A 72,089-nucleotide genomic window follows, 5' to 3' on the forward strand; every position below is an offset into this window, starting at 1 on the left:
CGTTACACTGTCGATATGGGGTCGATTACGCTGTCAATCGAAGAACGTCCCAGCCAGAACCCGGTCATCATGTCCGGATAGAGAGCAATCTGCTCTAAAATCCATTCGATCCTCGCCAGCACCATTCGCTCCATATCCTTACCGACGCAGCTTTCTAGTGCAACTGTCCGATATGAGGTAAGCTCATAAAGAGGCCTTCCAGGCTTCAGAAGAGCAACCAGACGACTGATCTTCCAGTGTTCTGGAACGATTCCGGAAGCCCATATATCAATGTAGTAAATAAGCAGCGCAGTTCGGTCTTCCATCCTAAGATGAGAGAGATACGCGTGTGAAATCCCGTTAAGACCAGGTGTATATGCACGCCTACACGAGAACCAGCAGCTTCTAGTTCAGGCATCGTGAATAGCACGTCGTAGTGGTCGTCTTGTGAAGGTGCCACAAAAGCCTCCAAACTGTTTAATGGTACCGTAGTTGCGCCCACAGCCATTCTACAGAATTCTACTGCTACATCTACATTATTACGGAACTGGTAAATGGGAAGGGCATGGAAAGGATACCGTTCTAGTGGTGGTGAACGCAAGCTCCTGGCTACATGCCAAATACGCGACAGCGGTTTGCAAGGGTCCAGCGATGAACACAACTGCCTCCAACGTTGTCTCCCGAATCTCGCGAAGTGGTGCTTTCTCGTTGAGCTCGGCGACAAAGTGCGAAATCATACGTGGATTTAGTTCTGCATTTCCTTTCGGCGCACCGATGGACTGCGAGTCGTCTTTCCAATTCCACCTCAATAGTATATCCTGGCCTAGGCGCACATATATACCGCGTAGTCTCACCGAGAGAGGATGTAATCAGTTCTTCTATTTTAGACGTTGTTGTGAGGTCCACACAGGAAGTCTCCACGGACATCCTAAAGGCAGGTCAGTCCGTATATCGCACGCGTGACGAAGTAGTAGGTGCGTACCTCTCGACGCATACATACGTTGGGATGTGGTCACTCCCATGTGGTTCCACGTCACTGCACCAGCTCACGTAAGACTGGAGATTTGCTGAAAAAAAGGGCATATCCAAGTAGCTGCTGTACGACGTGCCACACAGAAACGTACGTGAACCATTTTTGATATTGACGAAATTCTGTGAGCGCATAAAGTCAAGCACGTTCCTGGCATGGTTATTCATAACAGCACCGCCCCACTGAGGGTGATGAGCATTAACATCGCTCACTGTTATAGGAAGAGCTGTACAACTCTGGATAGCTGAATATAGGTACGAAGTATCAATTGCATCTCTAGGTGAAATGTAGGAACTGATTATCGAAAATACCTGTTTTTTAACATGGCTGTCAAACAGATGTAATGGTTTGTGTTGTGTGGCTCTTGGACTTGGCGGACGTGAGCAATGTCTTGGCGCATGCAAACTAACATTTTGCTTGTTTCGTCTTCTTTGCGAGTACACAACAGCACGTACCCAGAAAGGCGCTAAGGAGACGTTATGTTGAGCTCTTATATAACAAGCACTGGGAAGCGGTACATGCGGACGCGTTGCCGGAAGTCACTCAGACGACCGCGTAGGCCTCGGGCATTCCATGGCACTACCACAATACGGCGAACGTGCATTGTCACAGAGGAGGTGGGTTTTGGTTGTGCCTTAATGAATTACTGCTATGCCGCCAAGAGCGGCTCAAGTGCATCCAAAAACTGCACAACAATCTTTGCTGTTGGTGTGGTGATGCCTGAAAGCAGCACGTGCATTGAACACACAAGCCTTTTTAACATAATGCTCACATCCTGACCTTCGGGCTTGCCAGTAGTGTCAGCTGGAATGGCAACCAGTTCTGTTCTGGCCGTGGCGATGTCCTTGGATGGCAGAGCAGGCCATTCAGCATCAGAGTAACTTGATAACACAAACGCATCAGAATTAGTAACTGCGGTAACATGGGACACTGCCGCAGGCGTTTTCTTATCGTTTTTAGGCTCATGATGCTGTGCCGGCTGAGCTGATAATTCCTGTGACTTTGGTGCAGCTGGACTAGTATTGTGCGGATTCGGACGACGCCGCAGGGAAAGATGTTTGCGGCGACGAACACGCGTATCCGCTTCTTGGTGAGTCGAATTTTCCTTCACTATCTTTTTCAGGAAAAGTCTTTCGTTTTTCACTTTAGGGCAGTCCTTAGCTGTGGCTGCACAGGCACCCATGCATTTGGCGCACTTTATACACTCCGCCGTGCAGGTGTCATGCTGGTTCATGCCGCCGCATCGACTACAGGATACCTCATTTTTGGAAACATCATTCACATGACCTATTTTGGCGCACTTCTGGCATTTAACAGGCCATCGACCATACAGGTGGACAGGATGCCTCACATCGCCCAACTTGACGTGGGATGGGATAGCGTCAGTTTCAATAACTATCTTGATACACTTTGAGCGGCGGAACAAATGAATGTCAACTATCAGGGCCGTAGATTTGATCAGCCTCCGGAGGTTCTTGTCATCAATCTCCGGGTCCACATCAGTGATGACTGCAATGGTAGTCCGCTTCCCGTGAGCAACGTAGCAGCGGACCGCCATGCCACTGAGGGCACTGGTTTTTTTTTTCAGCTTGTCTACTGATGCCTGAGATTTACCATCTACTGTCAGGGCATTCTTCATTGCATTAATGCGGACTTCACGGACTTGTCCAGGAATCACCCGGTCGAAAAACTGGGTTAGCTGTTGCCTGTTAACGGTGTTCAGATTAGACGTCTGCGTTGTAGGATTGAAGGCCACTGATAAAACTCCTGTTTTGTCAACAGTCCTTGTGGACAATTCACCCGCTGTTGATGTCCGGCGCAAATTCCTTTTCAGGCGGTGCGACTCAACAAGCGCGAAGCTGCTGCGGTCAGAGTCCATCTATGTCACCGTAGATTCATCAGACGAATCTGGAAGCTCCACATCAGCGACATTCGCGGCACTGGAGTTGCCAGCTGGTAGAGTTGCAGTCTTTTCGACGGCGACGACGGGAGGCGCAGGGGATGCGCGCGCGCCATCCCGAAGGATGACGAGGACGCGGTTCCCACACAAAAGCAAGAAACTGCAGTAAAGTGGAAGAGCTGCAAACAAGGGACGTTTGATACCACCATTTCTTTTTCTTCATTTGCGCGCCACCGGTTAGAGAAAACAGCTACCAAATATGACGTGCAGGTGGCCTTCGCGGTCGTGTTGAAGTCGAGAAGGTTGAAGTTTAAACCTGACTTCCACAAAGACTAGAAGGTGTAAAGGAAAGCTAAATTTGGGTGATATGAAAAGAAAAACAAGGTGTCGTATTTGGCCAAGAGTCCAACAGATGGCGGCACCGCCCCATTGCTGTGCTTAACTGCACAGTTCGCGGAGCGCGCGAACATGAATAAAGTCAGTCGCTCACCGGACTCTGTGTTGGCTGTTCGTTCTCTGGCGCTCGCCCGCAACGCGCGGGGCTCGGACATCACAATGGCGACGAGGAACACGTGTTGAACTGTTTGAAGCGTTCCTGTACTTCGGAAATGCCAGGCGTCGGCAAGCTAGAGCCGTTCGACACGCAGACGAACTGGGACGAGTACCGAGAGAGAGCTGTTCAGTACTTTATTGCCAACGATGTGCCGGATGACAAGAAACGAGCTGTCTTGCTCACGTGTTGTGGCCCGGCCACATACACCTTGCTGCGGAATCTGCTGGCGCCCGTGAAGCCGTGCGAGGCAAGTTTGACTACCATTTTTGATGTCCTCGGGAGGCATTTCTCGCCACAGCCGTCGGAAGTTGTTGCCTCATTCAAGTTCAACTCCAGAACACGACAGGCGGGTGAAGCGGCTGCTGACTACTTCGCAGCCCTGAACAAGCTGGCCGATGAATGCGGGTTTGGCACCTTTCGTGAGAGAATGCTGCGCGACCGTATAGTGGCGGGAATTAACGATGAATCGATGCAGAGACGACTGTTGGAGCTGCCGGACTTGACGCTTGACATGGCGAAGAAAACGGTTATCGCGATGGAAGCGGCAAACAAGGATTCGCAAGTGCTTTCAACGGCGCCCGCGCCCTTTGTCGCGCCGACCAACGCTGTGTCACGTGACTCTACGAAGCCGAGGCGAGAAGAAACGGCCATTTTGTGCTTTCGCTGTGGTGGCGGGCATCTGGCGACGCAGTGCCGACATCTAAACAGTGTCTGCCACAACTGTGGGATTAAGGGCCATCTCTCTCGTGTGTGCAAGGGGAGAAAAAATGCGACAAACACCAGGAGAGCGAAAGATGTAGCAAATACCAGGAAAGCGGCGCCGCCGTCTGTGAACAAATCTGTGCATGTCGTGAACGATGCCAGGTGTGATGAAGCCAATGAGCGACCGGATGCGCTTCAGGTATACGAATTGTGGAGTCTACAAGGCACTGCAGGAGTTACTCAGCCATAACGCGTGGAAGTCGCGGTGAACGGAACTTCGCTGCTAATGGAAGTTGACACGGGAGCAAGTGTATCCGTCGTATCTGGGGACACATTTCACCGAAAGTTTCCGTCGGCACGTCTGAAGCCTTTGTGATGACCCCCATAATGCGCAGGTCCACACGGGACGGAGAGGCAAAGAGACACCGTATGGCTCAGTTTAAACAAACAGGTATATTCAATAATTACACATGATTAAGGTTATACATCAGAGGCTGGGGCGTCCGAGCTTACGTGCCGACGACTTCATGGGGGCGATGGAGTGGCTCCGGAGTTGGGCTCGAGCGGTTGCTGGCAAAAGCTGCACGCCGTCGGGGCTTCGGCGCTGAAGGCCCTCTTGGCGAATGATGTCGTCCTGAGCGTGTATGCAGTAGAATTTCAATAGTCGTCCGTTTCTTCGAGGATGGTTCCCAAACCCTTCCTCTAGTGTCGTTCGGCTTGGAAGATGAACAGGAGGCGAGCTTGTAGATGATGACAGCAGAGCATAATTTTACAACAGAAGAAACTTTGCACTACTTTACTCATCGACCGGGCAGGTTAGTGCCTAAGTAGCATGACATTTCATACTAAGCATGGAGCCCCAGCTCAGACTGAACTGCATCCGTTTACATGCGCTTTTAAGCACTTGATTAACAAAGGACTAAGGGCGGTCATTTCCAGTGGCCCGCCCAAAGCATCAATTCTCCAATCCAAAATAACATGCGAGATGGGGACCACCCCTTGGGCTGGGCTTAGCCTCGACCCCAGAGTCTGTTAACAATACAGACTAAATAAACAACAAAAACGCCACCACTCTCTCTCAAGTGAGAGTATACACAGGCTCTCTCTTCGGAGCTAATTCACTAGCGCCTGTCTTTCCACATTCTTGGCGAGTACTGCCTGTCCGCCATGACAGGTGTCCGTCGCGGCCCTTCTGGGAAGCTGTGGGTGCCTTCCCGGCGATAGCCCACGACAAAGGGGGGGGAGGGAAAGAATGTCGTCTTCGCGGTTTCGCATAGCGTCGGCTGTGGTACGGCGCGCTCTGGCCCGCTGACAGCTCCCTTGTCCTGGAATGTAACCGGAAATTGGGGAGGATAAAGCCTGTTTCCCCGGGGCGGCGGCGGGACCGGTTTTTCTGGTCGTCACTCAAAGAGCATGGCTGGGTAATTGATGATGCCGCTGTCACGGGTCTCCGTCTATGCCGCGCCGTCGAACGTGGATCCTCGTAGCACACACGGAGTGTCACACTCGCTCACCCTCCAGAAGAATGTTCTCCGAACATTTGAGTCCACGCAGCTCCCCTTGTCTTTCTGAATCGCCTCGCACAGTGCGTCCGACAAAACACTTTTCGCTGCACTCAACACCACTGCACAACACCATATGCCTCCGCTGTCAATACTGGCGTCTCCAGGGGCAGCACTGATCTTCTTTTACAGATAAACATGAAACTCAGCACCCAAGCCTCTCCTTTCTAGTCCAAACTGGACGAAATAAATTTACCACAGTTACAAAGGAGCTCCCACTTCTAGCACGATCACGGCACAGACAAAAATATAGATAACGAAAGGAAGTAGGGCAGGTTCTGCATGCGCTCCGCATGCTCTCCTGTGCAGGTGTTACTTAATGACAGAAAGGTTTAACTACCAACTCCGATAACTTAACACATAAGCACATAGCAATGTTATGAGCTGCGGCATTACACAATTCTAACCAGTTCACAACTCCGCTCTGTTTACGCCATTAGTCCGACTTAGCTTTCCGATTTCGCAGCGGATATCGGCCTTCATGAGTCATACTAAGTAAGTCTGTGCCCCTTTGTCTGCTTTGGGACTCGCGAGGGCTCGTGGCAGGAGCCTCTCCTGGCGTTATCTGCGCGGCAACCTCGCGCGCTTCTTCTTCTAGCAATGCATGAAGTAAATCCGGTGGCATTCCGGCCGTCACCTCGGGCGCCTGCCGAACAAATGCAGGAGAGGGCGTTTCTTGCGAACTATCTGCGCGCTTCGCTTCACTTCGGTCCCCATCAAAATCCGCGCTTTCCCTTTCCTCATTTCGTGAATACTGAACCGGTGCCGACTTGAGGCGATTTGCGTGTATCCTTATCAAACGCCGGTTCACGTCTCGGACTCTGAAGTTTACCGGAGAAAGCTTCTCGACAACCTCGCACGGTCCTCTCCACTTCGTCTGGAACTTACGAGCTAGCCCAATCTGCCTTTGGCAGTTTTCAATGTACACGCTGTCCCCCACATCAAACGGCGCGTCTCTAGCACTGCGATCGTGCACCTCCTTCCTGCGCTTCGCCGTTTTCTTTAAGGACTCCTTTGCGATGTCCCTCGCCACTTGCAAGCGCGATTCTAGCTCAACCTTATAGTCGTCCAGTGAAGCGTATGGGACACGACGGGGGCCCTCTGGCACTTCACTAGGCTGGTCCGGGTCTCGGCCGTAGAGAAGAAAGAATGGCGATTCGCCCGTGCTCTCGTGTGCTGCGGAATTGTAGGCAAACATTGCATACGGGAGCCACAAATCCCAGTCCCGCTGGTCGCGCGAAACAAAATGCGACAGGAACCCGGCCACGGTTTGGTTCAGTCGCTCCACCGCGCCGTTGCAAGCCGGATGGTACGGTGTTGTCTGCTTCTTAGCGATCTTAAGCAGCTCGCAAACTCTCCTCATTAGCTGCGACACGAAGTTCGTTCCCCGATCTGTCAAGAGTTGCCTCGGGGGTCCATGTCGGAGCACGATCTGTTCGACAAATGCTCTTGCAACCGTGTCTGCCTTCTGATCTGGGAGTGCTACCGCTTCCGCGTATTTTGAAAGGTGGTCGACAAATACTAAAATGTACTTGTTTCCGGAAGTGGTCGTGGGCAATGGGCCCATTATGTCCATACCTGTCCGCTCGAAGGGAGCCGAAACCTCAGGGAACGGCTGAATTGGAGCTGGTCTTCGTCCCTTGGGTGTTTTTCTTTCGAGACAGGAATGACACTTCGCACAGTAGTCTCTAACATCCCGTCGCATGCCACTCCAAAAGTACAAACGCACCACACGCCTGCGTGTCTTCGCTACGCCAAAATGACCGGCGCATGGCGCATCGTGAAACGCGCGAAGAACCCTTTCTGTCCACGACCGAGGTATGACGACTCTCTCCCAAGCGGTTTTCTCTGGTCTCCCTTTCCTGGTTGGCCTCGTGCGCCGACACAGGGTGCCGTCTTTGCCAATGAAATAACCTAGCTGTTCGGGGTGAGAAGGTGCGCCCTCTAAGCTTTCGATTATTCGCTTCAGGTCAGGATCTTTGCACTGCTCTGTGCGTAATTCGGCGGGGTCGACTACGGGGACAAACTCATCTATAGCTGCCACGGCAGCTGTGCGGCTGAGTGCATCAGCATTCAGATGTGTCTTTCCTGACTTGTGCTCAACTTCAAAGCAGTATTCCTGCAGGTGTAGATTCCATCTAGCGAGTCGTGAGCTAGGGTCCCTGACACTCATCACCCATTTCAGAGGATGGCAGTCTGTGACTAGCTTGAATTTGCGGCCGTAAAGGTAGCATCTGAAGTGCTTTACTGCCCAGACAACGGCGAGGCACTCCCTTTCCGTAGCTCCGTACTTTTGCTCTGTGGGGCTCAGCTGTCGGCTAGCAAAAGCAACGGGATGTTCTTTGCCCTCAATAACCTGAGATAGCACGGCACCCACTGCGAACTTTGACGCATCTGTGGCCATAACGAAGGGCAAATTAAAATCCGGGTGGCGCAACAGCGGTGCACTCATTAGCTTCCTTTTCAGGGCCCCAAAAGCATTCTCCGCGTTTTCGTCCCAGCGAAAGGCGACATTTTTGGCTGTTAAGGCGGTGAGCGGCTTAGCGAGCTTGGCGAACTCCTCTATGTGCCTTCGGTAGTAACCGATCAGGCCGAGAAACTGCCGGACCTGGCGGACGCTAGTCGGGGATGGAAAATCCGAGACACACCTTAGTTTCTCAGGGTCCGGTCGCACGCCGTCAGCTGAAACAACGTGCCCGAGGTATTTCACCTCGTTTTTGAGGAATTGGCACTTAGAGGGCTTCAGCTTGAGACCCGCTGCTCTTAGTCGCACCAAAACCTGCTCAATATCGCGCAAATGGTTATCAAAACTGTCACTGTATATGATAATGTCATCCATATACACGAAGCACAGCCTCCCCAGAAGACCTGCCAGGATAACATCAGCGGTTCTCTGCCAGACAGCAGGGCTGTTGGCCAGACCCATCGGCATTCTTTTCCATTCATAGTGCCCTGAGGGCGTGTTGAATGCCGTTTTCTCGGCATCTGCCGGATCCATTGCTATCTGCCAGAATCCCGCCGCCATGTCCACTACCGTGAAGTACCTGGCAGAGCCCAGCTGAGAAAGCGTCTCCTGTATATTGGGGATGGGGTATGGATCGATGCGAGTTACGGCATTTAGTTTGCGGTAGTCCACTACCAATCGATACGAGCCATCTGGCTTTTCCACCAATAGTGCTGGTGCTCCCCAGGGTGACTTTGAGTGTTCGACAATGCCGCGATCAATCAGGTCCTGCACCTGCCGCTCCATCTCCTCACGTTGGGAGTAAGGAATCCTGTACGCACGCTGGTAAACGGGCGATGAAGTGCCGGTTTCTATCCTGTGCTTTATAACGCCACAGCAGCCCAAGTCCAGGTTGGACGCGGCGAATACCTCCGAGTAGTCGTTCAGCAAACCAGCCAGATCCTCCCTCTCCCTGGATTTTACGTGAGAAAGATCGAACGACACCTTTGGAGCAGCCGAAGGACTAGCATGCTCTACAGTTGCGAGTACCGTATCGGTGGGCTCACGTTGCTCTATCGCAGAGGTGAAGAAAGCCAATGTTTTGTTCTTGGGAAGGCTCAGTGGCTGCTGGCTACAGTTAACCACCCGTAGGGGCACTCTGTGGGCGTCATTAACTGTCACGAGGCACGCGGCTGCCTTCAGGCCATTGCTGAGAGTGTCGACCGTCTCAAGCACTCCCACGGCGCCGCTCTCTACATCTGAAGGCACAAACGCGTACAAAATGTGCTCCGACCAAGGAAGGACGACCGCCTCCTCGACCAGCCGGACGGCAACCCGCGAATATACCTTCTCCAATGATCCCACTGTTTGACGGGTGTCAATATCGGTAATGCGAATCTCAGCCCCTCTCCTGTTCAAAAACGGAACTTTTGAGCCGCCCGCATTAACCTCTTCCTCAGAGAATGAGACTACTACCTTCCCTTTTCTCAAAAAATCCTGCCCTAATATACCTGACACTCCGTTTGGCAGAGACACCGTGTCCGGGCATACGTAGCAGGGGTGCTCCAATGCAATTCCGCCGAGAGAGAAGTGTAACCGGTAGAGTCCACTTATGCCAAGAGGATCCCCCGTTATGCCTACAAATTTGGTTGCCATACCACCAGACGCTTCCAACACCTCGCGGTCCCCCTTCCTTCGAAGCGTGTTAAAACTGCTCTCCTTAAGCAATGTCACCTTTGACCCCGTATCTATCAACAATTCCATACAACAACCATTTAACTTGCAACGCACAACAGGGCATGCCTCGTCGGCCACACAAACTACCACCACCTCATCATCTACTGCTCCCTCCCCACGCTCCTCAGGCTGGGGAGGACTAACTAGTTTTTTGACTCGGTATCTGGAGCCCCGCCGTAGGCTTGCTTAGGGCGTGTCTCGCCTGCTTCTCTTTGTGGCTCCCCACGGCGCACGTTTTGGCAGAACCTGGCGATGTGTCCGCGACCCTGGCAAGCGAAGCATACGATTTCTTCAAAATCTCGCATACCGCGCCTGTAGCTTTGTGGCGGTCTCCGGTTTCCAGCGAATGGGCGCTGTTGAGCGCGCGCTTCAACCTGGCATTCTACCTGCTGAGATAGCAGCTGTTCTAAGCGATCTAACCGCTCTGTCAAGAGAGCAACCTCAGGGTTGGGCACCACTCTCTCTATGACGCGTACTCTCGCTGCGGCTGTCGTTAACGCCTCATTTTGTTCCTCATCCAACGCGGCCTCCACGGCTTGGTCGAAATTGCTCGGCTTGCGCGAGAGCACGAACCGGCGCACGGGGTCTTGCAGACCAGCCACGAACAAAGCGGTCATTTCCTCTTTAAGTATATCCTCCGCGTATTTCTTCCTTAGCTGGTCTCCTTCCTCCTCCCTGCTTAACGTATCGCGTGCTAGGCGCTGAAGCCGCGACGCAAATGTTCGCACGTCCTCCCCTACCATCTGTCCGGCGTCACGGAACCTCTGTACCCGCACGTGACGTGGTTCAGTGTCGAAATGCTCAAACGCGAGCTTCTTAAATTCCGCAAATGATTTTGTGGATTTTACTTTTTCGTCTCGCCAGGCAAAATCATGAGCAGCTCCTGCCATTTTACACCTCGCCATTCCCAGCATTTGAGCATCGGACCATCCCCCCATTTTCCCAATCTCTTCTAGCATGGAAAAGAAATCGCAGATTGGAACCCCTGTCTTATCTCCCGTAAACGTCGGAATGACGCTTCCTAATGCCAGCATGCTTGCTCCGAGCGACGGCTGTGGAGTGGGAGCTCCCTCAGATACAGTCATTTTTTTTTTCAAGCCCTCCAGTGCCTCAAGCCTCTCAAATGGGGGTAAAAGTCCCACAATCAGTCCCGTGATTCCCTTTTGATTACAATTTTGAAGTCATGAATGTCACAGCATTCAGAGGACATTTGCTTTTGAGACCCCACTTCTGACACCAGTGTGATGACCCCCATAATGCGCAGGTCCACACGGGACGGAGAGGCAAAGAGACACCGTATGGCTCAGTTTAAACAAACAGGTACATTCAATAATTACACATGATTAAGGTTATACATCAGAGGCTGGGGCGTCCGAGCTTACGTGCCGACGACTTCATGGGGGCGATGGAGTGGCTCCGGAGTTGGGCTCGAGCGGTTGCTGGCAGAAGCTGCACGCCGTCGGGGCTTCGGCGCTGAAGGCCCTCTTGGCGAATGATGTCGTCCTGAGCGTGTATGCAGTAGAATTTCAATAGTCGTCCGTTTCTTCGAGGATGGTTCCCAAACCCTTCCTCTAGTGTCGTTCGGCTTGGAAGATGAACAGGAGGCGAGCTTGTAGATGATGACAGCAGAGCATAATTTTACAACAGAACAAACTTTGCACTACTTTACTCATCGACCGGGCAGGTTAGTGCCTAAGTAGCATGACATTTCATACTAAGCATGGAGCCCCAGCTCAGACTGAACTGCATCCGTTTACATGCGCTTTTAAGCACTTGATTAACAAAGGACTAAGGGCGGTCATTTCCAGTGGCCCGCCCAAAGCATCAATTCTCCAATCCAAAATAACATGCGAGATGGGGACCACCCCTTGGGCTGGGCTTAGCCTCGACCCCAGAGTCTGTTAACAATACAGACTAAATAAACAACAAAAACGCCACCACTCTCTCTCAAGTGAGAGTATACACAGGCTCTCTCTTCGGAGCTAATTCACTAGCGCCTGTCTTTCCACATTCTTGGCGAGTACTGCCTGTCCGCCATGACAGGTGTCCGTCGCGGCCCTTCTGGGAAGCTGTGGGTGCCTTCCCGGCGATAGCCCACGACAAAGGGGGGGGAGGGAAAGAATGTCGTCTTCGCGGTTTCGCATAGCGTCGGCTGTGGTACGGCGCGCTCTGGCCCGCTGACAGCTCCCTTGTCCTGGAATGTAACCGGAAATTGGGGAGGATAAAGCCTGTTTCCCCGGGGCGGCGGCGGGACCGGTTTTTCTGGTCGTCACTCAAAGAGCATGGCTGGGTAATTGATGATGCCGCTGTCACGGGTCTCCGTCTATGCCGCGCCGTCGAACGTGGATCCTCGTAGCACACACGGAATGTCACACCTTCAACTGTTGTGTTGAAGAGCTACTCAGGTGAACTGTCTCCTGTACTAGGAAGTTTGCCTGTGACTGTTCAGCTGGGGAACCGGAAGTGCGAGGAGGTGTTGTACGTTGTTTCTGGTGATTGCCCGTCCCTCATGGGGCGCGGTTGGATGAAGGGTCTTGGTTTGGAATTATGCAATGCGAGAGAGCTCAATGCTGTGTCGTCGCTTGAGGATGTACTGGCTGCGTACTCCACTGTTTTTGATGGCAAACTTGGAACTCTCAAGGGCGTGGCTGCCAAGATCACCATTCAAGACAATGCCAAGCCAAGGTTTTTCAAGCCTCGATCTGTACCGTTCGCGATGATCGATCGTGTTAACGAGGAGCTGCTCCGTATGGAACGCGCTGGAGTGCTGCAACCGGTAAGATCATCAGAATGGGCTGCACCCATTGTGCCTATTCTCAAGCGCAACGGACAGATTCGAATCTGTGGTGACTTCAAGTTCACGGTGAATCCTGTGACTGTGCCGGAGAACTATCCGATACCGCGTGTTGAGGATCTATTCGCCAGACTGAGTGGGGGTGAGAAGTTCTCCAAGCTCGACCTCAAGGATGCCTACTTGCAAGTGGAGCTGGACGAGGCGTCCTCGAAACTGCTGACCGTCAACACGCCAAGGGGGCTGTACCAATACACACGCCTGCCTTTCGGCGTAACCTCAGCACCGTCGATTTTCCAGAGGGAGATGGACAACTTGATGCACGGTCTACCACACGTGGTCGTGTACTTCGATGACATCCTGGTGACTGGGCGCAATGATAAGGATCACCTTCAGAACTTGTGCCGAGTACTGCATCGCTTGAAGGAAGCCGGTCTGAAGCTGAAGCTTGACAAGTGCACCTTCATGGGTCCAAAAGTGGAATACCTGGGCCACGTTGTCACGTCGGCTGGTTTCCATCCTAACCCTGAAAAGACTGAGGCTGTGCTGAAGGCCCCCAAGCCTAGCGATGTGAAGTCACTGCAAAGTTATTTGGGACTGGTAAATTTCTACCGGCGATTCCTGCCAAATCTGTCTGCTGTTCTTCATCCACTGAATCAATTACTTGGAGCCAAGACACCGTGGATATGGGGTGCTGACCAGGAACGCGCGTTTAGGGAAAGCAAGGAGTTGCTGGTGTCTGCTGCGGTTTTGGCACACTACGACCCTAGGAAAACATTGGTGCTGATTTGCGATGCATCACCGTATGGAGTGGGGGTTGTGCTGGCTCACCGTGAGGACACGGGCGCTGAGCGTCCGATCGCTTTTGCATCAAGAAGTCTCACATCAGCTGAGCGCAACTATAGTCACTTGGATAAAGAGGCACTTGCCCTGGTGTTTGGAGTGACCAAGTTTCGGCAATATGTCTGGGGCAGAGAGTTTGAGGCGGTCACCGACCACAAGCCTTTGCTAGGCCTGCTCTCCGCTGACAAACCCGTGCCAGAGACGTGCTCTCCTCGAGTGCTGCGCTGGTCACTGATGCTGGCCGCTTATAACTACAAGCTTAAGTACAGACCCGGAGCCAGCATCGCCAGCGCTGACTGCTTGAGTCGGCTGCCGCTGCCTACTTCGGAACACACTGTTGAGCGGCCAGCTGAAGTATTCATGCTTGAGGCTGTTTACCCCAGGGTTTTGGTGGCGTCTGTTGTGGCGGAAGCCACTTCCAAAGACCCTGTGTTAGCAAAGGTTCGCGAGGCACTGTGGGCTGGAACAGAGCTGCGGGATCCTGTGCTAAAGCCATATGCCAATCGCACAACGCAAATGAGCGTCCAAGAAAATTGCATCCTGCTGGGTTCGCGAGTGGTTATTCCTAGTACACTGCAACCTCAAGTGCTGCGTCTACTCCATGAAGGCCACCCTGGAATTTCAAAAATGAAGGCAGTTGCTCGAAGCCATGTGTGGTGGTCGACCCTGGATGAAGACATTACGAATACGGTGCGTGGATGCCGTGTGTGTCAGGAGAACCAGAGAACTGCGCGGCCAGTAGCTATGACGCCATGGCCGTGTCCCGAGAAGCCGTGGTCACGAATTCACATCGACTTTGCTGGACCTCTCAAGAATCGCTACTTGCTGATCGTGACGGATGCTTTTTCAAAATGGATAGAAGTTGTTCCTGTGACCACACCATCAGCAGATGCCACGATTCCATGCCTACGGACTATGTTTGCTGCCCATGGTTTGCCAGACGTGACTGTGTCGGATAATGGGCCAGCATTCGTGAGTGCCTCGTTCAGGGAATTCCTTCAGCGCAATGGCATAAAGCATGTGCTGACGCCACCGTATCACCCGGCATCAAATGGTGCTGCGGAGCGTGCAGTGCAAACTATCAAGGCAAAGCTGAAGAAAGCAGTGGGTGGAAGCTTCGACTGTGAGCTAGCCCGCGTCCTGCTGAACTACAGGTCAACGCCGCACGAGACTACTGGGTGCTCCCCGGCTGAGTTGATGATGGGGCGCAAGCTGAAGACAGCTTTGACCCTACTGCGGCCTGACATGAGGTCCACAGTTCTTACAAGGCAGCTAAAGCAGAAAGTTGCGCACGAGCAGCATGCCCATCGGACGCCGCTTGTGCAGCCAGGGGATTCTGTATATGCACGAAACTTTCGAGATGGTCCACCCTGGTTTCCTGCAATGGTGACTGCTACATCGGGCGACCACATCGCCGATGTCACATTGCCTGATGGTCGGTCCTGGAGGCGACATCAAGAACATCTGCGACACGATTTCTCCGCAACCGAAGTGTCTCCGCCGGCTGCAGCAAAACATCAAGTCGGTACACGTGATGTGAGTGCAGATGACCAACAGACCTCTGCCATGCAATCACACCTGAATGCCGGCAGCGAGGACGGATCTGTACAGCACGAGGCTCCACCAAGGGATAATTCAGCACCGGGTGTGCCGGTTGATCCAGAGCTTCCCAAGTGTGAGCCGCAAACACCACCGTTGCGAAGAAGCTCAAGAGCAAGACGGCCCAATGTACGCTATTCGCCGTGAGGCCTGTTCACGTTACCTTCTTTGTGTGGGTGGGGAGGGGTGTCGTATTTGGCCAAGAGTCCAACAGATGGCGGCACCGCCCCATTGCTGTGCTTAACTGCACAGTTCGCGGAGCGCGCGAACATGAATAAAGTCAGTCGCTCACCGGACTCTGTGTTGGCTGTTCGTTCTCTGGCGCTCGCCCGCAACGCGCGGGGCTCGGACATCACACAAGGATGTCCAGTAAGCAGTGTAATTAAATTGTTAGTTGGATAAATAAACTTAACCGGACACAGCAATTGTGAACGTCGCAGTAGCCCTCTGGGTTGGGCCTGTTAAATGCTGTCCATAATGGAGAAAAGTTTCACAGCATAAATAAAACGGACACATAAGGCCAAGAACAAACAATACAGGACGTTGATGCACTTCGAACAGAATTTATTTGAAAGAATTTGAAGTTTAAATATATTCAGTTCTGATGACAGAAATCTAATCACATTCCTCGAAAAAAAGCCATTTCATTCTCAAGCAATGACAGTGCAGGCGTGCTGATGCTATTGCCACAAGCTTTGTTTATAAAGAAAGCTTCAATGATTTCACGCGTAATAACCGTAACAACGCGTTATGATTTCCTTGCCGTAATAACCCAGAAAATGCGGCTTTTTTAACAGTGGTTTACATTTCCATGTCCGACAATGTGCACCAAGATGACCACTTATACCATCCTTTAGAAGTCTGAAGTGTTGTAACACTCTTTAGTTAAAACAACACCCTGTTTGGCATATGTACACTTTTTTACTTGTAAGAGGAATACAATACAAGCAGCATATTTTACTATAAGGGGAAGAATATAAGAATATATAAAATACGCTTGGAATCCATTTGTAAGACTCCATACCACTGTTATCAAGTAGAAATTTTTTCTGAGCTAGTTCGTTCATTCTGACATAATTAAAGCAGCGCTCTTTCCTGTCTTGTCTTCGTTTCGCCTTCGGGCACCTTGGTTCTAGCTGCTTTACTTATGACACTGTTATCAGTCTGCCAAGCAAGCTCCATATTGTAGGTTAGGTTTTTCTCAAGAGGGGACAAACTACAGCTTGAGAGTTGGTTGCAGGACATCTTGTCAACTATACCATACAGGTCAAAGTTACCCGGAACATGAAAGGGATGCACAGTACGAATATGGAACGTCAGCCGATTTCTCTGATGTTCTTAATTTTGATATTCGTTAACATACATCGGCACCATGAGTGGTGGCTTAATCACATTCACGGCCACTGGCACTCACATCCACTCATCAAATTCATATGCACTCACATTCACAACCACTCATGGTCGCACGTATGACCACTCGCACTCACAACCACTCACTGACACTCATGTCCACTCACACAACCTCTCACTAACACTAGCATACTCTCACCAACATTCCAGTTCACTCAGTGTTTCCCGGTTCGCTGACGACAGATATGAGAAATTTACGCCGCGACCGGCAGCACTTGTGGCTCCTCTAATATATTGCGGGTCTCACAGCTGGGGTGGTGAACCGCGTGAGGCTCTGTCAGATTTTTTGGCCAATTTTCACGCTATCATTGCACGAAAATAGCTGTCACTTATCATGCATCTTCAGTGCACCGAGCCAGCGTCACGCACGTGTGCTTCCACGCTTGCAGCTGAGACGGTAAGTGCCTGTGTAGCCTCACCTAAAATGGTTAGACACGTTTCTGAGCGGTTTTTCAGTACCAATAATGAGTTTGCCTTGACAATGACATGTCCGTGAGCCTGTATAAACATATTAGGCGCACGTGGCGACTATGAATGCAATGCTCAGTCCGGGAAATCTAGAACGTTTTTGAAAAGGTCGAGCGAGTTCCTCACAGAAATTGAAATGGCTCGAATGTGCCGGAAGTATACATATTTGGCTCGCGGAAAAAGGATCTAAAAGCGAGTGGCCGTTATCAGTCCCTTTACACAAAAGCCTCTTGGGTTTATTTTAGGGCGTAGTTAAAAGCAGGGATGGCTTCGTCTAGCCAGAGGAGGTATGCGTGACCGATGTATGGACATCCCTACCGTGCAGTACGTTGTCTGCGCTGTACATAAACACTGTCTGAAGGAGGCTTGAGAAACCAGCGCAGTGTTGTCACTTGAGGCCGGTTCCTGCGAAGACCGCGTGTGCATCTACGATAGCATAGGGGGGGCTAATACTGAACCGAATTATTCTCTTCTCGTACGCCTCATCGTTGGTCGAGGAAGCGTTGTTCACGGATTGGAAACAGGTGCTCGTTATGACAAATATGACGGTAGCCAAGTCACTGAACCCAAGGAGCATAGGGGACATAATTTTTTAAATAGGGGGTTATTAGTCAATGGGACATTAATTAAAGCAGAAAAAACCACACGCCGCTAGTGGTATCAGAACTCACGACTTCCGAATTTCGCGTCGAGCTACACATACATATATACCCCCAAGAGCAGATTAGACAGCCGTCGCCGTAGCTCAGTTGGTAGAGGACCAGATGCGAAATTCGGAGGTCGTGGGTTCAAATTCCACCAGCGTCATATGGTTGTTTTTGATTACCCATTGATGAAAATCTACTAATTAAAAGAATACAAATCCTGTGATCTTTGGTTTAAGTGACTGCCGGCTTCCATCATGTCATACAGAGCACCTCTTTCCATTTCCTTGCCAGTTGAATAGTTGAACAACGGCCTCGAATCTGGCAGTCTTGATGCCGTAGGTTGCACAAGAGGGTTCTCGCAGAGCTTCCGCCCTCACCGTTCGTGGCACTGGATGTATTACAGGACGTACTACGCTTGCCGTTATAAACAAAGGAGGCGTTAGTGAACACTCTCAAGGTTCGTTTACACTACAGTTACACACCCTGAAAGCAGAAGAATAAAGAGTCGTCTGTGTAGCTCAGCTGGTAGAACACCGGACGTGGAATTTGGATGTCGTGGGTTCGCATCCCAACGGCAGCATGTGGTCGTTTTTTTCTTCTGCTTGCATTATTCTCCCATTGATAAAAAAACTGAAATTAAAAAAAAAATACATCCCTCATATTTGCTCCTTGGTTTCGGTGACTGTTGGCTTCCGTCATGTATGTCATCGCGAGAACCTCTTCCCATTCACTTGTCAGCTTTCCATTTTTTCATTCCTTTGCACATTGTATCGCCACTGAGCGGGGCGAGAGAAAGCAGCAAGCTGCGGCGTGCAGTACTCATGGAAGAAGGCACGCGAGCGGACTGCGCAAACAGCTAAAAGAAGGCGGCGACGGCACCATTCGTTGTGCTCAGCCAGTCGAGCCGGAATGAAGAGGCGCTCGTAAATTGAAACAAATTTCATCACTCGCGTAGCTACTGTCGGTTTTCAGGACCCGCATGCTACGCAAGTCCAGCCTTACGAGTGGTTGGTTAGCTATACTTAATGTTGGCCGTGATCATCATGATTTCGGACAGCGTAGGACAAAATGCGCTTACAGAGCTTGAGTAAAAAGCCCTGTCTTTGCGCCAGTGCGCCTGCAATTCAAAAAGTCAAGTGCAAACATGTCAGAAAAGGACATCAGTGTGTGCCTTAGAGCGCTTATGAATCATGATAAGTGCGTGGAAACCTGCACGATTCACACCCTCTGGATACAAACACGTTCCTATCACGTCCGCGATGCGATTTCTTGGTGCAATACCAATATGGAATTTATATGGACGCCTCGTCCGTGTAACGTCCAATTTGCGATTGTTTTCAGGATAATCCAACTAAGGACTTTTTACAGACGTCTCACGGACGTCCTGTTAGGGATGAGGACGTCATACGGATGTTGTCTGGGATACTCATCATCGGCCTCACTGCACCCACTGCAGGGCAAAGGTTTCTTTCATGTCTCCAATTAACCTTGTTCTTTGCCAGCTGGCCCACCTTATGACTGCAAACTTCTTAATCTCATCCGCCCATCTAACCACCACACCAATAGAACCACACTTCACAATTATTTAGACAGAGCAATTATTTGGACACCTACACTTTGTTTGCTTCAAGCAATGAATACTAACGTTGCGGTTCTACTAAATAATCTATATTGCTTACGGTCATGATGCTGCATATTAAGTGCTTTTATGCGATTGGCATCTTTACCTTGCCAAAGAAAGATAATCTATTGAACTATGTACTGCTTCTTTAAAAATCCGCGAAAGCTGGCCTGTAAAATGCAAGCTTAAATAAATGCAAAAAGACGTGTCGATATCAGCTGTATCATTATTAAGCATCTACACGCGGCATAGGAGCACTGAACCGAGCAGTCGTATGATTTACGCAGTTAACCATATTTTCGATAACACCTGATATTAGCTCGTATTCCAGCAGAAGTAATGGAAGATGTTGCTCAGTTGGCGTGCACTTTATGCAAAGGCCATTTATTCGCAGAATTCCTCAGCAATCCTGGGAAGCCGCAGTGGTCGTCTTTGTCTTGGGTTTCTTTTTCATTGGAGTCTTTGGCTTCTTTGTCTGCTTTGGTTCCTTTGTCTCCTTTGGCTGCTTTGGTTTCTTAGTCGACTTAGGCTTTTTGGTGCTTTCGGAGCCCTTGGTACTTGTAGGTTTGGAAGTTGCCAGAGTTGGTTGGGTGGTTTTGGCGTTTGAAATGCGCTTGAAGTACTCTTCCACATCTGGGATGTTGTTCTGATGGCATCCTTCTCTGTCAGGTATTTCTAGGCAGTAGCCGTCTTACGCGTTTGAATACTAGTAGAAAAAAAAGGTCTTGATCAGGTTTTTAGCAGGCCTTCGAGTCTACTGAAGAAAAAAACCGGATTTTAAATTAAGCGCAGGAGAAAAACCTAAGCATTTTAATTGTGTGCTGGACAGGTATCGTGCGCTACATCCTCCTTTAAAAGGACTTCGGTTGTCGTTTCGGGGCTAAGCACAATACGGGAGATATTGAACTTAAACTTTATGCAAGTAATTTGTTCGTTTGTGAGCGTTGTTTGCCGCGAGAAACAGGTTTCTTAAAGGATATGGTTAATAGCGAAAGCTCTGGCTTGCTTCAGTTCAAATTCGTTTCCTGTTTTTTTTTATTCGGGAGCAGAGTAAGCAACACAAACGTGTATATAAAATCACTTGTTTTTACAAAATATGCCCTGATGCATACACCTTGGCTCGAGGAGGAAACTAAGTGAACATTTCGCTCAAATAAACACGAGAACCGAAAGAGTGCCGTGCAGATGCAGGCCTATTACGTGCGTCACCATGCATGTGCAATGCAATCACCTTCGATGTGTTTCAATACGTGAGCAACGTATCGGCTAGCCCCCATTTCTGACACACTTTACCTTTGTCAGAGCGGTGCTAAATTGATAACCTTCCTTTCGATATACCAAAGAATCTGAGATACGAATGCCACTGCACTGAATGTGTGAATGTGTGTCGCCAATAGAAAATCTTTCCTTTCCAGTTTTGCTGCTTTAAAAACTTGTAAAGGCAGTATAAAGGTGGGTGGGGCAGGAATCATTGTGTTTCATATATAAATTTTGTTGTTGTTTTGATCCCGTGCATTCCATTTAGCTCTGCATACCATTCACAAGGTCATTTAACTGCTACATATTGCTTTTTCTTATTGTTTTCCTTTGCGCAATTATTTCTCTTTGTTTTCTCAAAAATCTTGATTTTGCTGCCTCCTTATGAATTCCCTTCATGCATTTAAGGAAAAAATGAATTAAATGAAATGAAAAAGTGGTAATGACAGACAGCTTAAAATAGCCGTAAATTAAAATTTTCTGCTCCACGCAGAAAAAAAGAGAATAATCTGTGATAGCCGTCTATAACGATAGACACAGGGGAAAGTGCTAATCGTCCTTTGTTTTTATGTTTTCCTGCTCGATGGGCTTTTTTATATAACCGTAAATTTTTGCTTTCCTTCTTTCTGTCCTGCTTCGATTATTTCTGTCTTCACCTGCCAACTCCCTGCCGCCTTCTTTCAACTATACTCCTTGTCCTGGATTTTTTGCTATGTTCTCAGTTTTTGTTTTATTGTTTAGTTTTTTATTCATCCTAGATGGACGGTTTAGCGACTTGAGTCAGGGCTCATCTCTCGCTGTGTATTTTTAGACGTTTTTAAGCCCGTTTTCCTTTCAAATATATTTTTTAGCTTTTCGCTCTTTTTCGTTAATCTCTGAATTGCTTGAAGCCGGGCAAAGTTCTGCCCGTTCGGTCTCCCTCTCTCTTAACCAATGCTTGTTCTCTTTTCAGAGGACTAATAAGGGGTTAAGAGGTCCTCGGTTACCGTTCCAAGTTCGACGTCAGGTTCGCCGCAGTTTTCTGGTGACGTTCGCAGGGTTTTGCCTTGGATGAGAGCAAAAACTATTTCGTGCTTCAAACGTCCGTATTTCTTCCCTATTTTAACTGAAAGTTGCAGCGTCGCTTACAATACAGGTTATCACCAGACAACTGGGGTTTCTGCCTTATTTCGTTTATATTTTACAAGAATGAAGTCATTTAGGGGCCAAGATGCCAGGTTATGCAGTGGTCGCACTCCATGGCGAGCTTTCTTCCCGAGTAACCCACGCAGGGGTCAGCCTCCATGTTAGTGCAGCACAAGTGCCACCCTAAAGCATATGAGCATTATTGCAGTAAAGGCAGAATGTTTCTAGGCGGGGAAAAATGGTTAGTCTTCTACTGGTTGGCTCTGTGTTCAGGTATTGTCAGTTTCCCGACCCATCCAAGGGTGGAGGTTGACTGCGATGGTTGTTATGTCTTTGCGAAGAAAGCAGACTAGTGTTGGAGTTAAGTATGAGATGTTTTTAACGGAATAAATGACACTATCAGTCTGCAACTGAAGCTGCAAAATCGCCTGTTATTGTTCTGTTACAATATAGAAGGCCTGGAGACGAAATAAAGGTGACAGGAGAGGACTCGTTTGAGAGAACGTTCCTTGTGCTTCCCTTCCTTATAGCAATGAAAGTCGGTACACCTGTTTAGCAGCTAGATGCCATAGTGGGCTATCTCTATACAGACGCCAACAAAGTAACGAAGCAAAAAGTACTACGTTCTGTGTGAAAAGTCTTGAAAATAGCCTTAGGGTGTTTGTGAAATTTCTTCTAGTAAGTGCCAGCTTCCGTAAAAACGGCGCAAATAAGCATTCCATACTCTTTCGCACCGATACTCTTAGAAGGCAACTCATTTATTAAGAGATATGCCGAATGGACAGCCAAATATCTATGCATAATCTTTAACAAATCATTGTCATCCTCTGCTCTTCCGAATGAGTGAAAAATTGCAAAAATCATACCGATACACAAATCCGGAAACAAGGATGATGTCGCAAACTACAGGCCCATCTCACTCACTTCCACGACTTGTAAACTCCTGGAACACATCATCCTAAAACATATAACGACATACCTGGAACGGGAACATATCTTATCACCTTTACAGCACGGATTTCGAAGGGGGTTGTCCACAACTACGCAGCTAATTGAATTAGTGCACGATTTATCCTCCGGTATCGATAATCAAAGACAAATAGACCTATTACTATTAGATTTTTCGAAAGCATTTGACCGCGTATCCCGTCGTAAACTAATAATGAAGGTGGAATCTGCATTAGGAAATAGCCCCATAGTTACTTGGATCAAAGACTATTTAACGAACAGATCACAATACGTCTCGCTTAGCCTGGAAAACTCGAACTTTGTGCCTGTAACATCCGGAGTACCACAAGGTTGCGTATTAGCCCATGTCTTGTTCCTCATCTATATTAATGACTTACCATCAAGTATTTGTTCTAACATCAGGCTCTTTGCCGACGATTGCATAATATACCGCGAGATCAGTTCAGCCGCAGACAATGTAGCTCTGAACGACGACCTTGAAACAGTAAATAAATGGTGTAATGATTGGCAAATGAACCTAAACGTAAAAAAATCCGCCGCGTTATTAATAACCAGGAAAATACAAAAATCAACATCTCAGTATGTCATTAATAATATCCCACTCCCCCAAGTCGTAGAACACAAATACCTCGGTGTAATCATATCCCATGACCTTAGATGGAACTCCCATATAACTCACATTACATCCAAGGCTCTAAAAAGACTCTTCTTCTTGAGAAGGCGCCTCAAACTAGCCCCATCAGAGACAAAACTATTAGCCTATAATACCCTTGTAAGGCCAATTCTTGAATAATCTAATATTGTCTGGTTTCCCTCTACTAAACAACATGTAAGTAAACTAGAACAAGTACAAAGGAAGGCAATCAGATTCATTTTTAATAAATATAGCCAAACTGACTCACCAACTGACCTACTCCAGAAAGCTGGTATGCTTACCTTGCAGAAGAGAGCCAAACTAGCACGTCTTAGATTCATGCACCAGTTGCTCAATAATCAGCTGCATATTGACACTTCTACGTATTTATCCTTTACAGATACCAGGCCCACACGCCATAAGCACTCTCATACCTTAAACGAGTACACTTTCCGGGCCGACTGCTTTAAACACTCATTCTTCCCGCTAACCATACGCGAATGGAATACCCTTGACCCAACCATCACAAGCTGCTCATCATTAAATAACTTTGTAGCCCTCGTCGAACACCAACTGGGTACGGAATCAATGCTTTACGCACCTTTGCATATGTACCCGCCTTCCAGTCAGGTACAGATCGTGTTCATTGTGTGCGCATTTCTACATGTTCTTCCGTTGCATTACCTTACATTTTTGCCTTTCATTTTTAAAATATTGATTCATTGGCTTCCAGTGTCTGTTCTCTGTTCCTTGATTACTGTTGTCTGTTCCGTCCATTTGAAAGTTTATACACTTTTACTTCTATTCTTGAGTTCTTGTTAAACATCTTACCCTCACAACGTTGAGTGTTTACCTTTGTGTTATGCTTGCTTGCCTTATTGTGCTTATTTATTAGACTTTTCAACTAATGCCCTTCCTGTTATAATCCCATATGAGATTGACAGTATGTACCAATAAATAAATAAATAAATATCAATCACGGCTTGCATATCTCGATCCGCACGTAATTGCAAAGTTGCTAAAGAGCGCTGTGCAGGAAAAAAGTGGCATCTGCCACGACGCCGTTCATAATTTTTCTCAGCTGAAACACTAGCCTTCTCACAAAGCGAAATTTCCTATTCATCTTCTGGATAATGTGTGCATAACATATAAACAAGGAAATATGAATTTACCTCGTGCTGCAGCAGTAGAGCGTAAACTTTGTAGAACTTAAATGTCATTACACATATTTAGATATTTTTATTATAATTGTAGGGTGCATAACAGATGCACGTATGCGAAAATTTGGGCAGACCATGGTAAACGCAAACCTTATGACGATGATATAATTTTTTTGAGGGAAGGAAATGGCACAGTATGTCTCCCAAAGATCTGGGCTTACAACGAAACTGCGCCGTAAAAGAAGGAAGGAAGGAAGGAAGGAAGGAAGGAAGGAAGGAAGGAAGGAAGGAAGGAAGGAAGGAAGGAAGGAAGGAAGGAAGGAAGGAAGAAAGGAAGGAAGGAAGGAAGGAAGGAAGGAAGGAAGGAAGGAAGGAAGGAAGGAAGGAAGGAAGGAAGGAAGGAAGGAAGGAAGGAAGGAAGGAAGGAAGGAAGGAAGGAAGGAAGGAAGGAAGGAAGGGGTGGCGTAGCTGTGGTCTCCGGAATAGTTTCGACCACATGGGGATCTGTAACGTGCAGTGACATCACACAGCACACAGGCAGGTTTTGAGTTTCGCCTCCATCGAAACGCGGGTTCGAAAACGGAAACTCCGGCTCAGTAGCCCATCGCTCTAACCACTGAGCCGCTACGGCGGACATAAGCGGGAAATGTACTATCGCGCTCAATATGAGTTGCAAAGCGCCGTCATCGACCGGAGCTGGCTCCCTCGTCTACATCCTCCAACAATCACTTGGAATTCTGGGAAGAACTGCCATTCCAGGAAACGACCACACTCCCTCTCAGGAAACAGCTTGGTGTAACTGAAATGCATTCTATTTGACTGTGGTATTCTACTGCATCTCAACTACCATCGGTAAGTTCCGTGAACACGTTTTACTATAAAACGTGTTCACGGAATTCGCTTGCATGAAATTGAGTTAATAATAATAATTGGTTATTGGGGAAAGGAAATGGCGCAGTATCTGTCTCATATATCGTTGGAGACCTGAACCGCGCCGTAAGGGAAGGGATAAAGGAGGGAGTGAAAGAAGAAAGGAAGAAAGAGGTGCCGTAGTGGAGGGCTCCGGAATAATTTCGACCACCTCGGGATCTTTAACGTGCACTGATATCGCACAACACACGGGCGCCTTAGCGTTTTAGTTTCAAAATTTTCGTCCACTTCTTAATTGGGCAAATAACAGGAAAAATATAATGAACTTATCGATGGTAGTTGGGATGCAGTAGAATACCACATTCAAATAGAATGCATTTCAGTTATACCAAGCTGTTTCCTGAGAGGGAGTGTGGTCATTTGCAGGATGTAGACGAGGGAGCCAGCTCCGGTCGATGACGGCGCGTTGCAACTCATATTGAGCGCAATAGTACGTATCCGGCGGGATACAGAATGCGCGCGCACTTTTGTGCGCGGTGCGACGCGCCGCCATTTCTACTCATGTCAGAAAATGACGTCATCAAATCTAGCACCACAAGCACTGTACAAACGAAGGTATTAGTCCTAAATTTGCTTGGCGAAAAAGTACCAGGTACATCTCAAGCTATCATTTTCAATTTATTTAGGCATGAAAGACCACCGCTGCTTCATGAGTACATCGGCAAAAAACCATAATAATGAAAACCCAATTATCTAAACTCGATGCGATGAGTCTATTGATGGCTTTTAGAAGCCCAGAAGCGAATCGCAATCAATCACTATTAGCAAACGTCAATTAAAGGGGAAATCAACCAGTGGCCGGGCCATGCAACCTAGGTAGGCGTTGCGTTGATCGCATACGCAAATATCCTAGCCGAACAAGCGCCCTTGGCGCGAATCGGATAACCTGTGAAGGAGGCGACACGCAAGGTGGGAATCTATATGCATTTATTGTTCCTAGATTTAGAACAACCACAAATAAATCCAGGAAATACGTGCTTATTTATTTGAGGTATTCTATCTATGCTTATACACTTCTAAACGCAGCCCATAACCACTTAAATCAACAATACTTTCTCCAAGCATAAAACACCGAACAGTCATTCGCATTGGCGCCAAGATGCTGCGTTATTAAAACAACGCGTTTACTTTCGCTTTCATTCCTGGACACATTAAGCCGAGTTCGCACAAAGTTTATGATCAAGTTGATTCAACGGTTCGTGCAGGGCAAGTATTTGTTCGCACTTGATCTACTGTGCCGCGCTATCAGTCGCCAATTGCAATAAGGCAACTGTAACACTTAGAAATAGGCGGCTAGAAAAGCTGTCAAGCCGTACTCGGCTTTACAGGCCAACAACCTACCAATCCTAGACTTAAAGAGCTGGCTACACAAAATTCAAGTTCTTGTAAGATTACAAACATAGTTTTGCACACCTGGCTTGAAAACCCTTCATCACGAATGACACTGCTGCCTAAAACAAAACAACCATACATCTTTCAAGGCTTTCCAATAAACAAAGCACCATAAGAAGCGTGCAATAGCAAGAAATTCAGATCGCAGTAATTATCATTGCTACAGTAATCGATGAAAAACTCAATGGTTTTTGATTGCGATTTATGCTAAGCGGCCTGAACCTCATTGCAATGTCATACAAGGTAAGTCTCAAAACAACTTCCACTTCGTCCACATTGTGCTAAAAATTCGGAATGTCTGAAAAGGATGGAATTATTTTAGCGTGAAAGGTCGTGTCGGGTCTAAATACCGAAGAGGTCAGTCGATAGTGGCGATCTCCATCATTTCGCTATGACAAAGGGGACCAATGTTTTTGGACAGAGTCAAAGACGCGGCACATTGCACTATCAAACGGACGCATAGGTGTGTCGCGCATGCAGTGGAACGCCGCTGCGAACGCCGGCAGATGGCGCAGCGGGAAGTTCACCCGCTGCTCGGGCGGGAGTCGCTGGTGTGTGGCGTAGTTGTGCGCCTTGTAGGCGTCGTCGCTGCTCTCGCAGTTGTCGCGAGCAAAGTGCACGAAAAAGAGCTGCTCGGATGTGAAGTTCGGCAGCGGCGCCAAACGGAAGTCGACGTTCCAGATGCGGTTCACATGCAGCATCTCCTGTAGGTGAAAAACATTTTCATAAGCACCGCACAAAGCAACTATATGGGCAGTGCGTAGATTTTTCTCTCTAAGGGCGGAAAATGTCCGTATCTGAGTGCGTTAAGCGATAGGACAACAGCCCCCACAAAGTGGGCAAATAGCTTGAGGCTCTTAGAGTTACTACGCTTGAAAATATTGCACCGATAACTGCGTCACATCGCGAAAGGGACCGACTATAGGTGTGTCAAACAGCTTCACTCAGCCGGACGTCGTGCTAAGAGTGTGGGGCTTCGCCATGGACTCTTAAATCCCAGAATTGAAGCTTGGTGGGAGAGTTGGTCGTTCGTAACTTTTGAACAGCGTGAGACCAAGACCCAACAAGCAAGAGCGCACAGCGCCACGAGCGCTAACTTCCGTTTATTTCTTGCTTATGTCAGGTATAATTATTCACAAGAAAGCACCAGTAAGAAAGAAAGAGAGTTGTATGATTCACACAAGCTGATACCGCTGAGTTCTTTTCTGGTCACCAGCCACATAAAAACATTAGCCATTTTTGATCGAAACCTCTACTTCACGACGAGAGCTGCAAAAGCCGTTTCACGCAGAACCCTGGCTGCGTTTTTATGGAGGAAAAACGCTAAGGCGCCCGTGTGCTGTGCGATGTCAGTGCACGTTAAAGATCCCCAAGTGGTCGAAATTATTCCGGAGCCCTCCACTACGGCACCTCTCTCTTCCTTTCTTCTTTCGCTCCCTCCTTTATCCCTTCCCTTACGGCGCAGTTCAGGTGTCCAACGATATATGAGAGAGATATGGCGCCATTTCCTCTCCCCAAAAAAACCAATTAAAAAAATAGAAGCCTGGCCTTCAACAGGCCTAGTGGGCTTAAATATACAAATAAAGTAAATATCGTCACAATTTATACCTGAATCCGTGACGGCGCGATCAGATCAGCTTTGTTGGCCTGTGCACGAGAGCACTATATGCTATGGCCGCAGCCCATCACGCCTGCTGTTAAACTACAACGAACTGTCGCGCTCCGCATTTCACGTCGTCGTATTCATCAACTCATACTACCATCGAACTAATATCGTCTCCAGACGTGCCGACGACCTATCAGAGCAAACACCATTGGCCAACGGGACTAAATCCCTGCTTTTGCACGTCTACTTGGTTTAACTACGTTAAAACCCTACCGCATTTATTTTAAAGTGGGACCGCCGCAATGGTCTGCGGGATAGGGATACCATCAAGGCGGTGGAGATTACAAGTGCAGGAAACAGGCGCAGGAAAGGAAGAGAACAGGAATACATCTTTCTTAATGTAAAAAAAGCTTATGTTTATATATCGTTAGCGACCAAAAAGAACTGAGCGGTATCAAGATGTGTCGTCGTGATCTGTTTCTTGCTGGCGCTCCTTGTGAACAGATACACCTGACATAAGCAAGAAGTAAACAACTGGAAGTTAGCTTTCTTGTCATGCGCTCTTGCTTGTCTAGTCTTTGTCTTGCGCTGTTTAGTAGTTAAGCTCTTACAGCGTTACGCAGCACAAGTTCCTTGGTGGAAATGAAGTCACGTGATGCCATGCCACATCCTATTCGGCTCTAACGATAACTACAAACCTTGTTCACGATAATAATACCGCAAAATGATCTAGCGACCATTCCTGACTAAGAAGTAATCATATGTCGTATCTGTTAAAATGATATCCGCGGCTGCTATGGGAAAATGTTCAGAGTTTGGTTTACCTCGCTTAACGTACCAAAAGGACGCCGTAGTGGGAGGCTCCGGATAATTTCAACCACATGGTTTTCCCTAACGTGCACTGACATGCTGACGAGCTGAACAGGTTATATTCGTTTTGAGCCAAACATAGGCTAGCTGCCCTCCAAGGAATCAAAATTGCTTTTCTCCGGCTAATTTCTAGTTGTGGTCAGACAAAATGTGACTGCTTGGTCTCAATAAAGTTACAACTGGCTACCGCCAGTAGCTCACTGCCTGGGTAAGCTGTTTCAGTAACGTTTGCTTGGAAGGTAGTTGATCCACGTTTTCAGGAAGGAATACATTTTAGCGCAGCACGTAAAGCGCCTCTCTTCTCCATTTTTTGCGCTGCGCAAAATGTATTCCGCCTTGAAAATATAAGCTGCTCTTAGCTTATTTATTTTCTCTAATGTTAAAAGGCTGTCTTTGCACTCTATATGTGAAGACCTTTGCCCATTACTTTATGTCGCCTTCTAGTTAATGAGCTTTACATAAATATAAGAAAACCGGATATAAATAATTACTCGCCAAAGTCATTCATCCCAAAGATAGACCCTTATGAGACCGCACTGAGGCTAGATTTAGGAAGGGTTCTCAAAAATTGCTTGTATCTAATGTTACCCATCAGGATATCAACTATTCTGTTGATAATAAAGTTCTCTGTGCAAGACTGCCATATATATGAAAAGTTTCTATAATGTAGCAACAAGAGAAGAGTCACAGAAGTGATGCTTAGAGAAAAAGCTGGAGAACGCGCGTAAATGCTAGTAAAAGCGCGGATCAATATGTCGTTCAAGCCGTTCCTGATGCCACAGCACCCGTGTCCGAATGTCTATGCGGTGCTTCTCCAGTCAAGACAGTTTAGTTGATATTCCGATGTCGTCTCTAGCGGGTAATGTCGTTATTTCTATCTGGGTTGGTTCTGACACTCTCTCGCTACATCTGGGTATGTCCACGCCAAATCTGTGTCCTGCCCGTTCACTAACCCACCTCAACATCCTGGGAGACCATCCTTCTGGCCTCACGAGCCGATGAACAGCTGAAGCTGTCTGACAGTGCCAGGTTAGAAGAGGTCAGATGGTTCTCGCACTGGGCACTCCTCACAGGAAAGTTTTTATTTTTGCTTTATTCTCTTTCTCATCCTACAGTATAACTTCGCACATTAGATGCGTTTTAGCAAGGTCCTGCTTCATCTTCCTGGTTATTGTTTATTCCTGTGCATTTCCCATATAGTACAGCGCTTGTCATCACCCAGACACAGTTTCCGCCGCCCACCTTGAAAGCGGCGTGCGTCAAGGCGACGGCCGCCGTGTGCGCAAGCAGCGCGTAGCGTGCCTCGTCCGGATCAACGTCGGCATCGTGGCGCATCGACCCCGACACGATGCGGAAGTCACGCGCCAGGCAGTCGAGCAGCTCGTCCAGCAGCCGCTGAGCCCGGTCCGTGTAGCGAAGCTGTGTGCTGCTTTCGTCCGCCGTACCATCGTCCAGCAGGGAGGGCACCAGGCCGAAGTAGAGCCTGACAGCCATGCGCGCCAGCTGAAAGGCGAACGCCGTGCCGTTGCCCGGCACCGAAGCGTTCACGATGCCAAATGGAACGTACACAGCCTGGTGTCCCGGGCTGAACCTATAAGGGCAGAAGTAGGGATGGCTTGCCGCGGAGGTGGAAACTTTGTAGAACGAAACTGATGCACCCCCCCCCCCCTGTTGCAGAATGTTCTAACTTCACTCTCCTAACTTCACTCTCTTCTATAAAAGTGAGTACTCTAGAGGGCAGCTCCCGGCCACGGCGGCCGAATTTCGATAGAGGGAAAATTTTAGGGGCACGTGTACTGTGCGATGCCAGTGCACGTTAAAGAATAATAATAATAATATTTGGTTTTTGGGGCAAGGAAATGGCGCAGTATCTGCCTCATATATCGGCGGATAACTGATCCGCGTCGTAAAGGAAGAGATAAAAGAGGGGTGAAAGAAGAAAGGAAGAAAGAGGTTCTGTAGTGGTGGGCTCCGGAATAATTTCTACCACCTAGGGATCTATAACGTGCATTGACATCGCACAGCACACGGGCGTCTTAGCGTTTTGCCAAGGTGGTCAAAATTTCCGAGCCCTTCACTACGGCATTCTTAATAGCCTTAGTCGCTTTGGGAAGTTAAGCCACCATAAACCGTAAGCCAACCATCTACTTCAGCTCTAACTTTTGGACAACTTTGTTGAGTTGGCCAGTTGCTGGCTTCGCCTTCTCAGAGCGCCAAGTACTAGTGGGTTTCATTAACGTGCACGTGGAAATACTGATTTAACGTTAAGACTGGACTGCAAACACATCAGAGGATAAACAAAGAACACAAAAGGAATGAAAAACAGGACACGAAAATATTAGTACGAAATCGTACGAACGCTTCACGGAAGAAGCTGGAGCTAGCGGCCGCCCAGAATGAACGATCTCCGTTTTGCGCACACTGCTTTCAGCCTCCTGCTTTCACTCTGCAATTGCGCTTGCTGGCTACCGACTGAGCCACCATAATGAAGATGTGAGAGACTTAATTCATCGTGCTGTGTTTGAAACGACTGTGCTGCGTGTGACAGTGAGCTTCAGCAAGATGCAAGCACACTTTGTTTTTCAATGCTGTGTGCTGCCGATTATGTTTTGCCGTTTTCTACGGGCTGGCCGGGCTTCCATTTCTTTTGTATTCGCCACACGCACTCTTCGAGGGATATGCAGCGCCATGGAATAGCAGTTATGCTATTTTTACTATGCTATGCGATTCTTGAAGGGGACACCAAGCTAAAAGAATCATAATTCCTGCGGTTTTTTCCCCCACACAGGAGGTGCAAAACTCTTGGGAAAGCGTGCTTCTATGGTCGGGCTCTATAGTACTCCTCGTATGACGCTGCGATTGACAGCCAGATTTACAGGACACCCTATTCAAAACTGTCTTATGCATGCTTCGCTCGTATTGCACTTGTCATAGGTATTCGCGGCTCCACTTAATGCAGGCGCTAACGCGACCAGCAACAGCCTTTGAAGATTTCATACCTGGCAAGTGTCCCGAAAGCGTCGCCGACTTCGCGCGGCCGTGCTCTTCGCGTAAGCTGCGCTCGCCGCTGGCTCTGGGAAACCTTGGACGCCTCGTAGAACAGGTGGAACGGACTGCTGCCAGGTGGAAGGGCCCCTCCCGCGCACTGGTCTACTTTCAGCGACCACGGCGGATAGAAGCGGGCCAGTCGGAGACGTCTCAACATGAAATGGACCACGTGGCGCGTCCTGCTGTCCATCCAAGAGTAACGGCGAATACTGCGGAAGAACATGCTCTCCAGTTGAGACATCCAGGCTCGGCTGGTGAGGTCCGTGCCGGTGGCAAGGGTGAGCTTCGCGTGGGCCTTTACCACACACACGGGGAGCACAGACTCGACGGCGCGCAGGCACAGAACCCACTTGGGGGTAGGAGAGAGGACGCGACCAGTGGCCTGGACGCTGTATAGCTTCATAAGGTTCATGCTGTCTGGCAGAAAAGGCGCCACAGAGACAATTAGGCGGAAGCCTAGGAAGTTTAGCAAAGATCTTGGCTCTAACTCATTAAAAAGTTCGGTCAGCTCGTGGTCGAAGTAAACAGGATTACTGTACTGTACTGTGGTGTTCCTTGTTAGGGTACCCTCGAACAAGACGTTGACGAAAGTCTGGAGACCCTGGTCTAGATTCTCAAGGGGAACAAGTTTTACTTCTAAACCGGGGAAATGCGGCTTCTTCTTGGCGATACTCTTGAAGACTGCCATGACATCTGACGTGAGCTCGTAAAGCATGCCGGATGTATTGAAGAGTTGAGCGGACTCGGAGATAGCGGCTTGAAACAGTGAGACAATAGCGCTGTGCTGGTCGTCGCCTCGAAAAAACAACAGCCGGGGAAGCTGGAGTTCTATTACTGACTGTCCGTACGTCTTGTCAATTGCCGCTTGGACACCGACGAGGGCAGCCAGCCCGAACTCCCGCATAAGCCTCGCAGCGGCAGACCACACGTCAAACACTGTGACAGTAACTTCGCTCTCGACAGGCCAGCGTTGCGCTGGTGGCCATGTTGCAAATAGTTGTCTCAGTTCAATGGTACTTTCGTCGCCATGTTTAGTCATGCAGGCCTGGTAGAGTCGCTTTGCTTCTACCACATCATTGTGCGTGGAGTCCAGTATATACTCAAGAACGTTGGTGTGCATGATATCCTCCATCATTGTGTCTATGGACGTCGCCACACCAATTCCTGCAGCTGGATTCTGCATCAAATGCTCCCAGTGGCTACACACATATTGGTAGAAGTTATCGCATGGTGACACGTCGTGGTTAAGGAGGCCAGCAAAATACTCGCCGTCTTTTATACAAGAGTCAGTAGAACACTCGTACGATCGCGTAGGTGGGACCACCGATGGCGTTATATCAGTGCTTGGTATGGGCGGAGTTAGTGTGGAGGATCCGCTCTGCCAGCCTGGACCACTTCCGCGAGAAAGCAGGACTATGACGCAAATCCACACAATGCACACAATTGCCAGGACTACGACAAGGTTGCTCTCGGGATATATAACAGTCGTCTGGTTCTCAAGCTCTCTGAGGATCTCATCCATGTCTTGTTTGCTCTCTGTGTCAGCTTCTTGGTCAGCTTCAGCCGCTAGTGGAAGCGGTTGTACCTCTGGCTCGGCCTCATGTGAATGCTGTTCACCCAACGGCTTTTCTTGTCCAGATGACGGCTCTTCACTGCTGCCATTCTTCTCAGCAGGCGCGGTCTTTTCACTTCGGTTAGACGCTGACGACTTCAGCGACTTTTCTGACGACCCACTCTCATGTTTGGTGGGCACCGCACCTGCAGTCGTGGCAACTGAACTGGTGCCTGTGGGCACAGCGCCCGGTATGGCCTCTCGGGAAGGCGATTTTGCGCCCTTCGGTGTGCCCTGAGCGGAGGAAAAAACATCGTCGAGGCGATCTTCGTTGTTGTCTTCTGCATTTCCGCTGGCTTGAATCTCCGCATCGTCATGCTCTTTGGAAGCAGTAGTTCCGTGTATAGTTTTTTCGGGTTCCGTGAAACCTGTAGTGTCAAGTCCTATTGATCCCTCATGGCTGCTAGCAGTGCTCCCTTTAGTGCCACAAATGCCTGAAATACTCGATAAAACGGAACCTCGTCTAGATTCTGGTATCAGAGCAGCGTCTTTGGCGGGAGTCTGTGCCTCCTCTGACGCTGCTTTCGTGGACGCTCCTTCACGCGGCAGTTTTTCGCCAGCCTCAGCTTCAAATGCTCCAGACCGTGGTTTATAGGTGTCTTCGGAAATGGGGCTCTCTGATTTGGCTTCGCCAACCTCCTGAATGGACTGCCTACGTTCATCAAAGGCGTCAGTCTTATGAGAAGCCTTTAAGATTCCGTGATGTTGTGCCTGAGCTTGACATTCCTCTGTAACTCCAGCGGCACTTGTCCTTTTTTCCTTCGCGACAGCAACCGCACTGATCTCTTCGTGAGATATGTTCCTGAGTCCTGGGCTAGGAGAGCCTGCTTCTCCACGGCCAGAAGTTTTCGATGCTCTTCTGTTGGCGGCTATTGATGGCTTTCTGGAGGCCGTCTTCGCCGGCACGTCACCGTTGATAGAAGATATTGTAGTGTCAGAGTGCAACATTTGCGACGCAACCTCGGAGCTTTGCCTCAGCTTCACATTTCGCGTCGGCAAAGGTTTTGCCGGGTGCTTTTCATGTAATAGCTTAGACTCGGCCTTTGCCTTTCCTGGCAGCCTGCGGCCAGACAAAGGAGAAAGCTTTGGACTTTCCGCCGGAAGCTTAAGAAGAGCTGCAGTGGACTTTGCAGCAACCGATGCTACTGATGGCGCCCCTGAGTGCCTCCTTTTCGACGCTCGTGAATCCTTTCCTGGTCGTTTGGAGAGCTTGGATCTTGAGGCGCTCGTGTCTAAAGAAAATATGGATGTTTTACTGGTGACTTTGGAAGCGTGGCGCTGCTTCTCACCTTTCTTTTCATGCAGCAACGATGTCTTCGTCTCCTTAAGCTTCCTGTCGCTTGCCGTTGAGGACCTCCTTCGTCGCCTGTCTGCCGCGTTTTGCGAGGACCACGAGAACGTCTCGTACCTCACAGTTCTTCTGCTTGTAGACCAACTCATTTCGCGAAAGTAAGTGCCCGACCTTTCGTCTCCGTCATGTGGTCGGTGTTCGTAGTTTTGGGCTACCGGAAATGCCGAGGAGTTTGTTAGCCACGGTGGTACCTGCGATTCGAAGCGGCGGCTTACGGTCTGTTTGAGCATTAGGATGGGTTCAAATTTAGAGAGAGACTTGATTTCCCGAAAGCAGACGGCCAACATGTAGGAATGGAATAAACAACGCAGATAACAGGATGCTGAATTCCATTTTTTGACTAAATCAGGAAGTAAACGTATTGTGTAAAAGTGTGCTGAAACTCGCTCGTAGAGCCGTAAGGCATAGCATTAGGTTCTAGAGTTGGTTTTGTGCGCCATACTTGCGTACTGTTTAGTATGGACGAGAGTACCTAACTATATTACAAGCAATGAAGCAGCCCATCTGCTTGTCTTCAGTGGTACACGCCAATAATCCTGATAATGTAACCTGCAAAAGAAACAATTCGCATAGACGTGAGGCCGTAATCTGGTGCTCTTATTTAAAGCAAGACAAATGCGGAGTTATAAGTACCAGAAAACCTGGCGCACATATTTAGACAAAATCTGAAACGCCTTCCAGTGTTTCAAGCATCCAAGGTATCTCCCGGTTTATTTTCTTGGGTTACTCATGAGCGTAACAGCGTTCGCTAATGCATGCAAACCTCCAGTGTTGCTCTAAACATCAGCGGTGCCGGTTGAAACCCCCAACTAATATACTGAGTATTGCGGAGCGCGTGTGGCCTCGGGTTCAGCGTGGGGACCGAGTTAACGTGGAAAGTTAGAACAAAGCCGAAAGTGGCATAACTGCTTATAAATCGCGACACCGTTTACCTGCCAAGAAAACAGCGCGCGGTTCAAATGAAATAAGCTTCCCCAATTGTAAATTACACGCTACACTGCAGCTATTCGCGTTCAACTCAACGACCATTACAAAAAGCGGCACAGTCCGTTCCCTGCTCACCTTTCGGGGGGAAGACGACAATTCGACAATAAAATTAAATGTTGGTCAAATGCGTAGGGGAATCCCTCAAGGTGGACTATACATTTCCCACTTCAAGTTATTGATCAATTCGCGCTCGCCCTACCATAACCTTGCCGTCCCAGTTAGCTCAGCAGGTAGAGTGACTACTCGAGTGAAAGGGTGTTCCGGGTTTAGAACCCCGGACCAGGACGAATTTTTTTTCACTACGAAGTTCCTGACAAAGCTGTATAGCTTTTCTTTGTAGCCCTATGGCTGCGCTTGGTTGGATGCCAATAAGTAATACTCTCTCATTATAAAGCCAATTGTGCTGGACATCCGCACTGTCGATTAAGCGTTAAAATTAAGTTTTTTCCGTCGTGCGTGTCAAAGCTCGTCTGTGACGCGTGTCAAGAACAGACCAGAGGTGCCTTGAGCAGCTGCCAACGACTCTCGTGAATGCACTGAGGTTCTCAATGTCTGATGCTTCTCCCTCGCTTTCTGTAGTTGCTGAGGAGCCTTGTGGGCTCAGGCACAGCAGAATTCCTTAGCGCATGCTTCAGTGACCGGCGCAGATCACTAAACACGTTTCACGAACGACGGCATTGCCGTATATACTTTTTAAGTTCGTATACTGCCGGCAACTTCTGTGCTCAAGCGCACCATTTTGTTTGCAGTGATCACCTGGGGTTGTCCGTCGATGGCCTTCGACTGTCGTTCCCATGGTGTTCTCTCTTCTCGCTGAGGCCTCCTGCAAACTCGATTCAGTTGCGATGTAATAAATATGCTGTTTTCCGCTAACCAATAATTTCTTGCCAGTTTGCAATAAAACAACCGACGCTGCCAGCGATGTTCTATCACTTTTCTTTCGGTTTATGTTGTTGGAGTCTCCATGTAGCAACACTTGATTTTATTTGCTTGGAAAATGGTCTTGGTCGGAATATATACCTGAACACCGAGAGCAAAACAAAAGCGGAAATTCTATATCATAGAAAATACGCTGCAGAAAAAATTGCCTGTGATTAAAGCAAATTGTGTTTTACGCAAACGGCAGCTTGTAAAAAAAAAAACAGTGTTTTGTTGCCGTAGAAAGAATTCATTAAGAATACTTTGAGCGCAGGGAGAAAGCTGTTGAACGGTAGAAAAGGCAATTCGAAAAAGCGTGCAGTTTTGCTTCAAACGTGACTGTGGAAATATCCTGCTCTCCAATGGCTATGTTTTCTTAGGTGGTCCAGGTATATTAGCGTTACGAAGGGGAAGGTCTCTTCAAGACGGTATTTCTTACCGGCAACTTGATTCTTGTTCATTTTTTCAGTGCTCTTGATTACATGCTTGCGTATTCTAAATGTTGCGTAATTGAAGTGCCGTATGCCAGTGAGGTAATACGAGAAGGTGAGTAATGGCGCTCGTGCCTAAGCCGACAGTGCTTCTGACCTGCAGTTGCGAAGGCTTCGTTATTATATGTGAACCGGAGTAAATAGTTAGTGGCATCGAGAGGATACGCACAAAACCTTCCCAACACCCGCTTGCTGTTTGTTGGGCTACAAAGTCGGAAGGAAAAAATACGAATGATTCAGGAATATGAAATCAAGTGATGAGCGCTAGCTAAGTTGTTTTCACCCATGCTTTCGACAAATTCGGATACCAACGTGCACATCATGAAACTGAAGACGCCCCATACTGTATTACTACACTACGTGGAGTTTCCAAAGCATGCAGGCCGCCTCGAAAATCTCTAACTCGCAGTCTGAGCAGTGGGAGGCCTTGCTGTCTAGCTCAAGCCTAGAGGACCAAAGACAGCTGCTTCAGCGGCGCAGTAAACCACTAAGGCCGTAAGAGCCCTGGACTAAGGACCCCTGCCGGTTGGGGGTGGGAGCAAAGCTCTTTATTGAATATAATGATTGTCGCTGCCAATTTTGCGGACCACTTCAAGGCTGAGGATGCATTTCTTGTATCCGCGGTTATGGTCACTCTCTGTTGCATGTTATTTCCTTGCGATATGCCGGCAGGTTAACTGAAATTTATAAAGTTACGATAAAGAAACCACTTGAGAAGAAATAGAGATTTTTTACTGATTTAGGGCAACCTAAATCAACTACAGAAAAGAATAGACAACATGGGAGATAAGATATATGCAAACCAATTAACCCAGTACGCCGTTCTGCTAAAGAAATAAGTTTGGATCACACAATTAGTGCAAACGGTAATCGGTTCCTTCAGTGTTGTGCATTATAGCTGATTTTTCAGTATTTTGTTTTTGCTTTTAAAATGCAGGCTGTCACGATCTTTTCTGCTTCGGCTATTTCTTAATCTCGAATGACTTACTGTCCTGTAGCCCTTTCATGTACAATGTTTCATGTGCCTTCAAATCAAATTAAATCAAATCCATTAAAACTTTATTTCTTGTGCGAGAGTGGCTTATTTGGTGACGCTGAGGACCATGGAAGCAGCGGTGGTCCGCTGCCGGTCAGGCTGAGCAGGGTCTCGCTCGCAGTAAAGGAGGGCCCCGAGGAGAAAAGAAGCCGTCCTGGCGACTCCGGGTGCCGACAATACAACCAGGTCGTAGTACGCCTTTAGGCTTTGAGCATGCACAGTCTCGGAGCCACGGCTCCAGAGATCGGCAGGCTGCGTTTGTGGCTGAATAATGTAGTTGACTAGGGATGTGCGCCTCAGGACGCGGAAGGGGCCATGGTATTTATAGCTAAGTTTCTTGGAGAGGCCGGGAATACTGGGGGGCATCCACAGCCACACGAGTGAACCAGTTGGGAAGGCCGGTGCAAGCTGATCTTCGTCATGGCGGTGTTTCTGGCGTCCTTGAGTGTCTGTCGTGAACGACCTTGCGATCTGGCGGCAGTGTTGGGCGTGCATGGCAGCTTCAGAGACAGTTGTACACTCAGGTGCGGTAGGGCGGTTGGGAAGAATTGTGTCAATGGGGGCGGATGGATGCCGGCCGTAAAGCAAAAAAAAAAGAAACGGATGGAAGCCGGTGGTAGATTGTACAGCAGTGTTACAGGCATACGTTATACATGGGACAAGAAGGTTCCAGTTCGTGTGGTTGGCAGCAACGTATATGACCAGCCTGTGACCAAGGGTGAGATTAAAGCGTTCGGTTAGGCCATTTGTTTGTGGATGGAAGACGGTTCAAGTCCGATGAATTATATTGCACTCGGTGAGCAGAGCTTCAACGACGTCAGACAAGAAGACGCGACCTCTGTCACTAAGCAATTTACGAGAAGCATCGTGGCTAAGAATGGAACGCTGCAGAATGAACGACGCCACATCACGAGCTACAGCAGCCGGGAGCGCAGCGGTCTCATCATATGTGGTCAGGTGATCAATGGCAGCAATGACCCAGCGGTTGCCAGCAGCGGTGTACGGCCGAGCCCCATATAAGTCGATTCCAACGCGGTCGAAGGGGCGAAACGGACAGTGTAGTGCCTGCAACTCGCTAGCGGCGCTATGAGGCTGTTGCTTACAGCGTTGGCAGGTGGGGCACTCGCTGACGTACTTTAATAAGTTGTACACGCCGCGCCAGTAGTACCTGAGACGGATGCGACTGTATGTCTTCAATGCTACGGAGTTACCGCATTGCAGGTCAGGGTGGAAACAGGTACCGATTTGGGAGCATAGATGGCGGGGAATGACGAGAAGCCATTTTTGTTCATCACGGTTGCAGTTACGCCGATAAAGGAGGTTATCCTGACTGGCAAAATGTGAAGCTTGGCGGCGAAGGGTGCGGGATGCCGAAACCGTAGATGGGCCGCAGAGAAGGTGAGAAGACAGGCCATCCACTAACCTTTACACTTCTCTAAGGGCCTGTCGCACATGGTGAGCGAAGGCCCAGTTGCTTCGAGGGCGGAGAGGCTGGCAACCTCGGCCGGTAGCGAGGAGCGCGACAAGGTATCGTCGTCTTGATTCTTGCGGCCCGACCGGTAGACGACACCAATGCTATTTTCATGGAGGCGGAGAGCCCATCAAGCCGGGTGGCCGGAGGGATCTTTTAGCGAAGAAAGCCAAAAAAGGGCAAGGTGGTCCTTGACCACGTCAAAATGACGCCCTTATAGGTAAGGCCGAAACTTGCCGAGGGCCCCAAACGACGGACAAGCACTTCTTTTCCGTGATAGAGTGGTTGGACTCTGCTTTAATCTTGGTGCGGCTGGCATAAGCAAGTACATATTCAGCGTATCCTGATTTGCGCTGAGCGAGCACAGCACCGAGCGCAATACCACTGGCCTCAGCATACTTCAGTTGGAGCTTGTGGATCAAAGTGGCGCAGGATGGTTGGCAACGTGAGAAAATTGCGCAAGGTGTCGTAGGCATCGTCGCATGCAGGCAACAAACTCGAGAAATACACGTTACTGCCAAGGAACAGAGTTAACAGGGCAACTATCGCTTCAAAGTTGCCGCTAAACGCCGAAAATAGGAACAGAGGCCGAGGAAGCTGTGGAAGCCCTATGTGGAAGTAGGTTTGAGAAAAGCCATCGCAGCACGAAGTTTGGTGGTGTCGAGACGGGTACCCTTCTTTCACACAACGTGGCCTAAAGCGGTTAATTCGGGATCAGCAAAGCGGCACTTTTTTCAAGTTGAGCTGCAGCCCGGCGTCCGCAAGGCAGGTCAAGACGGGCTTGACCCGCGCAAGGTGAGTTTAGAAGTGTGGCGAATATACTAAGACGTCGTACTGATAGCACAGGCACGACTTCCACTTCACGCCGCGCAAAATAGTATCCATCATGCGCTAGAAAGTAGCCGAATCAGTTTCAGAGGCCAAAAGGCATGACGTGGAATTCATACAGGGCGTCAGAAGTCACAAAAGCTGTTTTTGTGCGATCTCGGCTGCTATGGTCACCTGCCAGTACTCAGAGCACAAATCCAGAGAAGAGCAGAGTTCCGCTCCTTGAGGACGTCCAAAGCGCCATCAAACCTTGGAGGAGGGTAAACGTCTCTCCGTGTTATCTTATTCAGGCGGCAGTAATCAACGCAGAAACGAATATAGCCATCTTCTTCACATGTACCACGAGTGAAGCCCATGGACGGTGAGAGGCCTGAATCATGCTACTCTCAATAATGGAGGTAACCTGTTTCTGAATAACATGACGCTCAGTTGCGGAGACATGATATGGGCGATGACGTAGAGGGGCATGGCCACGGGTGTCGATGTGATGGGCGACAGTCGACGTGCGGCTCAAAGCGGGTTGATGGGAATCGAAGGAGGAGCGAAACTGATGAAGCAGTGCAAGAAGTTGATTGCCTTGAGGTGCAGGAAGTGTTGCGTCGACGGCGGGACGGAAATCATCTGTAGGCGAAGTGCCGAGAGCGGCAACTGGCGGGCTATGAGCGTCTACGGCGATGGACTGTGGATTGTCATTCTCATCCCGATGGAGAATGAAATCAATGTACTGCATGGTTCTGAGGCACTCACCGCGACACACAGCGGAACAATACGCAAATTATTGGCGGCAAACGACGCGGCAAGACCAGTTGACTGGATGAGTATGGCGTAAGGTATGGGCCGGTACTTACGGCGGTGAAATAAGGGCGATGGCCTAAAAAGTACGGGTCCGAACGCGAAGAAAGGCGTAAGTAATGGGCGCAATAAGAGCAGAGCACGCAGGCAGGTCAACGTCTTCGGCTACGACGGCTTTGTGAGAAGCAGAAGGGGCAGTGGCCACGTGGAATCGCTGAGCTCAAAGAACTCCAGTTCAACAGGAGCACAATCGATGACTGCGTGGCACGGCAGAAAGTCCGAACCCAAGATTATGTCATGAGAACACGTTGGCAAAATGACGAATTCAATTGCGTACAGAACGTCCTGTATAACGACTCGGGCAGTGCACGCTGCTAACGGCGCAGAAGCCTGCGCCCTTGCGGTGAGCGGCGAAAATCCAGAAAGTGGTTCTGTCACTTTTCACAAGGAACGGCAAAAGGTGGCGGCCATCGCAGAAACTGCAGCACCGGTATCGACGAGCGCCAGAACAGAAACACCTTCTACGAAAACTTCGTTAAGAATGTCAGGAGAGCAATGAGGCCTTTGACATTTCGTTGGCGGTGCATTTCTCGCCTGAGGAACTGCGGCATCTAGTTTTCCCCTTGCGGAAGAGTAGGGCGCCGGCGCGTGGGAGAGAGGGAGCGGCGACGCGGTGAAGGTGAGCGCTGGTTTGGGAAAGCGGAGCGGTCAGGCCAAGAACGACGATTCTGGTGCGGCTCGGCTGTCGCTGAGTGTTGAGTTTCAGGACGCCAGTAGCCGGGAAGGCGAGGAGGTAGCGGGGAGACTGGCATACGACGACGACGACAAAGCAGGGCCATATTGACACGCAATAGGCAAGAATAAAAGATGGGGCGATTGTCACCTGTGCACCAGAGATTTCTGATTGGGGGCAGCGGTCGGAAGAAAGGCCGCGTCACTTGAGGGACCGGAGGCACACTCGCCTGAGGCTTAGCGTAGCTTGAGCACTAGTTAGGTGGCCTCGGTCGTGCTACGGCTGCAGCGTATGTCAATAGGGCAGCGACAGGGGTGGGCTGCGGGGCTGGTGCAACTGGCCGGATCGGTTGAAGGGCCTCAGCCACACGTTCAGTGATGGCATGGCAAAGGTCGAACGCCGGGTATGAAGACTGTCCGGAGTGGGGTGACAAAGGAGAGTTGACAAGCAACTTCCTCACGTATGAAGTCTATAAGCTATTGCGATAGCGCCGAGTGATCAGGTGCAGCAGACAGGCCGCCAAGCGATTCGACAGACGCGGCAGGCTGGCGAGTGAGTAGCCTCTGCCTGCGCAACTCGTCGTAACTCTGGCAGAGACTGACAACTTCCGAAACATTGCAAAGATCTCGGGAAAACAGCATCTGAAATACGTCCTGCTCAAAACCCTTCAGAATATCCTTGATTTTGTCAGCCTCGGACATCTGGGCGTTATCGCGCGAGCACAGGTTGACCTCATCTTCGATGTAGCTCGTGAAAGTCTCGCCCGAATGGTGTGACCGTTCGCGCAAGCGTGGCTCGGCGCGCAGCTTTCGGACAGCAGGACGACCGTACACTTCGGAGATGTTCTTTTTGATGGTGGCCCACGCGCAGAGGTCCCCTTCGTGGCTGCGATGCCACAGGTTCGCAACCCGGTCAAACAGAAGAAGTTAGTCAATTTCGTAGCGTCGTCTCACTTGTACGCGCTCACCCGCTCGTAGGACGTGATCGTCAGTCCCGCTGCCGGAGGGAACCGCAACATAAGACTGACAGGTCAATCTGCACAGCTTGATGGATGGCGTCTGCGGGCATACTGGGGGACGGTAGCGTGAAGCTGCGGACTTCAAGGGCATACGGGGACGGCAAACCGAACCCTCACAAAATGTAAGGGCGGTTTTTTTTTTTTTGGAGAAGCTAAGGACGATGGAAGCAGCGGTGAAGCAGCGCTGGTCCGCCATCGGTCAGGCTGAGCAGGGTCTCGCTCGGAGCGATGGCAGTGCGGCTGGGCTAATGACCATCTGCTTCCCATTTAGAAAAAGAAAAATTGATACACGCGTGATTGCATACAGGCGAGGGTCAAAAAGTCACAGACTGCACGGGGATCCTCACTAAACATTATGCGTAATGAATATAAACTAACATCAGGGAGAACACAGCGAGTAATTACACAGAGAAGTAAAACAATTAGGAGGTAACAGAATAATTACAAAGCGAGAAAACATGCAAAAACAAATTAAAAACATTAAACGACATATTTTGATCCCGCAACAAATACTTTAGTGCTTTTTTTATAACGATGCATGGGTGTCGAATACGGCTCGGAGTATATAGAAGATGACAAAGAATTCAGAAATGAAATAACTGCAAATAATGTTAGTTTAACGTAATTGATGTGAATTGTTGGGAGAAGAAAATTGTTCTGGCTCATAAACTGAGTGCAGATGTCTTAAGTTTAATTGTCACGTCAAATGTAAATTTCTTTCCGAAGGTCAGAACTTAAGGTCTGAAAAAGTTATATTTTGACTGATTTACTCGTCATCTATTGTAGCGTACCACAAGGTTCCAGGTTCCGCAGTGCTGGCTCTTCGAACTATACGCGCACTCTGCGGCAGGTAGTCTGGGTGCGGCGAAAGCGCTGCAAGCAAGGTGCTCAATATGCAACGTCTTTTCCTGGTACAGGTCCTGCTGCTGTCAAGTACGCATGCACCTTCGCAGACTATCGCCAAGCTTCATCAAGTCACAACACAAGAATTGGTCATCAAAGATAACACATCGGGCAGCACCGTCGCCGTGGGGACGCCACAGGTGCATGGATATCGGACGTTGTCGACCGTGACGTCATCGACCCTTGGCCCTATAAATTCGGCGCCACACCCGTCCGTCTTCAGTGGGTGCGGCGAAAGCGCTGCAAGCAAGGTGCTCAATATGCAACGTCTTTTCCTGGTACAGGTCCTGCTGCTGTCAAGTACGCATGCACCTTCGCAGACTATCGCCAAGCTTCATCAAGTCACAACAGAAGAATTGGTCGTCAAAGATAACACATCGGGTAGCACCGTCGCCGTGGGGACGCCACAGGTGCATGGATATCGGACGTTGTCGACCGTGACGTCATCGACCCTTGGCCCTATAAATTCGGCGCCACAACCGTCCGTCTTCAGTGGGTGCGGCGAAAGCGCTGCAAGCAAGGTGCTCAATATGCAACGTCTTTTCCTGGTACAGGTTAGTTATGTTTGCACCATACGATCTGACGATCGGTTTCTTGTTCTCTTGCCGTACCCACGCACATGTCTGAACTGTGCCTATAGCTGCTATTGTTCATGTATGCTGCTAATTTGTGGAGATATAGAGATGAATCCAGGTCCAACAGTTGATGAAATGTTTCAGACACTCATTGAGGGGCAGAAAGACATTAGGCTTCGTTTAGAGGCTACAGAAAGAGCACTGGGCAACTTTGGTGATCGCTTAAGTAACATAGAGGCAAACGTAAAAGAGCTGCGGATGAAAACAGATGAAATGGAAAACATAAGCACAGCTTTGAATGGTGTACAGGATGCACTTGCACGGCATCAAGCCAGACTTGAAGATCTAGAAGATAGAAGTCGGAGGTCAAGTTTGATTGTTTTTGGCGTACAGGAAGATCCTATTGAATCAGAGTCGGATTTGCGCAGGAAAGTTATAGATGATGTTTTCTCCGCTAAATTGGGAGTGCAGTGTTCATCTGTAGCTCGAATTCATAGAATGGGGAAAAGTTCTTCTAATCGCCCTGTCATAATGTACTTTCAGGACTATAGGGAAAAGCAAGCAGTCTGGAGCAATGTGTCTAAACTAAAAGGAGAAAACATTAGAATCGATAATGACTACTGCGCGGAAACGTTGTGCAAACGCAAGCATCTTTGGCAAAGTGCAAAACATGAAAAAAAGGCTGGAAGTAAGGTTTCCTTGATTTATGACAAGTTGAAGGTTGATGGGCGGTTCTATAAATGGGATGCTGTTCTAAACTCTAGGAGATTGATAGAACGCAACACCACATCTTTATCTGAAAGTTAATGGCCAGATACGTCCGATGTGCGGTTAGTTTCTCTCAATGCTAGAAGCGTTGTAAACAAAACAGAAAAACTGGAAGAATGTTTGCTCTCTTTGGATCCGCACGTGTGCATCATAACTGAAGCCTGGCTACGTGAGCAAATCAGTGACGATGACATCGTCCCACCAGGTTATCGGCTACATCGGCGGGACCGAGGATCTAGAGGGGGTGGCGTTGCTGTTGTTGTTAAATCCTGTGTCGATGTTGACCTCGAAAGCCAGATTGCTGAGCATGAAAGCCTTTTTTTTTAAATCAAAGTGAAGGAAACAGCGTTTCATTTGTGTGTGGTTTATCGTGCCCCAGATGCTGATGAAAGCTTCTTGAGTAAATTGTATGATCGATTGTTGTTGTTACGAAACAAGAATATGATTGTAACGGGTGACTTTAATTTGCCTTTACTAAATTGGAACAATCTGTCTTTTGGATTATCGCAAACGAGCGATATTATCCTTGATGTTATGCTTGCTCTTGGTCTTGATCAAATAATTACTGAATGTACTCGCGAAACATCAATTCTTGACCTGCTGTTCATTAGCGAAAGATTTAAAGAAGGAACGGTTACAATTGAACCCAGTATATCTGACCATAAGTTAGTTTTTTTTTCCTGGAAAGTTGAAAAATCAAAAACACACGCGCTCGATATTGCTAGAGTTAAAGAATTTAGTCGAGCTGACGATGTGGCGATTATTGACTATATTGAAGAAAATCTTGTGATTACATGTGATGTGGAAGGCTCTTGGCAACGGTTCGCTAATGTGCTTAGGCATTGTATTAAAGATTACTTTCAAGACAGAAAAACATTTAAAAAGCGGAAACATCCATGGATTACTCGTGAAATTATACACATTAAGCGTAGACTTAAGAGATATCGTAAAAAGCATGGGACGTCAACGCCGCTGTTTAAAGACATCAAACATGACCTGTTATCAAAAGTGAGCAGCGCCAGGACTAAATATTTTTCGCACACTTTAGCAGAGTTTCTAAAGTCTGATCCGCAGAAATTTTGGCGGCACTTGAGAAGACCCAAAGATGCACTTACCAAAATAAAAGTTAGAGACAAGATTATCACGGACGCTGCCGAAATAGCTGAGAATTTTAACCAGTATTTCTACGAGGTGTTTTCAGAACTAGATGAATATGAAATAAAAGCAGCGGCTGCACCAGAGGAGGGCATTGAAGTGACTCGTGAGGGTGTCCTGGCGATGCTCTTGAATATTTAGGTGTAACACTTGACAGTAAGTTAAAATGGTCGTCACACATTACTAATATTTCTACAGCCGCATTGAGAAAGCTATGGGTTTTACGAAGAAAGCTAAAAACTGCCCCAGCACACATGAAAAAATTGGCTTACGAAACTTGTGTGCGGTCTTTACTTGAATATGCTTCAATCGTTTGGGACCCGCACACGAAAAAGGACATAATGGTCCTTGAAAAAGTAAATAGGAAAGCGGTTAGGTTTATATACGGAAAATACAAAAGGGAAGACTCTCCATCGCAGTTAATGATGTCAAATAACATTCCTACACTAGAAGTCCGCCGAAAGATTAATAGATTGGTATTCTTGTTTAATAGTTTAACAGGTAAAAATAAACTGAAGCTTCCGGAGTGCATTAAGCGTCCTCTAGTGAGAAGGACTCGGAACGTTCTTGAACATTCACTTACTCCCCTTTTCGCCAAAACTAACAGTTTTAAATACAGTTTTTTCCCTAGAACAGTGCAAGATTGGAATTCGTTACCGGAATCTGTTTTTTCCTCGCAAAATTTTTCTGATGCGTTAAATCGTCTATTTACCTGCTAATATTGATTATATGTATGTTTTGTATACGTGTGCTGCTCATATTGTATAAGTTTATTCGTTTGGTTTATTCTTTTGGTATCCGTGCGCTGCTAACATTGTATAAGTTTATTCTTTTGGTTTTATTCTTTTGGTTTCCGTGTGCTGCTAATATTGAATAACTTTATTCTTTTGGTTATGTAACATTATATGTTCACTCCTGCTTGGGCCAAGCAGTGGCCTGCAGTATTATGAAATAAATAAATAAATGCCCCGAACCTCGCGTTCTATCGCAATCGCTGGCTCTGAAGGGGCGTACAATCTGGAAGGGGAAAACACTATATTCAATGAATCTGCTGTAATTAGAAGTACAATCAGCTAATCACAAAACTTGGAACTGAATACAACCGGACATGTGTTGACTCAGGTCAATTTTGTTCCAAAGCATAGAAAATACAATTCATTTTCACCGAAAAAAAATTACCAGCAGATTTGCCTTATGTTGAAGATGACTGCCTACATAGACTATAGTTTCGCAGCTTAAACTCTGCCGCCTCCAATGACTGTCATGTGCAGCCATCGTGTTCCAGCCTCCCGCGATCTTACCCGATCCCTCCTGATTTCTACATATACACACGCTGAGGTGAGCTGCTATAGATGATTTAATTTTCAGCTGTACCTCGTCAATTTCTAAATTAAGGGTTGTGCCCTCAAGCCTAGTCATGAGATAACAAGTGCGTTATTAAAAAGAAGCTGAAATGGTATTTTGATAACTCGAGGCCGTTCGAGAATTCGGATATATGATGCGCCTAGATAAACAATACCAGATAGTTTTGTACTAGATATTTAAACCGGTGACGTATTCGCTGACTGAAACCGCAGCAAAGTACTGCGTTAAGAAGTGCGGGAAAACTCATAATGGCGTCATCCTTACAGAAATTTCAGGTGTCCGCTCCCTACGCCCGCATGCTGCTGTGCGTCGCCTGATGTCGCCAACGATTTTTGTGGGCTTCACCTTCTCGGGGGGTTTTCTGCCTTGAAGCAACCGTTTCTTCGCTGCCTTACGTGACGTCATTGCGGCCTCTGCCCATCACTGTGCACTGCAGAGAAGCCTGAATGCCGACGCCGTTTTATTTTGCGACTACGTCACCATTTCAAATGCTGGTATAAACAGACTTCGCACGCCATATCTGCAAGTATCACGTTCGACAACATTAAACTGGCTCAGTTCTAAAACATCATCATCATCATCTTGACTCTCCCACTGCAGGGAAAAGGCCTCTTCCATGTCTGTCCAATAAACCCAGTCCTTTGCCTGATGCGGCCACCGTATCCCTGCAAGAATTTGTACAACACGACACATTTAATGCTGTGCGAAATTAACGCCCAAGAATTGACAGGTCCACTTAAAGCGTAAGCGACCGCTGAAGTAGTAGTGCTTAAGTTAATGCCACGCTCATTAACTTAACCACCGCAGAGGTCTAAACAATAGTCGCAAACAGCTAAAGAGAACGTGTGATAGAGACGCTGCCCGTTAGGCGGAAAAGTGTATACTAAAGTCATGGCAGCGAATGCAAAAAGCAAGTGTGTCAGAATAAAAGATTGGGGAGCCTAGTGACACGCAATGGGATGGCGGGAGTCCATACAGCACAAGATGCATTGAAGCACCCTGGGGAAACCAGAGGCAAATGATCATGGAAAGTACCTTTGCAGACAGTGAACCAATGCAGCCTGTAGGTGAAAGAGAGCACGGTCTTCAACTTTTTCAACAAATCAGTTCGAGACTTAACTCGTTCCTTACCGCACTTATTCAAACCGATCACATTTAACGATGGCAAAAAAACTGCCCATTCTACATTATCTGGGCCGCTTGTGCAGAAGTTACGCTATCGAGTATGCTTCAGTTTCAGATACGGTTTTTCGTCAGCCGTATGAGGGAGTATTTTTACACTTTCGGCGAAATCTGCCAATCGAAGCGATCACGATGGACATGGCTTCCAAGGTGCTGTCCTTGCATTGCGCCGCAGCTGCTAAGCTACGACGCTGTACTTGCGATTAATCAGCATCTACACCCGGATTTGTTGATGCAAGTGACTACGTTGTTTTAACAGAGGACGTCCATTCGCCTGATTTTAGTTGCAACACATGTTCCTGCTTCACCCAACCCGGACTACCTACGGGTGCCCGCCCTGTAATTTTCATTTATGCTCTGGCCAAAGAGTTTCGCTGCTTTCAGAGCCTCCCTGAAGGTGCCGGTCATGTTCTCAACGACTCCGTGCTTCTATCAGAGTAGCTGATCGAGCTTCCTCCAAGAGGCCCTGTACCGACCATGGCGCTGCATCGCGGAGTGGGGCAAAACGGTTTGCACGGGCAATTCCTATAATATTTTAACTGACTGAAAATGTTTGCATGAAGAGTCAAGAACAGTAACTGTTTTGGCATAGTTAGGCATAAAATGTATATTCTATATTTTTATCTTTTTAGTTTCTGAGAGTATATTAAATACAATTGTGTATTTTCTGGCACGACTCTCAAATATTTCAATTGAAGATCTTTTCCTCCACAGCAAATGATATTTTGCTTCTTTGTCATTACATATTGAGGTGGTCGCTGCGCTGAGTTCCGCTCTTCGCCACCGCGTAGCTCCGCTGGATCGCTAGACTGTCATAGTATATATATGCGTGTACAAGTTAGTGTGATTAACCATGATGACGTCATAAGGTATTAGTGGGGAACTTAGTAATTAAGTCCACGTCTAATACATCATTGGAAAGAGGAAGTTGAATCTAATTAAGTAACACTAATTAGGCAGATTTTTAACCGTACTTAATCAGTTGATATTTATGTCGCTATAGGAAGGGAAACTATACAAGCGCTAAACATGTGAATTGATCTCCAGGGTCCAGATTACGCAACTGTCAATTAGGAAAATTGTCAAAAACTTGTCACAAAGGTGTCAGAAGCCTCGCTCCTATTGGTCGGTCATGGCCGGCGGCCATTTTGCTTTTTTGCGTCATGGGTGGCTGTAGATTACGTCACGGACGTGGCAGAAGTTGTGACGTTGCACACCTAATTATGCAGCCGCTAATTGATAGTTCTTTGTCACAGTTTCGAGGCCGTCAATTTGACCGTTGAGTTTGTGACAGAAAATGGCGGCGGTGTACGCGGCCATACGACTGAGGCGTTTGCGCTGGCGCGAGCAACGGCGGAGGAGAGGACACGAAGACACGTTTGATTATGTTTGACTTGCCGGACGAGCTGTTTCGACGCATTTTCCGACTCGAGAAGCAGACTGTGGAGTGGCTATGCGACGAACTCGCCGATGAACTGTGAGGTTTGCGTGCGAGTGCGCTGTCGCTGCGGCGGCAGGTGATATATGTGCACTGCGGTTCTTTGTTACCGGCGGCTTTCAAGCTGCCTTTGGTAATGAGGCGTACGCCTGCATCGCACAGTCGACGGTGAGCAAATGCGTACAGCGGGTGTTGGAGGTAATTTGTAATGTTAGTGCGCAGAAGGGGTGGGTGCCGTCGTTACCTCTGTGACACACCGCCACATATGCTGGCAGAGCACTATTATGCCTGCAAAGCACTATTTTTCCCAGCAAATGGCACTTCGTGGTCGTCTTCTGTTTCCCAAGGGAAAAGAAACAAACAACCACTCGTCACATACTGCAAAACCTCGCCTGTTGGCATTTTTGTCGTTGATAGAAAGAGCCGAACAACACAGACTTCAACAAGCTGTCTTCGTCGATTTTGCTCCGTGCGCTCCTTGCAAGTTCGCTTGGCCGGCACGTAGCCTTCACTGCATTCGTTGAAATTTTTCTGCGCACTTAGCTCAACCGCACAGTAGCTCGATTCCAGACGTCACACAAAAAACAATAACACGGCGTGAAATAGCTGCTTTCGTGTGAAGCGGCCTTTTTACTGCCGTCGGCACACCCCCGCGGCACCGAAAGTTACCCACCAGCCAATTCAATAGCACAACTTCGAACGCTTTTTCTTTTGCTTAATATTTTCAAACTTCAAACACAATGCTTTGGCAAAATAAAGTATTAGCTATTTTCATCGGTGCTCATTTCTTATTTCTTTTTAGAAAAAAGTAAGCAGACTGTCCCTCGAATGCTCTCGGGGCGCCGCCCTGCTGTAATTGGCTGAATCCTCGTTGCGTCACGTAGTGACGTCTCATCGTGTCGTCATTTTGACGTCACTGTGAATAACTTGTGAGAGAATTTGTCACAGTTGCGTAATCAGGCCCCAGCTGACCTTGAAAAGAATTTAGTGAAATGTAAAAATAGCAGTGTGTGGACAGATGGATTCATATAGGGTATAACGCAATGTAAGTAACGTGACTTAGCATGACCTCAATCGGCTCGTTGAAAAGGCGCCTACCGTGGCTGCTCTCGACACAGACGACGGTGACATAGCGAAGACGCAGTCGCTTCGATGAGCTCCGGTGCTGGAAGTTGTCCGAAACGCAGTCAACGTTACAAACTCCAAGCCGCGTCTAGTTTACAGATACACCACAGGTTTCGCTCTCTAACCAGGTTCAACAATAGTTAAACCGCAACTAATTTTTTTTTTTGCATCGACTACAACGCAGTGTGATTATGTTGGACACGAGAATGAAAAGACGGCAGAGGGACACTGGCGCGTACAGATGGTATATGACTAAAGAAATGCCGACCATCCCAACACCATCTGGTCATCATGTCGTTCAAGATTCGAAATTGATGGCCGCCGCAGGAACTCTTGCAATAGCGACAGTGCCGCCGCCATTTCGCATAAAAACAAAATAAATGTCAGTGAGCTCCCGGAAATTGCAGTTACTACTCGAGAGAAACTCAGCACATTGGTAACGTTGGAAAGCGTGCCATGGAGCAGCTCAATCCGGAAGATTTGCATCAACCAGCACATTTGTCCACGCACTTAGACACAGGCCGAGCTTGCGGAGCTTTCAACATCGGTCTGCTGCTGATATAGAATGTGGAGTAATTTGTAGTGCAAAATAAATATTTCTTATGGTGGCAAGTGAGAGACGGAGCCAGATTGCTAAGGTACAGGGAGACCCCGGAGCACAGGTTCTGGCCCTGGTACCACTAGTGATCCGTGCGGTTTCACCATGCGTCTTCTCAGACGCAGATCAAAACCAACAGTGAAGGTACCTTGAGCGCAACAAGAATAGCAGCATTTTGCACACAGTTGCACTGAAATGAACACAAGCTACTCGGGAGTAGCAGTGCTCCTTGTGTAGTTTGTAGCCTTAGCTTATCAAGGACAAAGTCATAGTTTTATTTACCGCTTCAAAGCGACATGCACCAACATGCGGTGAGTTGATCCAGGCCCCACAAAACAAAAACAGCTCTATTATTTCCCTAATCACGGGTCAGAAGCAAAAATGCGTATGCATCCCATACGGGAGAGTAGTTGGTTTTTGGGGAAAGGAAATCGCGCTGTATCTGTCTGATATATCATTGGACACCTGAACCACGCCGTAAAGGAAGGAATAAAGGAGGGAGTGAAAGAAGAAAGGAAGAAATAGGTGCCGTATTGGAGGGCTCCGGAATAATTTCGACCACCTGGGGATCTTTAACGTACACTGACATCACACAGCACACAGGTGCCTTAGCGCTTGGCCTCCATAAAAACACAGCCACGCTGTCGGGTTCGAACCCGGGAACTCTGCATCAGTAGCCGAGCACCCTAACCACTGAGCCACCGCGGCGGGTATACGTGAAAGGCGTGAGTGATACGCTGGCGCGAATTCTCGGTTAAGAAGGGGTCCTAACAACGCATAAACCGGCTACCACAATCGGACGCCTTCTTCTCCGCCCGAAAGACATCGGATGCCTTCTCCTCCGCCCGAAAGACCGTCACCCTAAAGAAAAGGCCCAAGGCGTAGCATACAAAATCCCCTGCTCAGTCTGCCCGGCCTTGTACGTAGGGGAAGAATGAGTCAAAACAAAGTGTACATCAGGCAAATGAACCGTCAGGGCAGCGCTGTGGCCGAAAACTGCGATGCATGCGACCACCGAATTGGCTCTGACGGCACTATTGTACTGAAAACCGAAGCTAACCCGAGCAGGAGGCTTCTACTCAAGTCGTGGCACATCCCACAGACACGGAAGAATGTTTACCGCTCCCTGGCGAGACTTCCCTCTTATTACATAATTGGTTTGCGGCCACTGACATAGAGGTCTTCCACACGAGGGCCGAGCTGTGCCTCGCCTGTAGTCACACCATGAAAAAGGGACAGAGCCAGTCCCGAAACGTCGTGTTTTTTCTGGAAATCTAACTTGGTTGGCGTCAGTCATCTTTCTCCTAAAATTTCCCAGCCGGACAGACTTCTGTCAAATGTTTTCTTTTGACTCGTTTCGGGACATTTTGCATCGTGCCATTTGTATCAGACACCATAACTGGCACTCTGAACTTGCTCAAAGCCCGTGATGAGCCTCTAGCGTCAGACGAAGGCAGTCCTAACGTGGTGCAAATGAAGGAGAGTAGTGCTCTTCTGATTTGCACATTTCCGACGTCTTCAACACAGTAAGAAAAAAAAGGCCCGGGAGACCAAATACGTAGTTTTGCTTAGAGGACTTGAAACAAAGGTCACCATGCCAAAGAGGTGCCAGAGTTGCCGCTGACTAGAGCGATCACCTTGTCGAAAGCTAATGTAAGGTTTTACTTCACTGTGTGCGCCAGTTTGTCCACATGTTCTGCTTGCGCTGGTGCGATTGTCCGTGCCAGCCCTAGAAGACAGACAACGACATCAACTGTTCCAGCTTATGCGCTTAGTCGCACCGAAATGCCCAGTGCGTCTACCTCTATCCGTCTACTTTAAGTTCCTTTTGAAGTTCAGCTCTCTCTATATCCTTTCCGTCCCTCTGGAACGACATTATCATTCCCACCTTCTCTGCCTCGTGGCATAATGAACGGAGAGAAAAACGTGCGCAACATGCGGCACATGCTAATGCATGAGAATTTCTGCCTTTTGAGCACGCCGATGTTTTTGTATTAGTGGGCTCTAACGAAAACGTATACTCACCCAAGCGCAGGATACGCGTTTGGTTCCAAGCAGAGCACCTTTCCGCGTGGCAGCCCAGACCCGGAGGTGGTTTTCCCAGCCATTAGCGTCTGCGGGCCGGGAGCGGAAGAAGCCGCAGCAACGGGTTTTGGGAACAGCAGTTCCGACGGGGGGCTGCCGGGTGGGCGTATCTCTTCGTAGACGTCCAGCAAGACGCGCCCGCCTGGAACGCCACGATCGGACCCCGGTGATCCATGGCTGCCCTCAGACTTCGGTGCGGACGCGTCGCGCATGAAGCCGGCTGGTGCCTCCTGCAGAGAAACTGCTTATTTGAGCCGCTTCTGCGATTCGGTTGTTTGCCGTTGCTGCGTCACGCTCTGAATTAGCACACAGCGCATGATGCGCCTTTTATTAAGCGTTTGGCATACATGACCACACAATAATTTTGCTTGGCGGTAAACCAAAGCGGAGATAAAAAGCAAAAAAAAATTAGAGGGGTTGCCTTAGCTCCGCCTTAACGGTATGATGCAATAGCGTAATGGCTTCATTCCCATATATACTGAAGGTTATTCTCTACGTTACATTCGTTGATCCCCGGGAGTCCTAACTACACCCCTCCGGGCGCAGTGGTGCGGCGGTTAAGCGAAGCACTACTGCCCCGCGATGGCAGGTGCTCCCAGCGGTGGACCTTGTGCGGCTTAGGTTGCTCTTCCGGAGCGACCAATCGTTAACTTAACTGCCACCTGCCAGGGTGGGTATGTTATCCGGTGGGTAGATTGTGAAGACGCTGCTAGGTCACGTGACCTAGGTCGCCTACCTGCCTCCTAGGTTGCTCTTTTGAGACCACCTGCCAGAGCCATACTCGTGGTTTCGCGCTCACAACCTCGACGCTGACACCGGATTTTCTGGTGAACGGAGTTTTTAACGTTGTCCCGTTAAAATACGTGTTCAAGGTGCGCTTTGCGTTAACCACACACATGACTCACCATTTTGTTCCAATAGAATATTTAGGCACATGAATATTAGGGTGCAAGCTCTATGGAATTTTAAGGTTCCCGGCATGTTTTAAAAACTAAGGCAATAGCGACACAAGCATAGCAGCCTGAAGAGAATGCGACTAGCGTCACTCTCTAGCTTGTCACCTGACAGCGTTCGTGTGTATGTCCTCACAAAGGCATGGTAAATTGCAAGTACTTCCGATTTAATTGCGGAGATTACTTCAATAAAAGTAAGGTCAAAATGTAGGGTGGTGATATACCTTTTGGGAAAACGTTTTCTGCTCATGTGATAGTTGAAAGTACAACGAAATATTTTAACCAATATGTGAAATGAAAACATTCGTTCTTTAACTACACGGGTTTTCAACGATATACCTTTTATTTTCTTGGCACATATGTTTATGTGGACACGAAAAAAAAATTGTAAATGCTTTAGTTAACATGGTGTAACTTGCCATTCGATTGGGAGCTACAAAGAGTGGTAGAATTTCTTATAATCCCTCAGGATTTAAGCCAGCCGGGATTCAGAAATAGGCTACATAAATATATTAGCATGTTTGTACGACCATGTATTTGTTCTGTTTCTATTAAAACTGCACTAGTTAATTTGTGGTATATTTAATAATTTGTGGGTGTATCATTTTAAAGTTTCAAGGTCTCTGGCAGCATAAACGTCACACGTTAATTTTAATATGTCAAGCAGTACCATTGGGAATAAGCTACCCTTGATGTTCTGGACGAACTAACAAAAAATATAACAGTGGTAATAACTCTCGTAACACTAATTTAAGCAGCCTGTTTTAGGGCATGAGCACAACGCAGAAAAAAATTCACTCCACATGTTTCACATATTGAGCTTCTTGGATGTTGCTGCTATGACTTGTCAGCAAAAATGAGTTAAGAATGTGAAATGTGCTGCGCGATGTAGTTGCGAAATATGTGCGTGTAGCAATTTATTTATTTATTTATTCATATAGTCCTCAGATGCCTCTTGGACAGGAGCTTTACATGATGGTAGTGGTGGGATTCCGAGTTTGGTGGCCATGTGCTGATCGTCCCAGCCACTGGCGGCTGAAGTTAATTCGAAGGCCACCATTATAGCATCGCTCACATCGTACGCGCAACTTCGGGGTTTTACACATTTTCATTCCGTAAAGTAGAGTAGCATACCATACTGATCATCACAATCTTCTAGCACGTCGTCGCAAATACGACTGCAACTTGCTTTTAAGGAAAGAGCCATCTGAGCGAGACATCATGACCCTCATGTGAGGATGTGATGTGCACAAAAGATCCTCGGAGGATTTGTGAACGCGGTGCGTCGACAGTGGTCCGTCTGGCAGCGAAGCGATGCGCGTGCCAGTCCAGCGTTGCGCGTGTGCGCGTACGAATGAAGTGTGCGAGGCGACGGCGACAAAGAGCGTGGCGAGCACGAGGAGCGGAGAGCTGACGTGTCAGAAAACCGAGGTGTCAAGGGAGACAGCGCAGTGGAGGTCGTGTCAATCAAGCGAGGAGGTGGCAGCCGTCAGACGTTGCGTACGTGCAGCCGTGACCTCCCTTGGATCACCGACGTAAGCCTTGTGCGTTCCTTGCAAGCGTGAGTTGTGCGCATGGAAGCCGGAACGAGCGGATGCATGTTCGATGAGCTCCGTCGAACACGGCCGCTCTAGCCCAAGTTTGGACCGTCAGTGCACAAATCATCGTTGGAATCAACTATCAGCGTGACAAGGAGTCTAGGGGGACCGCAACTCTCGAAGGTAGGCACGCGATCTGCCTATTTCTCGGCTGCCACGCGGGATTGTTAGGCCTAATCGCTCGGCCTACTCGTAGGCCCAGCAGAGGAGAGACTTTCTCGGTGGCGTTTGCCGCAAAGGAACATGAATAGCTCGATGGATAGTGTGGAGGGGGAAACCATCGACCCTGTAGAACTGAAGACAGGGACGTGGTTCACCAAGAAAAAGGGCCGCGTGGTGCCCCTCGGAGATGAAACCCGGGCCGCTACCAGGGATGGGGAGGAGCGGCAGACTACAGGACATAAGGCCGCCATCGGAAGGAGACTGACGGCAAAGTCAGTGGAAAGACAAGCAGTGCGGATGCCCAAGGACGCCGAGAAAATAATACGCCCCCGAGGCAGAGTCAACCGCCTTATAAAAGGAGGAATGATCGAGCTCGCAGAATCAATTGCCCACGCCGCCGGCATCGAGCCTAAGGACGCTGAGGACGACATCTTCTCGGCAAACGTAAAACAACAATCCATACTAATCGCCACAACCAGCGAAGAGCGTGGAAGAAGATACTCGATTTTACGCACCGTCCTTTACGACAACGAAAACATCGAGGTAACGGCGTACCCCACCATGCCTGAAGACTGTGGCAAGGGAGTTGTGCACGACGTCCCACTGCACTACTCCAATGAAGAGCTCCTGGAGCGTATACGCAGGAGAAAGGAAAACCCTACAGTACTTGGCGTTCGAAGACTGGGAGCGGCCTCTAAGTCAATACTGATCCTATTCGAGGACCAGAAGGTGCCGCGCTGGGTATATCTATCTCCCTTCGCACAAAGATGCGTCTTATACAAGAAGAAGTATGAGGTCTGCCTCGCGTGCGGCCGCATGGGACATCGAGAAGACGTCTGCTCGGACCCGAAGAATAGGAAGTGCCGGGGGTGCGGCATAGAAAACCCTAAAGATGACCACCAATGCGAGCCGAAATGTCAGCTCTGCGGAAAAGGACACCTTCTCGGCGACAAACGCTGCCGGGAAATATATAGGGCCCCATATATCTCCAAAAAGAGACAATGGGAGAGGAAGCTGGACCAGCAGGACCAACAAAAAATGACCGCTACACCACGGGCCGGCGAACGCGAGGGCCGCTCGAGAGCCAAGAAAGGTGACGAAGAATCCCGAACACCGGGAAAAAGATCCAGATCCAATAGCAAGGACTACAACCATTTCACAGCCAAGGAGGGAGACTTCCCAAGGCTGGAGGAAAGAGCAACCGCCAACTCCATGCGCCGCCGCTCGAGCTCCGGTACCAGGAGCCGATCCAGCTCAGGGCGAAGGCGCTCTAGCTCGAAAACCTCGGCTGACTCCTCCACCACGGCCAGCAGTCCCGGGCGCTTCACACGGGACCCCAAGGCGCCATGGGGGCCACCTGCAAGAAGACGCGGTTCGAGTGGAGATCGAAAATCGGTAAGCTTCACAGCCAGCAGTCCCCAGGCAAATAGAGAGGCAGATGAGAGAATCGAAAAGCTAGAAAAAGAGAATCAAGAACTCAAGAGCATGCTCCGCACGCTCACTGCAGAGATCCAAAATCTAAAAATGGGAAAGAGTACCCCTCCTTCTCCACCGAGGAACCAATCGGTACCCCAAAAACAGGCACAGAAACAGACGCCCCCTCTCCCGCCTGCGAAGGCAGTAATCGCGCGCCCCGAGCCGAGGGACAACGAAGGGGAGAAAATGACTACTGAAACAATCAGGCCACCCCCGCAAAAACGCAAAGAGGATGAGACGGACCCGCTGGTGGCACTCGAAAGTAGAGTAGAAAAGAAACTAGAGGCTAGAGATGCTAAGTACGAAGCAAGATTCGAAAGAATCGAGACCCTCCTCACCCAACTAATGGGTGCAATGAATCAAATACAGACGCAACTCGCGCAATGCACTGCCGTGCGGAACGCCTTCAACGAGAGGCTAACTACATTAGGAAAGACGGTTACTCAAATACAGCAAAATGGACAGGCGCAGCAAAAATGAAAACACTCTGGTGTGGCAGTGGAACTGCCGCGGTTTCCAACGCAAGCGAGCGCTCTTGCAGCAGCACTTAGAGCAGATTGAAGAAAAAACTTTAGCTATAGCCCTTCAGGAAACGGGAAAGGGACCACCAAAATTATCGGGATATCAAGCATTCCACAGTGACCGAGGAGAAAAATCTCGCGTCTCCACGCTAGTTAAAAGACGTATAGCGGTAGTCGAGCATGAGGTCAACTCACGGGATATCGAAGCCGTATTAGTAGAAATTATCACCGGTCGCAAAGACAAGGCTAGTCTCTTCATCTTAAACGTGTACAGCACCCCCCAGCAAAGAAAGGCACGTTTCCGCGCCCTCTTCCGCAAGGCGATTAGAGCAGCTGGAAACAACACACTCATAATCTTAGGGGACTTCAATGCCGCCCACCAAGAATGGGGCTACAATAGACACGATCCCAAGGGCAGACAACTATGGGAGGACATACACGAACTTGGCCTCACCCTCCTGACGGACCCTAACTGCCCGTCCAGAGTGGGAAACAGCGTCTGTGCAGACACCACCCCGGATCTCACCCTTGGGAAAAACACGAGAGACGCGGCCTGGGAAAACACGGCTCAAAATTTAGGCAGCGACCACTTTATTCTGGCTCTCACCCTCAGCAAGGGCGTCAAAACACGTCGCCTCAAAAAACCGAAGATCACTGATTGGGACACGTTCAGGCAAATTAGAGAAAATGGTGAATCGGAAGGCGATATCCAAAACATAGAGCAATGGGCGGAGGAACTTAAGCAACAAGTCGAGAGGGCAACCACGACCCTGCGAGAAGACGATGCGCCAGCGACGGTTGATAGCAAACTCCTTCACATGTGGGAAGCGAAATGCGGCATGGAGAAACGCCTCCGGTCACAAAGATGGAACAGGAACCTTAGAAGAAGGATAGCAAGGCACAACAAAGAGATTGAGGATTACGCAGCAAAACTCTGCGAACAAAATTGGTGCAATAGATGTGACGAGATGGAAGGGAACATGAGTCTAGCTAATACGTGGAGTCTACTCAGACACGTGCTTGACCCTGATAATTCGAAAACCCAATCGGGCATAAGACTTACGAAAGCCAGGCACACGTTTGAGGGCTCGGACAGAGAACTCATGGCAAAATTAATTAATATGTACATAGGAGACACAAAAACCTCACTCCTGCCGGAGTACGAAGAACCCCCAAACGAGGCCCTAGACGCGCCGATCACGGAAGCGGAGGTTCGCGCCGAAATATTAGGCCTAAAAACAAAGTCGGCCCCTGGTCCAGATGGCATTACAAACAAGGTCCTCCGAAACTTGGACGATAATTCCATCCGCATGCTCACCAAATACATGAACATCGTATGGGACAGAGGCCGCCTCCCACAACAGTGGAAGACGGCAAACCTGATTTTAATACCGAAGCCGGGCAAACCCCATAAGCTAGAAAACTTACGGCCAATCTCTCTAACATCCTGTATTGGGAAATTGATGGAACGGGTAGTCCAAACGCGCCTAACGCGTTTCATGGAGCTCAACGATCTGTGGCCGCACGAAATGGTAGGGTTCCGACCCGGCCTGTGCACACAAGATGTAATGCTCCGCTTGAGACACGACATCATAGAAAATAACACCAAGGACGCGAGGGTAATATTAGGCCTCGACCTGACGAAGGCCTCCGATAACGTAAAACACGCGGCAATCCTCTCTGGCCTCCGAGAGCTGGGGGTCGGAAACAAAACGTACGGCTACATAAAGGACTTCCTGTCGTGTAGAACGATAAAAATAAGGTTTCAGGACATTGAATCCCCCACCGTCAAACTAGGTAGTAGGGGTACGCCGCAGGGTTCAGTGCTCTCCCCATTCCTCTTTAATGTTACCATGCGAAATCTCCCGGCAGAATTGAGAAAAGTGGAAAACTTGAAATTCAGCATGTACGCGGACGACGTCAACCTATGGGTCACCCAGGGCAGCGACGCGAACATCGAGGAGCGCTTACAAACGGCAGCAGACACCGTAGTGTCCTATGCGGCTGAAAGGGGCCTCTCGTGCGCTCCCCAAAAATCGGAGCTCTTTATCTACAATCCGAAGGCGCTCAGGCACAAACGCCAGATAAACATCAACATAACAGTAGAGGGCCAAACAGTGCCAAAAGTCGAGCAGATTAGGATCCTGGGGCTATTTCTACAAGCGGACGGGTACAATGATACAACGATAAAGAAATTGAGTGCGTACGCCATGCAAGTCATGGGTCTGTTCAGGAGAATCGCACTCAAGGGTCGAGGCCTTAAAGAACGAAGCCTCCTGAAACTAATGCAGGCTTACATCACTAGCCGCATATGCTACGCCACACCATTCCTAAACATCAGATCGGACGAAAAGCAGAAAATAGACGCACTCATCAGACGATGCGTGAACAGGGCTCTGGAACTCCCCATCTCGACCTCTACTGAACGCCTCCTCCAAATGGGTGTGCACAATAATTGGACGGAGCTAGCGGAGGCTGTGCGCATGGCACAACTGGAAAGATTAAGCAAATCTACCACGGGCAGAACCATCCTTGGCTGGGTGGGGCTGCAGTCAGACAGGGGGACATGCCAACACGCGGACATTCCACGAGGATGCCGCGAACACATAACAGTGCCCCCGCTACCTAAAAACATGCACCCCACATACAACGGGGAGAGGAGACGGAAGAGGGCCGAGACTCTCGCAAAAAACGCGGACAAAATAGGGCCGAAAGGAGTCGCCTACGTGGACGCGGCTAGCGGAAAGTTGGGGGCGGCGGTGGCTGCGGTCGTTGACGGCCGCGGCGTACCCGTCGCCGCCGCTTCCGTTAGAAGTCGAAACATAGACACGGCCGAAGAAGTTGCAATAGCGCTCGCTTGCGTTGGCACGGAAGCCAGTACGATCATTAGCGACAGCAAAACAGCTGTCTGGAACTTTGGAAAAGGGAGGGTCTCGAAGGAAGCAGTCAAAATCTTGGAAAAGGGAAAACTCGATAGACGAGTTCGAATAATTTGGACCCCCGCGCACGAATCCGTCCCCGGCAACGAGGCGGCGCACGAGCTAGCCCGAGCACTCTACTTCCGGGCAGCCGCAGAGCCGCCTGGTTACGAAGGGATGGACGAGAGGCTGCAGACATACAAAGAGATCATAGAGCACTATAGACTTGGTAGACGGTCCCTGCCACCACCGGACCGAGCGCTAACAAACAGGGAGGCAGTCGCATGGCGGCGCCTGCAAGCTGGGAACTTCTCGAACCCCGTCTGGCTCTACCACACGCAAGTGGAGGAAAGAGCCGACGATAAATGCGCGACATGTGCAGAGAGGGGTACTTTAGACCACATAATCTGGCAATGCCCTGGTTCCCCGGGCGCCAAGGAGAACATAAGAAGTAGAGAAGCCTGGGAACTGATGCTGCGAAGCGAGTCCCTCGCCCACCAGCAGCAAGCCATCCGCCTTGCGGCTAAAGCCGCGAAGAAACACTGTCTCTTCGCCTGTCTTTAGTCGCGGAGACCCCGGCCCCCGTTCTCCAGGCATGCGTGCCGGGGATGGGGAGTAGGGGGTCTCCTACATCGGTGGAAAATAAAGTTCTTACTCACTCATTCACTCCTTGCAAGCGTGAAGGTGGCAACCGATGGTCTGAGGGCCCGTGCTGCCGAAAGGCACTCTTGGATAGCCTTTTTTGAGCCTCTGTCGTTTCGTGACAAATTCAAGTTTAACCCAATCATCTATCACAACAGTCGGGCTTGATTTTGAGAGATTTTGAGTTGAACGCAATAAGTGAGTTGTGGGTTATTATTTTGCCCATCTTTTGAGAAATACCTTCATTGGTCTTGGGCACTTGCCTGTTGCTTTGTTTTGAAGCGAAAGCTTCACTACGCTACCTCGTAACAATTTCGCGGTGGTTGCGGCTTTGGACTTAAAGTGAGCCAGAGGTCAAACCCCGTACGGCGCGGTTCGGGCGTCCACCCATATATGTGAGACAGTTACTACGCCATCCCCTTTTCTCAAAATCGGTTCAGGTTTCCACCCGCCGTGGTGGCTCAGTGGTTAGGGCGCTCAGCTACTGATCCGGAGTGCCCGGGTTCGAACCCGGCCGCGGCGGCAGCGTTTCGATGGAGGCGAAATGCAAAAGCGCCCGTGTGCTGTACGCTGTGAGTGCACGTTGGAGATTTCCAGGTGGTAGACATTATTCAGGAGCCCTTTACTACGACACCACTTCCTTCGTTTTTTCTCTCAGTCCCTCCTTTATCCCTTCCCTTACGGCGCGGTTCATGTGCTCGCCGAGATGCGACACACATATCGCGCTGTTTCCTTTCCCCATAAAGCAGCTGTGGTGTCCACCGATATATGTGAGACAGTTACTGCGCCATTGCCTTTCTTCAAAACCAATTTCATAAAAAGCATTGGCTTAGCTCGGCTATGCCAGGATAGATGTAGCGAAAGCAAGCGTGAAACTCCTCGGTTGGCCTCGTTCACATATTCCACAACGTATGAAGCACAGGCATAAACGTCCAGTATGACCTGTAGGTCCATGTTTGATCTCAGCGCAGAGGCTATCCAAGGATTGAAGGGGTCGCGTCACTCTTACGCCTATTCTCTAGGCTAACGGCACGTTGCTCTTCGGTTTCTTGAGCCCGCCGCTGAAGTCTCTTGGTTGCATTTCATCGTTCATCACGGGCCGCCTTCAGTGAAGCAGGACTCAGCTCTCTCCTCCGGCTGCTATCGCTGCTGCTAGCGGTCGAAACACCGTACGTTAAACGTGCCTGTCTTGCGGCGGCATATTCACGGCGGTGTTTAGCCAGTCGTTTGGCGCGCTCTTCGTCTGTTTCCGGGGTGATTCGTTTCCTCTTCTCGTTCCGCTGTCGATTCCAGGCCTCCTCCACTTTATCAGAATTGTCGCCGTCCATACTACCTCCACAATCGTGGTTGCGGCGCACACCAGCTCTCCTTTTCAATCCTGTGACATCTTGCCACACAAGCGACGCAGCTGACGAAGCGAGCGGAGGAGAGCGCAACGACGAGGAACGCAGTGTTACGTCCTACCGAACGGCGGCGGCGGCGGTGAGCGGTGCGGTGTGACGTCATGCCAGATGGCGTGGCGAGCGCGCGAAGCGCAGTAACCTTCCGCGGCGAGGAGCGCGTTATGAGGTCACGTGCCTCGATGGAGTACCACCACGGCGAAATCGCTAGTCTGCGGCCAATAAATCTCGCTTTAAAACCAATCTTCAATTTTCTCCAAAAGCGAAGGAAAGGCGCATGACTGGCCCCTTGGGATGGTGGACACCTCAGTCGCGCTTTAAGCTACGTTGCGGTTGTGACAGATGTGCGCTCCATGTGTTGACATTCAGAACGTTGCAGCAGAAACGCGGCACTGAAGCTATAGACCATCGGCGTTCTTTGTGTTCGTTGACGTTAGCGTTGACAACGCTCTGGACCCCGATGATATTTAGGAAAGGAAGGCGCATAACTGGCTCTCTGGGGCAGTGGACGCCGCCTCAATCGCGCCTTGGGGTACGTAGTGGTGTAGAGAGAGAGAGAGAGAGATGTGGGCTGTATGCATTAGCACTAACAACGCTGTGGCAGACACGCGCCACTGCAGCAATAAGCCGCAGCGTTCATTGGCTGACCAGCCTCTCCCAATCAACCATTGGTTTAACCGCCACCTTGCAGGATGGGCGCGTTGCCTATCAAGTGTGCGGAACGCACTCAAAGTTAGAGGCCAAGCCGCGTCTAGTTGCCGGATACACCACAGCTTTCGCTCTCTAACCAGGTTCAGGGATAGTTGAACAGAAGCAAATTTTTTGGCTACTTGGTATGTACGGAGTTGATCAAAAGTCCTCAGGCCATAGCTTCAGCTTTTGAGAGTTGTAGTGGAGCATTTACAACCTCCTCTCCAAAGTAAATGATCTCAGGAGGTTGAGGGGGACTCTATCACCCACAAGGTCCCCGACAGCTCGTAGGCTTGGCAACATGCCTGATTGCACTGCTCATTCGCAGACAATACGGTCTAAGCACTTTTAACTAACCCTGTAAATCTATTAAATTGATTTATTAATGTGAAAGCATTACAGAGCCATCGACACGAAAAAGCGGCATCGCCCAACAATTGGCGGCGCTACAAAACTCGCGAGTGGGCGAAACGGTGTGACCTCATCGAAGCCGGTAAAACTTCACTTAATGTTATCTAGTGCATTTGCTTAATTGTCAGAGCCGCTATTATGCAACGTCCTTCACTACGGCTGATGAATCCAAGTATTTTGTTTTTGCATGAAATTTGTATGCATCACCGGCATTATCTACGCGTATGACTCGCTAAACAGGTTGACTTTACAAGCAATCGACGATGCGCACTAGTGACAGTTGGAAAAAGAGCTGCTGGGAAGGGCTGCTTATGCTGAAAGAAAGACGGACTCCATTACCTAGCCTTTTTTTTTGAACTTCAAACAGCAGGCCCGGTGCGAAATGGTGATGCTAGTCGTTGTTCTTAATAATTCTGAGTAGGGGCACGGGATGTGTGTTGCGTTTATGCGGTTACAGCCACAGTAGTGGTAGGGTTAAGCGCCAGAGAGCGTTCGAGAAACCGGGCCCAGCAACCACGCATGGGGAGGGTGGGTGTAGGAACGTTGGCGTGCGTCAGGAGTGGCGCACGCCTGGCGAGACAGGCGCAGCGAGGGAGCGTGTTCGGTTGGTTTGGGTGGAGTTCGGGTGCAGCGTTGACAGCGTTTGCGTATCGGGGTTCAGAAAGCAGCCATGAAATGCGGTGGTGAGTAGTGATGGTGTGTGGAGGTGGGGCCCGCGTGATTCCGTTGAACGATGCCCAGACAGCTGTCGGTGTAAAACGGTGCAGTGTCCCATCTGTCAAGGCGCTAGTCATAGGTGTTGCCATTGTCTATATGAAATGATTTAGGAGCAGTATTTGTAATGCAGAAGTGGCAAAAGAGCACCAATTTAAAAAATGCGCGAATGCATAAAGCTCACGGTCTTTTATGGGTTCAGCACGAAGTGTGACCTGCGTGGCCGCGCCTTCCTCCGCAGATCACTAAGCACCAAAGCCTGTGCAGACAAAATTGTACCTTTAAGCGTTCATGCCCTGCACCAGCCCCGCTGGGTGAAGCAGGCACGCCCTCCAAGATTTCCTGCACCCGGTGGCGGTGCTTGCCGTCTTCAGTCCAGACCTCTTCTCGGCGCAGTATGGTTCCCTGCGGCGCCTCTGTGATGCAGGGACATGGTTCTGCGTACGGCCACTGCTCGGACCAATCGAATGGAAGGGCGGCACCGCAAGGGCCGCTCCAGGGGCACGCTTGCGATGGCCCGGGATCCCAGGCGTCTAAGTAGTAGCTGCACAAAAGCAAGAATGTAGTGGACGCATTCTACTCTTTGATAAGACCGATCGTCAGTGAGAAGTGCACGCACGGGTTGTCGAAGTCGGATGGGATGGAAGAATTACTCTCACACAACATAAAATACGACTAGACACTAAATTGGCATCCGATACGTATTCCTTGCGGTGTGTTCGTTCAATCTCATGAACGAAACAAAAAGAAAAGAGTTTACACCAAGGTTTGCAGGGAGTATAACCTGTAAATCCATAGGCACTTCTGTGGACTGCTATACTGAAGTGGGCCACATCCCGATATTTTTCAGGCAAAGGGCTAAACCGCAGAGAAGACGCTGTAGTAGTTTTTGAGCAGCTTTCAGGGCCGGCAAATCAGGAAGGCAAATATTACGTCTTTATAAACAATACGTCCGGAAGTTTCTCAAGGTGTTGTGCACCGGTCAGCTCGTCGTTCATGAAGCCAGCGTTTCAAAAATTAGCTAATTACATTTCTTATTAAGCCTGCAGATTGAAATAAATGCAGATGAATACGCCAATTGACTGTCAAATGCACTTATTTCGAAATAGCAACCAGGGATAAAAATGTGGTGGTTTCTTGGCTTATTCAGCGCCAGAAAGAAAGGTGTACGTGGCAGGAGGAATGTTAAGTCAACGGTGAGGCTGAATATCTCTGTACCCTTAGAAATAAACGCCTTCGATAGGTAGCCTTGTACTTACTGTGGGTAGAGGTCACGGAAGTATGAAATGAAGGATTCTTGTCCGCAATGGTCATGTAGAAACAGGCCGCACCCGTCTCCATAGTACGGCTCCATTCCCTCCGGTACATACCCGTACCGCGGATCAGATGGACAGTACGGCGCTTCCTCCGTTGTCTCAACTACCTGAGTGGAGGTGGTCTCTTCAACGGCGGTTGGCTTCTCCGACCTGTGACGGCCCTTGCCGCGGCTCCCACGCTTTGTCTGTGAGAAGGACTGCTTTGGCTTTTGCCGAAATTCCGCATCGTCATAGTCGGTCTCCTCCTTTTCGTAGAAGCGAGCGGCCTGTTGAGGTCTGCGCTTGGGCGAACGAGGTTTGGACAGTCTGGACACGTGCTTGACACGTTCCTCCTCGTCTGAGGATCTGCACTTGTCGCACCGGGAAATCGTGAGCTCCTGGCCGCGAAGGGACGTATCGCACCGGCCGCAGAGGTTCTCTTGGGCCGCACACGCTTCGCACGAGGGATCCTGCCTAGTGGGGGGCATCTGTTGAGGCTGGGGTTGAAGTTGATCCTTCCGCTGCTGCTGCTGTTGCTCGGCCGTGAGCACATCCAACAACACCATGGCTAGATCCGTGACGGTCAGGCCTTGCGAGGTGCCTGGACATCCACTATCGTCTTTTTCCGGGGCCTTGCGTCTTCTACTCTCCCGAGCGGGCCTTTTCGGCAGCTCTTTTGAGGACGAGCTGGACACGCCTTGCTCTTCCTGGGCAGCTGTAATCCGCTCATCACCAGTCTCCGACACACCCGTCGCAGGTGGCTGCGAAGTGTCGTCGCGCGCAGAGCTCGAAACGCCGCCCGAAGAGCGTGCGCTGTCGTTCGACAATTCCTTATTGCGGTCTGCATTTAAATATTTCTTGTCACTGGCTCCAGCCGTGCTCTTGAGAGATTTTCGGCGCGCTGGTTTCGTCTTTGTGACCCTTTCGCTTAGCTCGTACGAGTCCTTCGACGTCGTTTTTCCCCTCTTTGCCTGGGGCTTCTTGGCGACCCCCACGTTCTTGCTCAGTGGCCTACGTCGCGCCTTGCTTGGCCCTGCAGAGGAAAGTCAAGGGCTCAAACCGTGCCGCTTCGGAAGTCGTCTGTGTTACGCGAGATAAGTAGTGGAAGTGATGAACACTGCGTCATTTGGCTCTCGTAAACGCCAACCCAGGATATGCTTCTCGCCAGCGCATAGGTGATACAAGAAAAGAATCGGAAGGTAGGTATGAGCTAACAAATTTGCCTGTGGTTTGTAATTCTAGACTTTGAGATGTGAAGTAGGGCTCTCACAGTAAAGCACCGCCGAAGTGAAGAAAGAATGCCAGCTTAAAAGAACTACATTAAAATATTGTTCGCAGTTGAAATTGATGTCTTCATCGAAAAGCGTCGGTTGCCACGGTTATGAAGAGAATGGCAATGTAGGTAGGCTCTGTAATCCGCTCAAAAAGGGTTGCTGTGGACGCAAGCAGTTTACTTCGAAGTCACCCGGTGAAAGCGACCCCTGTTTTCTATTTTTTGTTTTTTATATCTTCTAAAGACCCCGTTTGCGATGCTAGTCGTTTCTGTGTTTACAAGACTGTACCTTGTCCATGTCCTATCGCGGTGCCCTATCGGCATGCCCTCGACGTCCATTTAAAGTCAGCATTACAGCCAAGGTTACTGCAGATAAAAGGAAGGGCTTGTAATTACGAGAAGCGGATGTTAATGTGACACCGGTGGCAGCTTAATGGTGAACATGCATACTTCGTCCCCACGGAACAGCCGATAGCAGACTACGCGCCTAAGCGCAGAAACTCCAACTGCTTTTCGGTTCGAGCCTATTTCACCACTCTCCCTACCGCTGCCGTCGCTCTTCGATGCGCATCGTAGTTCTGCGTCTGTCTATTTGGCAGCACTCCTCATTTGCTTTAATTTACAATTTGGCGGGAATCTATAGTTTAGGCAGTGCACTGGAACTTGTGCTATTGGCTGTAGCTAATATTTGCGATAGCTGCTTTTTGAACAGGTTCATAAAATATTGAAGGGCTCCTGTCCCGTTTCTGTTTGACAATTTTCTTGCACTGCAGAGGTTGTGGAGCAACGTCTAGAAAATCGCTCCCGCAAGAAGTTTACAAAATTCACATTAAAGAGAACGTGAGGGCAAAAAGAAGTCGGACTTTACAAATCGAGAACCGCTTTTTAATCACAAAAAGGACTTTGTTAGCGAAAATGGAGGATTTATGAGCTAGAAAATACCAGCAAAAATATACAGATGTCGCCATCACCGGCCGATTTCTCAAGCAAAATTCATGCACCAACACAGATTTCTTGCCCGGATCACAGAGGCTACGCTGCACCGGAATCACTTCAAACCGGTGGCAAACCGCCTGTATTGTTTGTAAGGCTAGCTTGAAGATCGGGACGTAGGGAGACATACAACACATTATGTGTACATTGCGACGCAGAGAGGCATACAGAGCACACAACTACGTCCCAATGTTCAAGCTAGTCCCACAAACGAAATCACGCCAACTAGTCCAGAAGAATGCAATTCGCGTCCGTTTCGTTAATGATGTCACAAGTTTTTCGTGGTCTGATGCTTGGCTTATTTAGGATAAAATACTTGGGAAATGGGTCTTTTACCCCACCTTGGGTAAAAGAAAAATAGCTTGTGCCTTGGCGCTCATTGGCCGCAGATATACTTGCGCCATTAAAATCCATCATCATCATCATCAACGAGTTTAAATATGCTAATCGGCTGGAGGGAAGAATTTTAAGTCTAATTTTCTCGCTTATAGATGCCTATTGTGCTGCCGGACAAAACACAACACAGACAAAAAGAGGAAGATAATTAATTTTATTGAGTTTAAATTTTACTGGAGTTGTCATAATTGTCCCGTTAATTGAGCCGTTCCATGAAGTAATCTTGGCGCAGTTCTGTCAGCCATTTTATACTCTACAAAACGGCTTTTCTAGCACGTTGCAAGACGAGCGGCTTCAAGAATTATACTTCGGCTTCTCTAGTGAGGCTTACCGACCGTACAGACTGCAATAGACTTCGCTGAAGCGATGTCTATGCACTGCCAAGTGTGTGCTTTGGCACCAGTTGCGAGCGCTGAGTAACAAAGTCTGGGCTTGCATCGTGTCCATCCCTGCTAAAATTATTGTAGCGACAAAGGTACGCAGCTCAGCAGCGAACCTGCTGCGCTGCGCTATAATAATGCGATAGCGATATTACTGGAAAATCCTGATTGGTCGAGTGGGTAGTGACGTAAAAAACAGTTTCGTTGAGGAGAAAATACGCAGTCAAGCGTAATAGAAGCGCTGTCCTTTGGTTCGGGAGGCGGGCATTCTAAAACTGTGGAGCGTTCATTCAGTGGGATGAATGGAGGCCTTGTGCGAGCACCTCCTACCGCACAGAGGACGAATTCTATAACCGGAAGGCTTAGTTAATTTAGGGCCACTATTCAGGGTCACCAATTACCTTGGACGATGGCGTGTAATAAAGTAGTATGTGATGGCAACAAGCGTGTCGATGTCTTCGAAAGTGTGCGCCAGGGGACGCCCCTGCGTCCGTAGGCACTCTTTAACGTCATACTCGTAAGGTGTACTTAAGTGTCCCCCGAAGTTTTTGCACTTAAGTGATGTTTCTTTTCTACTTTAGATGCGGAGGTAGAAGGACCGCGAACTAATACACCCACGCCACTCGTACCAGCCCCAAAATGCAATGCTCCTTCTCACCGTTCCCTCAGACTGACGTGAAACTTATGAGCGCTAGGCACTGACTACTAAATCTTTGTGATTGTCTCTCGAAAGAACAGCACAATTCAGAAAGCAATAGCCAAGACCACGTCATATCTACTTCAAAGCGACCTTGTCGCCCGCCGCCAGAGCCGACCCGCCGCCAGAGCACGCACCACAAGCTTGGGCACGAGGTGGGGACATATAGTTAAGGTTGAAAGTTAGCTTGTACGTTCCGTTTTGGTAAATGGGTTGGGTGGGAAGGGAGTGGATTTGATGTCTGGACATCGCCGGTCTATGTAAACGCAGCTTGTGGAGGTACGCTAGGAAGCACAGTTGGGATGTCTGGTGTTGTAGTCGACGATAACGCAGGTAAGCGGGAAGGGTTGCCTCATGAGTGATTTCCATATCATTGCCTCGTGTCTAGTTTGCTTGGCCGGGAGCAGGATAAGATATGTAAATAGTGGCTGCGTTCCAATAGTCCCAAGTAGACGGCTACTTAGACGTCTAGCCGGACAGCCGCCATCTTGGGACGCGTTCCATTTCTCGGCGAAGCAGTCTCATAAGACTGCTTCGCCGAAGTCCACATCGATGCAGGTTAACTTGCTGTCTAAAGATGGCGGAGCTGATGTACGCGGATGAGCGAGTCGTGCTCTTGCGGGCGTCGGACTGTACACGGAGTATAGGAAAGGAAAAATGTGAGTCATTCCATTATGTTATTTGGTACGCAAACTAGTGGCTAATTAATCTTCGTGGACGTGCGATTCCTAGCAATGAATCACGCAGTAGAAAATCGTGCAGTTGAGAGCTTTGCTACAGCAGCGGACGCTGTAGGTCTGTTTACGTGATCCGGCATCGTCAGATGCCGGATCTTAATTAGCACCTTGATTTTAGAGAATACT

At 49.0% G+C, this 72,089-nt stretch overlaps 1 protein-coding gene across 1 annotated transcript; it reads right to left on the reverse strand.

Moving 5' to 3' along the window:
- Positions 1-27,065: 27,065 nt before the first annotated feature.
- On the reverse strand, positions 27,066-54,919 carry LOC144108677 (membrane metallo-endopeptidase-like 1). Its single transcript, XM_077641854.1, has 5 exons — positions 54,648-54,919; positions 43,146-43,380; positions 32,228-34,122; positions 30,471-30,819; positions 27,066-27,456 (listed from the first exon to the last, which is right to left on the reverse strand). The coding sequence occupies exons 1-5, from the start codon at positions 54,917-54,919 to the stop codon at positions 27,142-27,144; spliced, it is 3,066 nt and encodes a 1,021-aa protein (XP_077497980.1). The 3' UTR covers positions 27,066-27,141.
- Positions 54,920-72,089: the final 17,170 nt, after the last annotated feature.

Source organism: Amblyomma americanum, chromosome 10 (assembly GCF_052857255.1).
Source record: "Amblyomma americanum isolate KBUSLIRL-KWMA chromosome 10, ASM5285725v1, whole genome shotgun sequence".
In the NCBI taxonomy this organism is placed as follows: Eukaryota; Metazoa; Arthropoda; class Arachnida; order Ixodida; family Ixodidae; genus Amblyomma; species Amblyomma americanum.

Coding starts and splice junctions, on each gene's coding strand:
- LOC144108677 (XM_077641854.1), bottom strand. CDS start 54,919: ATGCGCGACGCGTCCGCACCGAAGTCTGAGGGCAGCCATGGATCACCG. Junction 30,820..32,227: donor GCTTTCGGGACACTTGCCAG/GTATGAAATCTT, acceptor CTGCCCTTATAG/GTTCAGCCCGGGACACCAGG. Junction 27,457..30,470: donor TGACGCACGCCGCTTTCAAG/GTGGGCGGCGGA, acceptor TTTCACCTACAG/GAGATGCTGCATGTGAACCG.